General features: G+C 44.5%; 2 protein-coding genes across 2 annotated transcripts; both read left to right on the top strand.

The window, feature by feature from the left end:
- Window positions 1-4935: 4935 nt before the first annotated feature.
- Window positions 4936-12303, top strand: LOC139310096 (vomeronasal type-2 receptor 26-like). The gene is made up of 4 exons (XM_070934255.1): window positions 4936-5223; window positions 8262-8489; window positions 10616-10742; window positions 11405-12303. The coding sequence occupies exons 1-4, from the start codon at window positions 4936-4938 to the stop codon at window positions 12301-12303; spliced, it is 1542 nt and encodes a 513-aa protein (XP_070790356.1).
- Window positions 12304-23644: 11341 nt separating this feature from the next.
- LOC139310095 (vomeronasal type-2 receptor 26-like) lies at window positions 23645-44055 on the top strand. The gene is made up of 6 exons (XM_070934254.1): window positions 23645-23802; window positions 25274-25562; window positions 33266-34036; window positions 40001-40228; window positions 42367-42493; window positions 43157-44055. The coding sequence occupies exons 1-6, from the start codon at window positions 23645-23647 to the stop codon at window positions 44053-44055; spliced, it is 2472 nt and encodes an 823-aa protein (XP_070790355.1).
- Window positions 44056-71576: the final 27521 nt, after the last annotated feature.

Below are 71576 nucleotides of genomic sequence, written 5' to 3'. Positions count from 1 at the left end.
GGTTTGAAGGCCAAATTCCAGGATTTGAAATGTGGTACGTAGCTTTAAAGCTTCAAGTGATCTCCTCTAGAGATGGTGGTTTTGGTTGTGGAGAATACAGTTACAATTTTGGTGAGCTAGGAAGCTTGCACACTGGGGAATTATGGTTTCCCTAATTCTTTACCAAATTGACAGAACAAAACTAAATGACACAACAGATACAATAAAGGTAATTCTAACAACAAGACACAACAATCATTTAGAAAAGGAGCATAATCAAACATCTTTTTTGGAATTTTAAAAGTAGCAGTATCTTTTCCCAGGCTGCATGGCTGCTTTGGAAGTGGCTTCTGGCTGTCGCTGCATGAATTCATGCAAACATGAAAGCTGGGGAAAGAGGCAGGTGCTTCCATGATACCAAAGAAAGTTGTGTGCTGTTTTGTGACTCCTCTTTAAAAGGATTTATACAGTCTTAGGGTAGCAGATTTCTGAAAATCAACTAGGAAACCTATATATGGACTATCATAAATTTATGGGTGCCAATAAGAGACAAATATGCAGGAGAAAGTAATTTTGTTATTTAATAAGAACAACGGGTGGATGAAAGCCAAAAAACAGTACCATAGCATTAACATTATTACCTTAGCTAATCTACCCAAAAGATGAAAAATAGCTTCAAATCAAGCAACATTTCATACATGTAGGGTTTCATAAATGCATCAATGTAGTTTTCTGTTCAGCTGATCAGCATTATTTACTCTGAGTCTTTCCAAATTTGATCAAAGACTGTCCCAGCAGCTCTGTCTGAGATTCATTTTGTTGCTGATGCTGGGAGCTTCCTGTGCAAAACAGTCTTCTCAGTTTTATTTTCTGAGGACTTCTATTGTATCAAAACAGCAGCCCACCTAGACATCCTGGGTTCCTTGTGGCCCCCAATAGGTATCAAAGGGCAATGGCCCCCATTACTACTTTCTAAGCTGCACATTGCTCTTTCCTTACTAAAATCCTTTGGGGTTTGTTTTTTTCTTCATGGGTAAATCTGCCTTGGTGTTGTAACCATCCAAGATGCACCATAATTAATTCTGGGGAATGTGATATCCCCCTATTCTTGTCAATATTTTGTTTGGCACAGAAATTCTAATTCCATCACCTCTAAAAGAATTATTTACATACATACACAATTAATTACATTATTTACAAGAATTGTGGGTGTTTTTCAGATGCAGCCCATTGTGAAAAGTGTCCAGTTGACCAGAATTCCAATGAGAAGAAAGATCAATGTGTCCCAAAAGTTATAACCTTTTTGTCCTACCAAGAAACATTGGGTTTCATCCTGGCTCTCTTTGCACTTACTTTAGCCCTAATCACTGCTTGTGTTCTTGGAATCTTCATTAAATACCAAGAAACTCCCATTGTCAAAGCCAACAACCGGGACCTCACCTATCTGCTCCTGGTTTCCCTCTTACTTTCCTTCTTGACCACCCTTTTATTCATTGGTCATCCTAAGAAAATGACTTGCCTTCTTCAACAAACTACTTTCAGTTTTGTTTTCTCTGTCGCTGTGTCTTCCTTGCTGGCCAAGACTATCATGGTGGTGGTGGCATTCCTGGCTAAAAAGCCAGGCAGCAGGATGAGGAAATGGCTGAGGAAGAGTCTGGCTAACTCCATTGTCTTGTCCTGCTCTGGTGTTCAAGTGGGCATCTGTATTATATGGCTGGGAATCTCTCCCCCATTCCCAGATTTTGATTTATATTCTCAACCAGGAGAGATCCTGCTGCATTGTCATGAAGGTTCAGTTACCATGTTCTACTCTGCCCTTGGCTACATGGGCTTTCTGGCTGCCACATGTTTCTTCATGGCTTTCCTGGCCCGAAAACTCCCAGGGACATTCAACGAAGCCAAGTGGATCACCTTCAGTATGCTGGTCTTCTGCAGTGTTTGGATCTCCTTTGTTCCCACCTACCTGAGCACCAAAGGGAAATACATGGTGGCTGTGCAGATCTTCTCCATTCTGGCCTCCAGTCTGGGCTTACTGGGCTACATCTTTATCCCCAAATGCTATATTATTATCCTGAGACCTTCCATGAATACAAAAGAGCAACTAATAATCAAAATTAACCCAAGCTCCTAGCTAGCATGTATTTTTCTACTAGTTTATTTTAAATATAAGAGCAAGTAAAATCTATTTATGTATTCTATGGAATTGACAGGATGTCATCTGTGGCTTGGCATCTTGTTGGGATCCTGCCATTAAGACTAGTTGGGAGGGGGAGGGGGGATAAATAAATAGGTACTAAATCTGTGTTGGTATGTGATAGGAAATAGGGAGGAGGGACATGATAGCGTGACAAAGAACAGAAGCTCAGAACTGGTTTATGCCAGCACTCAAGGCCATGTACCCTGAGAAGGAATGTGGATTACCCCAAACACCTCAGCATTCTCAAAACACCTAGGTGAATCTTCATCGGCTGAAGACAAACTGATCATGGGGAGAAGGCTGGGATGAGGGAAAACCTTCTATATCTTTTTAGTGCAGGAAATTTACTTCTAGCCAGCATCTTTTAATAAAATAACGTATCACTTCAACCAAATGGAGTCGAGAGTCTTTCTTTCCTAAGGGATTGAACTTGGGCAGGTCTGACAAGAATCTTTCTTCCTTTTTTCTGAGCTTTGAATTATCTTTGTCTAGCTGATTTTACTGAACAGGACTCAGGATCCTTCCCCTGGCTGGGGCCCAGGAAATAAAACCATGAAGCACAGTAGGGAGGTGGGTCCTTGAAGTCTGACTCTGACAATGTGTCTGGTAATGTCTGATAAGGCAAAATGAACTCTGTTTAAGTAGTGTTGGTATGGGACACCATTATCTGTCCAAGCTTTGACATCACTATAAAAAATTGCATCCCTTGCTAAATAAGAAATACTTTATATCCCAATTTGCACTAATGCAAAGAAAAGGCAAAGGTTATGTTCTAATTTATAGGCATTGAGACCTTTGTTTGAACCAAATTTACAGTCAGCATATTGCCACCAACAATCTGACTCCTCATTTTACCGACCTCAGAAGGATTGAAAGCTGAGTCAAACCTTGAGCTGCTGGCAGTCAGTAGAATTAGCCTGCAATACTGCATTCTTACCACTGCACCACCACAGTTCCTCATAATATAAAAATAATTATAAATATAAAAACATTGAAATTCCAAAAGATATATTAATAGGGCTTCATCCACAGTTTGGATTTTCCCCTCTTTCAAACCAGCAGTCCTCTCTGTCCAGAACGTGGACTTTCTGGACAGAGAGGAACATTGGTTTCAAAGAGGGACTCAAAGAGGTAGTCTACATTAAGATTGAACATCCCTCTCTCAAGAGAGTGGGAGGGATATGATACCACCTATCTCCTGTTTACAACACAGTCCTTTCAGCAGTTCAAAGAAGGTTCCACACCCATTTGCACTATTCAGGTGATCCTGAGGGCACAGGGCTTCAACAACTCTCAGAATGAGTGCTAATGACCAGACGACTTCAAGGAATATAAATCCTTCCATCAGCCACCATTCAGTCAGAACTGAAGAAGCTTCTTGGATGAGAAGCAAAACTTCTTCAAAGAACAGCAAAGTCCAGTTGCCTTTTAAAAAAGCACCTTTAGGACAACCATGATGTGGATGATTGAGATTCTCTACAGATAGCTAGTGAAAAGTGTTTTAACACATAACAATGTTTACAATCTCAACAATATGTTCCAAGAGTAAAAGGCAATCAAACTTCCATAAATTGTTCCCTTTCAGATTCTTGAACTAGAACTATGCCCTTGAGTGATGAAAAACTGTTGTTTTTCAACAACACGCCTCTGTTGCAACAGTCATTCCCAATTCCCCTTCCAATTATTAAAATCATGGTTATTTATTCTATTTTGAAAAAAAAAATCTTGTATGAGATGTTCACTACCACCTTGACTTTTAAAGTAATGTGACAAAAACGGGATATAGAAATCCTGGACATATGATCTGAAACTACTCCTGCTCTTTCTGAGAGCAGAGGGCATAGGAGAATCAGGCCGGGGTTGTGCTAGTGGAAGATTCCAGTTTCCTCTTCCAAATCTGGAGCCAAACTAGACCATCTTCATTACAGTCGTGCTCTTTTGTGAGCTCTAAGATTCAACTCTGTGCCAGCGGAATTGCTCTGAGAAGGATCTCCATATAGAGAGATCCACACTACATCAAATGTTACTTCCAGAAAAGCAGCTATTTCTGCTTCTGCTCCTGTCCCAATTTCCTCGTGCCACGATGCTGGTGAAATGTCCATTGAAGCTGGCAAAAGAAGAAAATAAGGGCTTTAATTACTACAAACCAGGAGACTACCAGCTCGCTGGAATAACGTCTAAAATATTTTCTCTACTTTACCCTTATGATTTCTCCAAGTTGCCAACCAACAGTTTGAAAAGGTAATTGTCAATATGTACAGGATTTGGGAGAGGGGGTTAATTTTACCCACTGCAGAGCCTTTTTTTAGGAATGATTTCCTTTTCCCAGCTCCTTACATTGAGAAAGGCAGGTCATTACAGGTAGTCCTCGACTTGCAATAGTTTGTTTAGTGATCATTTGAAGTTACAATGGCACTGAAAAAAGTGAAAAAAAGCCCCTCATATATTGGAAAACTGCCATCATTTCTTCCCTGGTCCTTCTCTTCACTAGACTAGCCATGCCCAGTTCCTGTAACCATTCTTCATATGTTTTAGCCTCTAGTCCCCTAATCATCCTGGTTGCTTTCCTTTTAATTTATCCTTTAAAACCAATAAAAGGATAAATTTAAAAAAATAACTATGTGTCTGATAATATTTCCTACATTGTGATTATAGAAATAGAAAATTATATTGAATGAAAAACTGTCTTCATTTTCATAAAATGAGGAAGAAAATCCAGATGGAAGATGATGATCTTTTGATATCTATTATGTTGCAGTATGAAGACAAGCTTCTTCCATATCCTGCCCTTCTTCTTTGCTGTTCATGAGATCAACCAGAATCCTTGGCTCTTACCCAACATCACCCTGGGCTACAGCATCTATCAGACTTTTTTCAATGCAAGGATAACCTATGAGGCCATGATGGACCTGCTGTCTACAGGGCAGGAGAATGTCCCAAACTACAGTTGCGGAAGACAAAAGAACCTGCTGGCAGTTCTTGAAGAGACGGATTCCGAACTCTTTGATCAAGTTTCTACTTTCTTGGGCCTCTACAAAATTCCACAGGTATGCAGCTAAATTGAACTTACATTCTATGCTGTAAATTTTTCAGACCACTAGGCCATGCTTACATTGGAGCATTTGACTTTGGTCATTCAAAGTGGAACAAACTACCAATATCTTCTCTTTCACCTTAGATCAACTACGGTGTTATCAGCCACATTCCTGAGCAAAATCACCATTTTCCTTTTTTCTACCGGATGACCCCAAAACAAGAACCTCCTTACTCAGCCATTGTCCAGCTGCTCCTGCATTTCCGATGGACGTGGATCGGCCTTCTTTCTCAGAACAATGAAAGAGGAGAAAACTTTCAAAAAAGCTTGGCCACGCTAGCTGTCAAAAGCGGGATTTGCATTGTCCTCTCAGAAACTATCCCAACAACGAATGTTGATTCACTTTCCAGGAAAATATTTGTGCATGAAAGAAGAAAAATGCTCTTTTTTCTTATGAATTGTCAAGTCAAAATTATTCTTTGTCAATTGGATTTTCAGGCCACAGCAATGACATCAAGACTAATAGAATTTGCTGAAAGAACTAATAACTTTGTTGCAGGAAAAGTGTGGCTTGCAACTGCTTTGTCAGATACAAGCGTAGGAATGTTTTATTATGGGGTGGATCTCCAACACAAACATGCTTTGTTTTCCTTCCTCACCCAGACAAAGAGAAGGACACAATATTCTAACTACAATTCATATGCCCTCACTGTCAAACAGTTTGGAAAGAAAGCATTCCAATGTTCTTATGCAAGGCCTGTGTTGTCTAAGAAAGTTTGGGAAAGATGCACCGAAAAAGTAAGCCAGGAATTTCCACCCCGTGATGTGGTTGCAAGAATCCTGTCTGAGGATGGCTCCAGTATTTCCAAAGCAACACAAGCTGTGGCCTTGGTCCTCAATGCTGTCTCTTCCTTCCAAATGAGTAAGAGGAGGATGTATATTGGAAACAATCAGTCACCCCAGATTATACAGCCATGGCAGGTATGACTTCTCTTTCAAAGTTCCATTGACATTCCCCTTTCAATTCCTCAGCATGAAATTGGATGTAGGGGGGGCTGAGATATTCCAACCATTAGTTGGAAGAGAGGGGGGAGAGAGAGAGAGAGAGAGAGAGGGAGGGAGGGAGGGAGGGAGGGAGGGAGGGAGGGAGAGAGAGAGAGAGAGAGAGAGAGATCTCCAAATTTTATTGTTGGAAGAAATGTCCATCTGGGTTCAGTTCCAAGTGGGAAGAAAGACACTGGAAACATGGAGGCTGATTGGAAAAGATGGTTTAATGGTGGACAGCACCACATGGTTTTGACGTCCTGGGCAATTGAGCACATGGGGGAGAGAGGGAGAGGGAGAGGGAGAAGGGGAGAGAGATATTTATACCTTCTCTTGGGCTTTGAATTTGAGCTTCCTGTTCCTGTGGCAAGCTTTTGGCTGCTGTAGGAGTCATAGCTAACCTTGTTTGTTTGTTTGTTTGTTTGTTTGTTTGTTTGTTTGTTTGTTTGTTTGTTTGTTTGTTTGGTTGGTTGGTTGGTTGGTTGGTTGGCTGGTTGGTTAGTTAGTTAGTTAGTTTGTCAAACATGTAAAAGATAACAGGTATAAGTATAAACATAAATGTGGCTGGTGCGCTTATGCATGCTCCTTACAGACCTCTTAGGAATGGGGTGAGGTCCATGGCAGACAGTTTAAGGTTAAAGTTATGGGGGTTTGGGGATGTAACAACAGAGTCAGGTAGTGCATTCCAGGCATTGATCACTCTGTTGCTGAAGTCATATTTTCTGCAATCGAGTTTGGAACGGTTTACCTTGAGTTTGTATCTATTGTGTGCTCGTGTATTATTATGGTTGAAGCTGAAGAAGTCATTGACAGGTAGGACGTTGTAGCAGATACTATGCTTAGTTCAGACCATAGGTGGCATAGTTCTAGGTTGTCCAAGCCCAAAATTTCCTTGTAAAATTTCCTTGTTTTCTTTAAAAAGGTTTAAAGAAAACCTTGTAGGTTTTCTGAGTCAAGCTTGGTTGAACTGTACTGGGTTATGCAATGAAGGGGCTTCGGGCAATTCCTATTATAGCTGAGGGCTAATCCTACCTTTGTTTGCTCTTGGATGAGGGTATTTGCTTATGAATAGACCTAGCCATCTCTTAAGTGCTGACATCGGCTGTGGGCTACTGAGGAGGATGGGGGCTAATAAGAGTGAGTCTGCTTCCTGCCTTAAAAAAACATGCTTCTCCATTTCTCATCCAGAGAAATATAATATTCTGCCTTTTTAATATTTCCTAGAATGTTTCATTCTTTCAGGAGAGGGGTGGGTGCTAACTTCCTACACTATTAAAAGGTATAATTTTACAAGGAAACTCTTGGATATTAAATAAATTCTTAAATTTTCAGTGTTATATAATTTTGGATTTTGTTAACATGAAGGTGCTGAGTTATGACTTGGTTGGAGAACTTAGTGGTTGCTTTAAGAAAATGCAAGACACACAGTATCTGAAAAAGATCTATGTTCCCTGGAAATAAAGGGAGAGTAAAGGTAAAGGTGAAAGTTCCCCTCGCACATATGTGCTAGTCGTTCCCGACTCTAGGGGGCGAAGCTCATCTCCGTTTCAAAGCTGAAGAGCCAGTGATGTCCGAAGACATCTCCGTAGTCATGTGGCCAGCATGACTAAACACAAAAGGCGCATGGAATGCTGTTACCTCTCCACCAAAGGTGGTCCCTATGTTTCTACTTGCATTTTTTATGTGCTTTCGGTCTGCTAGGTTGGCAGAAGCTGGGACAAGTCACGGGAGCTCACCCCGTTATGTGGCACTAAGGATTTGAACCACTGAAATACTGACGTTTCAATCGACAAGTTCAGCATCTTAGCCACTGAGCCACCACATCCCTTACAAAGAGAAAGTAGCTTCCCATGAAATCCTCAATCAACCTCTTTCAATTGAAGTGCTGAGCCAAGGAGTTTAAATTATTCAGAGCGCTTGAAATCCAGAATAATAGCCATAAAACATCAAGTAAAGGCTGAAATAAGAACCTGTAAGCGGCACGTGTGATTGTCTTTGTCTTTGCAGCTCCATCAATTCATGAGAAACTTCCAGCTTCACAACATTTCCAGGGATGGGGTTTATTTGGATGAAAATGGAGTTCCTGCTGCTGACTTTGATATCATGCACTGGACAGTTTTTCCCAACAAGTCAACTGCTGGGGTGAAAGTTGGGAGTGTAGAAAGAGAAGCCCTCTCTGAAGTCAAGGTCTTCATCAATCAGGGTGCCATCCAATGGCCAACATCATTTAACGAGGTAGCTGATGTTTCTTCATTTTTACTCCTCGGTTTAACTCCACATAATGCACTCTTTTCTGTTCAGAAATAATTCCCGTTCAGTCCATTGTAGATAACCTCCAGATCCAGGAATCTAAAGCCCTATTAATTCATTAGCTATCATGTATCTTTTGGGATTTTTCAGAAGTTTATCACAAGCTGGAACCTGCCGCACCATCAATATTGTTACGACCTCTACCATTCTACATTATTAAATTGGAAGATAATATCATAATTAATAGCCCATGAAACAATCCTATTTTGAATTTTAAAAGAGCCAAAGGTTTCAAAGGTTTCACTGGATTGCGTGAGAGAAAATGTCAAGTTGAGAATCTGGGAAAAATGTGAGAAGTTTTTTTTAAAAAGAATAATTTGTATGCAACAATACAATGTTCAGCTTTAGGGGAGAAACACAGTCATTTGCAGCCAGATTCTGGTGGGTTCATGCCAGATGTGGTATTCAGCTGGTTCAGAACACTTCGCCCAAACCAGCTGCAGAAATTGCAGGTGGGCCCGCCCACTCACCCCAGCTCTATGCCGTCCTACTGTATTTAGGCACATTTTTGAGGCCAGGCACATGCATGTAAGGTGCACGTGCTCACATTTGCGAAACGGTAGTGAAAGTAAGTGAATACCACAACTGGTTCATGCCAAAGAAAGGAGGGGGAGCCTCCCTTAAGGAGAAACATCTTTTGCAATGCAACCATTTTCCTTCGGAATGAAGAATAAAGCAAAGTATCTATGGAGATTCTCAGTCACCCAGCTCACGGTTGTCCCAAAGGTGTTTTTTCAAGAGGCAACTGGACGTTCTGGTTTTTCTTTTGAAGACGTTTCGCTTCTCATCTGAGACGCTTCTTCAGCATTCCCTACCATCCAGTCAGAGCTGAAGAAGCTTCTTGGATGAGAAGCAAAACGTCTTCAAAAGAAAAACCAAAACATCCTGTTGCCTCTTGAAAGTGCATCTTTGGAACAACAAGGCAAAGTGTATGTTTCAGGAAGGGGATGCAATGGCTCAGCCCGGGTGTGAGCACTGAGCTACAGTTATTTACCTCAACTCCTGCCCACCCAGCAGTTTGAAAGCATGCAAATGTGAGTAGATAAACAGGTACCACTTCAGTGGGAATGTAACACCGTTTGGTGCACCTCCTGTGTATAGTCATGCTGGCCACATGATCACAGAAACGTCTTTGGACAATGTTTGCTCTCTGGGCTAACAAATAGAGATGAGCACTGTCCTCTATTGATCTGAACAACTGGACAGGGGAAACCTATGTTTTAGGATTGCAAATAGAGATTGATAAAGAGAATTCCTATCATATCATTTCATTCATTCATGATCAGAGTTCTTTTCCATAAAGGTCCATGTTAGATGGTACCTCCAATAATTAGAAAGAAAGGGGGATTGAGGTCTCCATCAGTAACTGCCATGACACTATATCATGGCTAAGTTTGTTCTATTTATGTTGTGGCCCACCAGCAGCCAGCAGAACTGGTGGCAGACTCAGACAGTGAGAAGAATGGGGAGGAACATGGGCCAGTCCTGGAGTTGGGGAAGGCTCTGATGAGTGCTCTGCATTAGAGGCAGAGATGGGGCCAAGGCCGTCTGACAATTGTCAGCTGCCTTCAGAGTCAGACATCAGTGAGGCAGAGGAATAGCTGGAGCCTGTTCCCAGTCTGCCCATGCGCAGAGCTGCCAGGAGAAGGGAACAGCTAAGAAACAAGGGTCGACTCAGGAGTAAAGCCACAGGTGGACAGTGAATGGCCCCTCACATAGGGAATAAAGAGGAATGAAAGGGGAGTGGAGTTTGCAGGAGACAGTTAGTTCACTTAATTGGTTCGTGACTCTCTGAGACTTCTTGCCAAGTTTTAAAGATATCGGCCTGGCAGCTCTCCAAGGCAGATAAGGTCTGTGACTGTAAATTCTCCTTTGAAAGTCTTTGCTGGATGTGAATAAGAGGAATTCACAGTAAATTAATAAAAAGGGACAAGGAGTCTCTTTCATGCTCTTGGGAAGCCTAGGTCAGAACAATATACTGTACCTCTTAGCTTCCAGAATCCAGTTAATTGAAATAAACTCTTCTAACTGGGTTTTTTTTTAATGCTTAGGTGATGCCCTCTTCTAGATGTTCAGAAAGTTGTTACCCAGGATATGCCAAGCTTGTGAGAGAGGGAGCACCAGTTTGCTGCTATGACTGTTCTCTGTGTATGGAAGGAACATTTTCTGTGCAAGAAGGTAGGTAACTGGGGGGGGGGGGGATTGAGGGTACAATCAATATTCAATCTTGTTTTTCTGGCTAAGATTTTCTAAAACTGTTTTCTTTCCTTCTAATTTTAAATCCATTTTCTAGCAAAATTCTATAAAACAAGAAAAAAAATGCATTTCTTTTTTTTAATATATAAAAAGTTTTTTATTTATAATACAAGTTAAAAACAATGGACATAGCTTGACATCTCCGGTTTAAACATTTTCATCAAATTTTGTCATATAAGTAATACACTTACTTACACTAATTATCACATCTGAAATATGTATATTCTTTCATCCATATAGATTATTTCAATATCTAATTCAGTCATATCTATCATAACAAATTAGCATAAAAACTTCCAAACATTTTACTCGTCAATAGTCCTATATCCCAGCATTTCTCCTCCTTTTCAGCCAATAGTAAAATTTGTTCTAGATTTCATAATACTCTGATTCATCCTTATCTTTAAGTTCCAGAGTCAGTCTGTTCATTTCCATGCAAAATAATATTTTGGTTAACACTTCTTCTTCTGTGTGAAAATAACATAAAAATATTTTTATGTATTGTAGTAGTAATTGACTTTAGTTGCATTTGTCATAATCCTACAGCTCCAGGAAAAAAATACATGCTTGATAATGTTTTTCAGATGCAGCCCATTGTGAAAAGTGCCCAGTTGATCAATATTCCAACAAGAAGCGAGATCAATGTATCCCTAAAGTTATAACTTACTTGTCCTATAAAGAAAATTTGGGTCTCATCCTGGCTCTCTTTGCCATTGCCTTATCCATAACTACTGCCTTTGTTCTGGGAATCTTCATTAAATACCGAGAAACTCCCTTGGTCAAAGCCAACAACCGGGACCTCACCTACATTCTTCTGATCTCCCTCCTGCTTTCATTTTTGACCTCCCTTCTATTCATTGGCTGCCCCAACACAGTGACCTGCCTTCTTCGACAAACCACCTTCAGCACTGTTTTCTCAGTTGCCGTGTCTTCCTTACTGTCCAAGACTGTCATGGTGGTGCTGGCATTTCTGGCCACAAAACCAGGCAGCAGGATAAGGAAACGGCTGGGGAAAAGTCTGTCCAATTCCATTGTATTGTCCTGCTCTGGAATTCAGATAGTCACCTGCCTTATATGGCTGGGAAACGCTCCCCCATTTGCTGACTCTGACCTGCATTCCCAACCAGGACAGATCATCCTGCAGTGTAATGAAGGCTCAGTAGCCATGTTCTATTCTGCCCTTGGCTACATGGGTTTTCTGGCTACTATCTGCTTCATAGTGGCTTTTCTAGCCAGAAAACTCCCAGGGACCTTCAACGAAGCCAAGTGGATCACCTTCAGCATGCTGGTTTTCTGCAGTGTTTGGATCTCCTTTGTCCCCACTTACCTGAGTACCAAGGGGAAATACATGGTGGCAGTGCAGATCTTCTCCATCCTGGCCTCCAGCCTTGGTTTAATGGGCTGCATTTTTATCCCCAAATGCTTCATTATTATCCTGAGACCAGACATGAATACCAAGGAGCATCTGATGATGAAAAACTAGAAGGAGCTACAATTGGATGACCCTGTCTACTCTCTCCTCCAATTCCTGAGGGCTGATTTCTTTAAGAATCCCCATTTATTCCCCCCTCATCCTTCCAATTCCTCAGTCCCAATTGGGCAAAAGAGCAACATTAATGCTATCATTCATACACTGACTATCGGACATGAGTCACACAAAGGGGGCTACAAATGCTCTGGAGGAGCACCAAAAATATCTCCTCCTGTTACTCTGCTTCATAAGAGTATGCACTACCATGGATGACCCCACAAATAGTGGTGGCCCTCTCATAGAACTGTCAATTCATTCAGAGGGAAAAAGAGAACAACGTTCCTCTAGTCTTGTCCAATGTTTGCAGCCCTTCCATACACAAACAAAATAATTTATTATCTGTACATCTGTAGAGAACCAAGGGATGGTCTTTAAGCAAAGATTCGGAAACCATTATGTAAATGAAATCATTCTTTAAGAAGTAGAGGTAGTGTTAGAAAAATACATAATCCTTGTGGGTTGGTATCTGAACTTTTCATTTACCAGGCGAGGTAAAACCTTCAGCATGTCAATGTCAGTTTATAAGGGCTTTGTGTGGTCAGTAGATCTTGTGATGGTGAGGTCATGTCACGTGAGGGCACAGGTGGGTTTCAAAAATTTTAGCAAGGGGTTCTCTGTCCGGTTGCTGGGTGGGCATGGCCATGGTGGGAGTGGCTTAGTCAGCCTCCTGCACCATGGTGGGGGGGGAGTTTTTGCCCTCCCTGGGCCCCAGAGACTTTCCTCAAGCCTACAGGAGGGCGAAAACGGCCTCCCTAGGCTCTGGAGGCCCGTTTCCGGCCTTCCTGAACTTCCAGTAGGCCTGTTTTTCACCCTCCCCAAGCCTCCATGTGCACCTTGCCCTTACCTGCATCCAAAACGGGCCACATGGGGACTCCTGGGAGGGGAGGGGACGGCTGGATGGGGCCAGCCAGGAGTGGGATTTGGGGGTTCTCTGAACTGCACAGAATCTTAGCTAGAGGATCTTCCAAACCCCGGCGAACCCCCAGCAGCCCACCCCTGCATGAGGGTCACATCAGGTCAGGGTCTTGTGATAGGTCTTGTGATAGGTCAGCTGTGGGTGTGCCAAGTGAGGATTTTCTGATGGGTGTTGTGATGGGTCAGGTGTGGGTCACCAGTGAGAATCTTGTGATTTTTTTTTTTTTTTTTAATTTTGATTTATATGCCGCCCTTCTCCGAAGACTCAGGGCGGCTTACAATGTGCTCAGCAATATGCTCAGCAATATGGGTCTTATAATAAGGAGGTTATATAAGGTGAGGGTCATTGGGAGGTGAACTGCTGGTTAGGGAGCTTGCGTGGGTTGGTTGAAGGTAGCTGCTATCTGTGATTGACTAGGCAGTTGATTTAAATTCTGAGGGGTTCGTAGGCTCGTTGTAGCTTGATGTTCTGTTAATGGAATTGTTTGTGGACTTCGATGAACTCAGGAGCATGGCGGGTGGTAGCATGGCCGATGATTCTTGTATTGCTCCAATTGAACTGGTGCTGTTTGGTGTCAGTGTGAGTAGAGATTAGGGATTTGAGATCATGGTGTTTGACTTCCAGCCAGGGTTCATGTATCCTGTTTTTTAATTGATGTGATGTTTGTCCAACGTAGAATTGGTTGCAATTGTTTCAGTTGATTTTGTAAATTTCATTATTTCTTTCTTCTTTCTGTATCATGTCTTTGGTTCTGGATAATTCCTGGGGGAGTGTCACTGTGAGTTTGTCGGCTATTAATATTCATAGAGGTTGGAGAATTCTGGCTTTCATTTGTGACCCCTTTTGTGTGGGGTAGGATTAGTTTTTGTGTGGTGGCAGGCTGTGTGGTGCATTGTGGTTTGGGTGCTGTGTATCGGAATACAAAGTTTTTTGGACAGCCGTTGCAGAGAAAGACATCAAGCAGCCATTTCTCTTCCAGTTTTCTTAATATTGTAGTGCTGCAGTATGTCCTGGCCCTTATGAAGAGGGTCTGGACACAGCTTCTTTTGTGTCTGGTGGTTGCTTGCAAAGCTGAGGACCTGGTCCATGTGTGTAGGTTTGCATTAGATGTGGCTTTTCAGTTCTCCTTTAGGCCTAATAGCAGAACCAGTCATGCAACGGCTCAAATCCATAGCTCTACTCACCATCCAACCAAAATTCTGACCGGCTTAAGGTTGACTCAGCCTTCCATCCTTCCACGGTCAGTAAAATGAGGATGCAGATTGTTGGGGACAATATGCTGATTCTATAAATCACTTAGAGAGGGCTATAAAGCACTGTGAAACATTATAAAAGTCTAAATGCTATTCCTACTCTGGACAGGCTATACCGAAGATGACACCTTCTTCATCATCAAATGCTCCTAAATTGAAGAAACACACAACATACTCAATACCATATCAATAACAGAAGAACAGTGACACTTGTCAGTGTATAAGAATTTATGAACTGGAATAGCCATAACAACAAGTCAGCCAATGGGAACTGTTTGGTAACTGAGACACAGGATTTGTTGTAAGCCATGTGAGACGGCTTCGAGCCTGGGTATGGTTTAGCTTAACTCTTCTGTGTATATAAGAGTTTGTCTTTGCTTGAGGTTCCTTGCTTCTTGTTCTTGTCCTTGTCCTTCTACTTCTTCTCTCTACCACGTTGCAAGAGCTGCATGGGTATTGTATACATGCATCATGTTTTATATTATTGTATATAAAGAAGTTATTCTATAAATGAATCCTGCTGAATTATTGACTTGTGTGCTGGCTAGATAGCTACAGACTCTGACAAAACTGACATCCCCATCCCCTAAATTCCACTGAAGATGTTACCTAGCCTGGTAATAAAATGTTCAGAAACCAACCCACAAGCTCGGGGAAGGAACCTCCACCCTTAACCTTACACCTGAGCTATGGATATTCATCACTATCACAACTACACAATCCCTTCTTGTCTCCCATTCCCCTTACACCTCCCCTTAGACCTTTTTGCCACCTCCTGGGTGCAATTTCTCATCTCCCTACAGAACCTTCAAAGTTTCCCTTCAAGGCAAAGTATTATTTGGTCCTTTTGGACCACTAACTGACACGTGAATGTAGAAGACCAAAGAGTGGAAGGACATCTAGTCTTGTGAGCCTCTATTGCTTTTTTTTCCTTTAACAACTTTGTAATCCCTTGCATCAGGGTGGAGTCAGGTCAAGTGAATGGATCTGAGCATTTACTGGTTGGATGCCCTTCCTGATGCCTATGTGAAGCTCAGAGCAGATATTTTCTCTGTGCATCCAGGGAGAGAAATATCTGCCACTATCTAGAATCAAACTCACAGCCTCCTGGTTGTGGGTGAGAGCTCCACCTCTAGGCCACCATGCTACTCTTGTGAGATTCTATTGCTGCAACCATTCTAATAAAAGTAGTTGTTGGTTTCTGCAAAATCTACTGCCAACATTCTGACTGATGAACTCAATCAAATCAAGCACGTTTGGGACATTCCAATTTCTGAATGCAAAACTTTATTGAGTACATCATTTTGCACTGATGAAGGCAAAACCAGATCTAATTCATGCACACAACCACAGTATAGATTTCTCCCTCCACCTATTAGTGCAAATCATATTGTCCCATCGAGTGTCATTGTATTGTTATGAGAAAAAGTCTCTGGTCTTGGCAAACACCTTCCAAAGTGTCCTTGGCTGTCATGGCTTGTTTTCTTGAAGTCTGGAGCCTACATTCCATCTCACCCTTCTCTTCCCCCCCTCCCCCACATTCTTTGGCAAGCTGAGAAGTGATAATGGTTGCCACAGCATAAGTGTGCTTCAAACTTGACATCTACTTCTTAATCTGGTTTACTTTGTAGGGTTAACCTATGGGCTCTTAAGATGAAGATTAGGAGGATGAGAGTAGAAATGAAACCTGTCAGCCCTGGAGGCCATCTTTTTCTTTGGATCTTCAGGGCTGCCACACTTAGTGCTGTGGGAAAGTGGGAGGGGGTTTGCATGGAGTTGGTAGAGTTATTTAGCCATAACAACATTCTTTCTCTGAGAGTCAAGGATGTTCAGCCTGCACCTGGAGTGGCGTGACTGGGAGGCATCTCCAGTTGGGACAGTGCATTGATTGGATCATGTGATGGACATATGGATGCAGGGGAAAGGACTTTGACTTTCTTTTGGTGGGGAAATCCCAGGAACTTTCAGATTTGGGTTTTCCCAGATGTGCCAATATGACATCTCTAATAAAATGGATCTTTGAGGAATTGCTTGCCTCGCAGTCTTACTTGGTTGGGGGTGTTACTTGGAACCCTGACAAAACCATCATGGGACTTGGGTTCCATCCACTCATCTAGTACAACAATCTGCCTCTGAGCACCATTTGGAGGCCAGTGAGGTGCTTCTGTTTCCAATGAAAAACAGTCCTTTCATTCATGTGATTTCATCCTTGAATTCAGAAAGGTTCCCGTTGAGCACTTGTTGTCATATAAATCCTTCCGTACACCACCATTCAGTCAGAACTGAAGAAGCTTCTTGGATGAGAAGCAAAACTTCTTCAAAGAACAGCAAAGCCTACGTGCCTTTTTAAAAAGCATCTTTGGAACAACCATGATCTGGATGACTGAGAATTTCTATAGACAGCTAGTGAAAAGAGTTCCATTATTTTAACACATGACAATCTTTAGAATCCCAACAATATGTTTGTTCAATGATGGATCTAGCCCAATAACTCAAAAGACAAATTCTAGTTTTCAATTGAATTCCTTTATTGCAGGCCTGGTGAATCCTAGGCCCTGTGGCACCAGAGGTCACTGACCTTGTACCTTTCTCTTTCAGATATGCATCTGGAACAACTGGAGTGCCTCGTGGTGAGAGCTATTATACCCAGGAGGAGGGGCCAGAAGATAAGGAGTGGCTATGGGAGTGATGGGATATGTGATTAGTTAACCCCTGCAGAGCCAGGTGCCCAGAGTGGTAATACAGTTAGGCATTTACCATGACAAAAACCCCTCTAAATGTCTAACTGAGTACAGGTATACAAAAGTTACATACATACATACAAGTTATACACATGTATATGCGTAGGTTTCATATAAACACATATTTTCGACATGAGGTATGCATGCTGTTTGTGTGGCAGGGGCTTCGTGAGTATGTCTGCGGTTTGTTCCTCAGTATCACAGTGTACAGCCTTAATGAAACCTATTTCTGAGAACTGCCTGACATGCTTGCACTTGATGTCAATGTGCCTAGATCGCTGACCTACGGCATCGGCTCTTGAGAGTTCAATCGCTGCTTTGTTATCTTCATGGATGACTATTGGGTATGAGGGTTCAGTCCAAATACTGCAGAGCAGGTCGTTGAACCATACCAGGTTGTTTGCGGCCTTGGACAGGCAAATAAATTCTGCTTCTGTGGTTGAGGTGGCTACCAGTTTTTGCTTCCCTGTGTACCAATGAATGGGGCAGTTGTTAAGCAGCAGCACATAACCTGAGGTACTTTTCCTGCTTTTTATGTCCCCAGCCCAATTGGCATCAGCATAACAGGTTAGTTTTGGTTTTTCTGATATTTCTGGTCCGAGGCAGAGCTGGGCATCTATGCTGAATTTTAAGTATCTAAGCAATCTTTTGATGGCGTTCCAATGGGATATGGTAGGTTTGCTTATGTGCCTAGATAGTAAGTTAACGGCTAAGGCGATGTCTGGCCTGGTCCAGTTGGCTATATATAGCAGTGACCCTATAGTTGATCTGTACAATTTATTGTCGGCGAAGGGTTCTGATTCATTGTACATACTCTTCAGGAACTCTGGCTGCATGGGAGTTTTGCTGGGTTTTGCCTCAGACATGTTGCATTTTGATAGTAACTCGATGATTTTTTCTTTCTGGGAAAGGCGAAACTCTTTATTGGTTTTTATCACGTGGACTGCTAGGTACCTATCGATTTTGCCTAGCGATTTTAAGGAGAAGTGGCTACCCAGTTCAGTGGCAAATTTGTCACATCTGTCCTTATGCTTGCCTATGTACAAGATGTCATCCACGTAAATGAGCACACCTTCGAATGAGTTACTTTCTTTCTTTGTAAAGAGGCATTTGTCGGCTGAGGTGGCTTCAAAGCCCATGGATCTGAGAGCCTTGGCTAGGCAATCATACCACCTCTTGCCTGACTGTTTGAGTCCATATAGGCTTTTATTCAGCAGCCAACTCTTGTTCTCGCCTTCGTTATATCCGGGTGGTGCTTTGACGTATATCTCTTTATCCAATTCGGCGTGGAGGTACGTGATTTGTACATCGAATTGGAAAACTTCCAGCCCTAGGAGGGTGGCCACTACCAGGGCACTTTTGACACTTTCGGCCCTGACACTGGGCGAGTAGGTGTCTGTGTAATCTTCGGGGTATCTCTGGGCGAAACCCTGCGCAACCAGTCTCGCCTTGTACAGGGCCTTATTGTCCTCTAGTGTCTTGACTCTGAATACCCATTTGGTTGCTATCAGCTTTTTGTTCTCTGGAACTTGAGCGGGCGAATACACTTGCAGGTTCTTGAGGCTCTCCATGGCTGATATCCATTTCTCTCTCTCTTCCTGGGGAAGGCCAAGTATGTCCTCATACGAATTGGGTGTGATGTGGTTGTCATGGATGGTCATGACGTAATCTTCCAGTCTCTTCGATAGCTTGTTCCTGTTCTCTCTGATTGGTCTACTGGGGGTTGGCTCGGTCTCTTGCATGTTGTCTGCCTCTTTGTTTGTCAGGTTATCTAGCTTCAGAGAGGGATGCCCTGCTTTCCACTCTTTGATGTTTATTTTGTGGTGGTTGATTTTACGTGCTTCCACCTTCGCTTCCCCCTGACCATGTTCGAGTGTGTCTCTAATTGTGATGGTGTCGTTGGAGTGGACCCTCGACCAGTTGGTGTTTTCGTGAAAATTGCAGACCTGGATATGACAAACCTGTTGTTGTTGTCAATGAATCTGTAGCCCTTTGTGCCTGGTTCATAACCCACGAATCTCAGTCTCTTTGATATTTTCTCTCCCTTCTTTCTCAGTTGTCTGAGGATGTGGACATCAGCTGGGGCGCCGAATATGTGTAGGTGTGCAATGTTGGGCTTTTTGTTGTAGAGCATCTCGTATGGGGTCTTATTGATGGAGCTTGACCACAGTCTATTTAGAGTGTAATTGGAGTAGTGCAATGCCTCTGACCAAAAATGCTGCCCCATCCCAGCATCCTCCAAGGCGCACCTCATCATCGTTTGTAACACTCCATTTTTTCTCTCTATGACCCCGTTCTGGAAGGGCAAGAATGGCGAAGAAGTGTAGTGCGCTATGCCCCGCTCCCTTAGCCACCTTGTAAATTCCTTGGCCATGAACTCTGAGTCCTTGTCTGTCATTATTTGCCTTATTCTCATATTGTGTTGCATTTCTATTCTTTTGTGGAATTCTTTAAATCTTTGGAACACCTCATTTTTGTGTCTGAGGGAGTAAACATACCCATATCTGGTATAGTCATCTACAATGGTGAGGAAGAATCGCTTCCTATGCCCGACAGATGGTTTCAATGGCCCTACCAAGTCCATATGTACTAATTGGAAGGGGGACTCTGTTGTTCATTTTGACCTTTTGGGTATTGTCTTAACTCTAATCTTTGAACGCTTAATTTTCAGGTAATTTTCGCAGTTCTTTACTTTGAGGCCTTCGGTACACTCTAACATTTTTTTACAATAGGAAAACTGATGTGCCCCAGCCTCCTGTGAAGGAGGTGGGCGCAGTTATCATGCAATGGCTTCCCAATGGATACAGTTTCATTGACATTTTGTTTACATTTGGCTGCCCCCTGTTTTACCCCCTCTGTTTCTGTGTTTTCATCTGCCTTGCAGTCTGTGCTGGTGTTAACACTTCCTCCCTCTCGTGCCTTGGGTGTAAAGTAGGGTAGGCCTTCATGCATGGATACCTTTCCTATCTCCTCCCCTTGCTTGATCATGTGGGCCTTTCCATCCTTAAACATTACTTCGATGTTTGTGTCCCGTGTCAGCTTGGTAATAGCTAGTACGTTGTGGGGTATCTCTGGCACGTACAGTACCCCCTCTATTTTTTCTATTTGTGTAATGTATATGTTCCCCTTCCCTACTACTTGAACTGTGCTTTGGTTTGCTACCTTTAGTTCGAAGCCTGCTTCTCTGAGTGAGTCTAATAGTCTGGGGTTGCAAGTTGTGTGACTTGTGGCTCCTGAATCCAGAAGCCACGTGTTTCTCTCTATCTTGTGGTTAGTGTCTGAGTCATCGTGTCTGAGCCCATACATAGGACCCGGGATACTGTCTCTAGAGTTGTCCCTGCGTTCATAATGCCTCCTGGGGTTGGGGGACCACCCTCGCCCTTTTTCTTTGGGGTACCTGCGCTCAGGTGATTGCCCTCCTCTGTTGTCATTGTGTTTCCTATCCCTGTGGTTTCTAGGGCAGTCTCTTCTTAAGTGATTCCTAGACCCACAAGAGTAATATTCTGGGGAGTTTCTTACTCTATCCTGAAACTCAACCCTTCTAGTTGGCCTGGGATCCCGCCTGGACATGTGGCGATCCCTCCTCAGATTGTCCTCTGCAATAACTTTGTTGGTTAATGTGCCTAGTGATAGGTATTGCAAGCTGAGGCTATCTATTGGGGTTACGAAGCTGTCCCAACTGCTATCTAAAGAGTTTATGATGACACTTATCATGCTCTCTTCAGTGATTATTTCCCCCCTCTGCATGAGCTCTGCCCTTGTTGCGTTTAATTTTAGTATGTGCTCACTCATGGGGACCCCTGTCTTATGTCTAGCAGAGTGGAACTCTCTAGATATTCTAGTGGTTGTGGCCCTACTCTGGCTGTAAAACATGCTACATAATTTTTGTACAATTTCATAAACAGTCAGGTTATCTTCAATGGTAGGATACATGGCAGAAGGAATAGTAGTTAACATAATACAAAATGCCCTGTGGTGAATACAATCAATTTCCAGTGACCAGGATTTTTGTGGAGGTCTGTTGGCTAGAAATAGTGCATTTTCTCTCATGAGAGCAATTTGCAACTGCTGACTCCATTCTATAATATTACCCCCATCTAATTGTAATTTTGGCAAATTGGCATAATTTGCCCCAGAATTGTTAGGAAAGTTACTTACTGGGGGGAGCTGTCCATGGTCCATTGTGTGTTTGAACTCACAATAAAGCTTTGGGATGTCTGTTGCTAGTCTGTATTTACTTTCTCTATGTAACTTGCTTCTCTTGTTGCAGGCGGAGACTGGGCATGCGCGAAGCCCATTTCGCGCCGGAGTCCATCGAGTGAAGGTCCTGCTGCTGGAGTTCCTAGGCCTAGGCCTAGGCCTGTCGGGGGAAGGCTGGACTCACCCCCAGTGGGTCTGTAGTCTTCTCTGGAAGGCAGACGCCATTGCAGGATGGCTGGATTCCCGGTAAAGAAGGGAAGAAGGTGAGGAGGCGAAGCGGTCATAAGTTGAGGACTTCTATGGATCGGCAGCACGGCGGCAGTGGAGGTCGTAGGTCGGGGATTTCCTGTGCTCGGTGGCTCGGCAGCAATGGCGGTGGCGGCGGTGGGTCCTGCCTCGTGTTCATTGGTCGCCGGTCGTGTGGAGTGGTCTGGTGGTGGTCATGGGACGGGTGAGTAGCCGGTTCTTCTCCTTGCCCTCGGGTCTCATGTAGTTGGTGCTGCAGGTGGCGGGTTTGAATCCTGCAGTTGAGCCTTCCTGCAGGTGGCCGGGTTTTGGCACTGGTTGTTGGTGTGCACGGTCTCTCTGGGTGGCTGTGACTCAGTCGCCTGGTCGTTGTTGGCTGTCCTGGTATTCTTGTGGCTTCCAGGATTTCTTTTTCGGTTCTTGAGTGCTGTGGGAGGCTTGAAAGTGGAGCGGTGAGGGTCTCGATTGCTTTTTGCACTTCGAGATTGGTAGGCGACTTTTTTTCAGTTGTTGCATGTTCTTCATGGTCGGTTTCTGGGCGCCCCTCGTCTGTTTCGGGGTTCGGGCATTTTTCTGCCAAGGAATTTAAATCCTGGCTTCCCATTGGTTGGGGCCCCTCCCAAGATGGCCGCCGGGAAGAAGGCGCAAAAATGGGTTCGGCCAGCTCAAGGTCATCAAGCTGGGATGGCCTACCCTTTTCAGGTTGAGTTTCTTCCTTGGGTGTCTTTGGTGCCTCGATCGCTGCTTCTTGCTGCTCGAGGAGGCTTTGAACTTCCGCGATGAGGTTTTCCTTGTCGTTGCTTGCCTCCATCAGTCTCAGGATGGAGAGTGTAAGTTTGTTCATTTTCTGTGCTGTTTTTTCTTCCAGGGTGGTGGTCTTTTCAGGAGACCCCTCCTCTTCTGATTGTGAGTCCAGGCTGGAGTCCTGCTCGCTCTCAGCTGCTGTTTCCTCCATGGTGGTGCCCTTGGATGCAAGTAGCTCAGCCATCTTCTTGGTGAGTGCTCTTGTCTGTACTCGGTTGGTCTCCTCAGGGCAGATGCTGGGTTCAGTCATCATTTGGAGTTATGGGCAACCATCCTCTGCTACCATATTGTTCAATGATGGATCTAGCCCAATAACTCAAAAGACAAATTCTAGTTTTCAATTGAATTTCTTTATTGCAGGCCTGGGTGAATCCTAGGCCCTGTGGCACCAGAGGTCACTGACCTTGTACCTTTCTCTTTCAGGTATACATCTGGAACAACTGGAGTGCCACGTGGTGAGAGCTATTATACCCAGGAGGAGGGGCCAGGAGGTAAGGAGTGGCTATGGGAGTGATGGGATATGTGATTAGTTAACCCCTGCAGAGCCAGGTGCCCAGAGTGGCAATACAGTTAGGCATTTACCATGACAATGTTCCATGGGTAAAAGGCAATCAAACTTCCATAAATTGTTCCCTTCCAAACTCTTGAACTAGATCTATGCCCTTGAGTGATGCAAAACTCTTGTTTTTCAACAACGCACCTCTGTTGCAACAATCATTCCCAATTCCCCTTCTAATTATTAAAATCACGGTTATTTATTCTATGGGGGGGGGAATCGTATATGAGATTTTCACTACCACCTTGTCTTTTAAAGTAATGTGACAAAAACAGGATATAGAAATCCTGGACATATGATCTGAAACTACTCCTGCTCTTTCTGAGAGCAGAGGGCATAGGAGAATTAGGCTGGGGTTGTGCTAGTGGAAGATTCCAGTTTCCTCGTCCAAATCTGGAGCCAAACTGGACCATCTTCATTACAGTCGTGCTCTTTTGTGAGCTCTAAGATTCAACTCTGTGCCAGCAGAATTACTCTGAGAAGGATCTCCATACAGAGATCCACACTACATCAAATGTTGCTTTCAGAAAAGCAGCTATTGCTGCTTCTGCTCCTATCCCAATTTCCTCATGCCACGATGCTGGTGAAATGTCCATTGAAGCTGGCAAAAGAAGAAAATAAGGGTTTTCATTACTACAAGCCAGGGGACTACCAGCTCACTGGAATAACATCTAAAATATTTTCTCAACTTTACCCTTATGATTTCTCCAAGTCGCCAACCAACAGATTGAAAAGGTAATTGTCAATATGTACTGGATTTGGGAGAGGGGGTTAATTTTACCCACTGCAGGGTCTTTTTTTAAGGAATGATTTCCTTTTCCCAGCTCCTTACGTTGAGAAAGGCAGGTCATTACAGGTAGTCCTTGACTTGCAATAGTTTGTTTAATGATTGTTTGAAGTTACAACGTCACTGAAAAATGTGATTTAGGGCCATTTTTCAATTATGACCTTTGCAGCAACCCCATGATCATGTGATCAAAATTCAGGTGCTTGGCAACTGTTTCATATTTATGACCATTGCAATGTCCTAGGGTCGTGTGATCACCTTCTGACAAGCAAAGTCCAACCTGGGGAAGCCAGGTTGATGTAATAATGGTGTTTTGAACAGATTAACAGAGTTTGAAGGGACCTTGTAGGTCATCGAGTCCAGCCCCTTGCCCAAGCAGACCCTACACTATTTTTGACAGATGGCAGTCCAGTCTCTTCTTGAAAGCTTCCAGTGATGAAGCTCCCACAACTTCTGAAGGTCAGCTGTTCCATGGGTTGATTGTTCTCACTGTCAGAAAGTTCCTCCTCATTTCCAGGTTGAATCTCTCTTTGATCAATTCCCATCCATTATTCCTTGTCTGGCCTTCAGGTGCTTTGGAGAATAGTTTGACTCCCTCCTCTCTGTGGCAGCCCCTCAAATATTGGAACACTGCCATCATGTCTCCCCTGGTCCTTCTCTTCACTAGACTAGCCATGTCCAATTCCTGTAACTGTTCTTCATATGTTTTAATCTCCAGTCCCCTAATCATCCTGGTTGCTCTTCTCTTAATTTATCCTTTAAAACCAATAAAAGGATAAATTTAAAAAATTAACTATGTGTCTGATAATATTTCATAGAATAGAATAGAATAGAATAGAATAGAATAGAATAGAATAGAGTAGAGTAGAGTAGAGTAGAGTAGAGTAGAGTAGAGTAGAGTAGAGTAGAGTAGAGTAGAGTAGAGTAGAGTAGAGTAGAATTTTTTATTGGCCAAGTGTGATTGGATGCACAAGGAATTTGTCTTGGTGCAAATGCTCTCAGTGTACATAAGAGTAAAGATATGTTCATCAAGAATCATAAGGTACAACACTTAATGATAGCCATAGGGTACAAATAAGCAATCAGGAAACAATATCAATATAAATCGTAAGGATACAAGCAACAAAGTTACAGTCATACAGTCATAAGTGGAAGGAGATGGGTGGTGGGAAAAATGAGAAGGCTTAGTAAATAGTTTGACAGTGTTGAGGGACTTATTTGTTTAGCAGAGTGATGGCGTTCAGGAAAAAACTGTTCTTGGGTCTTGTTGTTCTGGTGTGCAGTGCTCTATAGCATCGTTATATTTCCTACATTATGATATAGAAATATAAAGCTATATTAAATAAGCCAGATTTTCATAAAATGAGGAAGAAAATCCAGATGGAAGATGATGATCTTTTGATATCTATTATGTTGCAGTATGAAGACAAGCTTCTTCCATATCCTGCCCTTCTTCTTTGCTGTTCATCAGATCAACCAGAATCCTTGGCTCTTACCCAATATCACCCTGGGCTACAGCATCTATCAGACTTTTTTCAATGCAAGGATAACCTATGAGGCCATGATGGATCTGCTGTCTACAGGGCAGGAGAATGTCCCAAACTACAGTTGTGCAAGACAAAAGAACCTGCTGGCAGTTCTTGAAGAGACGGATTCCGAACTCTTTGATCAAGTTTCTACTTTCTTGGGCCTCTACAAAATTCCACAGGTATGCAGCTAAATTGAACTTACATTCTATGCTGTAAATTTTTCAGACCACTAGGCCATGCTTACATTGGAGCATTTCACTTTGATCATTCAAAGTGGAACAAACTACCAATATCTTCTCTTTCACCTTAGATCAACTACGGTGTTATCAGCCACATTCCTGAGCAAAATCACCATTTTCCTTTTTTCTATCGGATGACCCCAAAACAAGAACCTCCTTACTCAGCCATTGTCCAGCTGCTCCTGCATTTCCGATGGACGTGGATCAGCCTTCTTTCTCAGAACAATGAAAGAGGAGAAAACTTTCAAAAAAGCTTGGCCACGCTAGCTGTCAAAAGCGGGGATTTGCATTGTCCTCTCAGAAACTGTCCCAACAACAAATGTTGATTTACTTTTTGGGCAAATATTTGTGCATGAAAGAAAAAAAATGCTCTTTTTTCTTATGAATCGTCAAGTCAAAATTATTCTTTGTCAATTGGATTTTCAGGCCACAGCAATGACATCAGGATTAATACAACATGCTGAAAGAACTAATAACTTTGTTGCAGGAAAAGTGTGGTTTGCAACTGCTTTGTCAGATACAAGCGTAGGAATGTTTTACTATTGGGTTGATCTCCAACACAAACATGCTTTGTTTTCCTTCCTCACCCAGACAAAGAGAAGGACACAATATTATAACTACGATTCATATGCCCTCACTGCTGAACAGTTTGGGAAGAAAGCGTTCCAGTGTTCCTATGCAAGACCTGTGTTGTCTAAGAAAGTTTGGGAAAGATGCACCGAAAAAGTAAGCCAGGAATTTCCACCCCGTGATGTAGTTGCAAGAATCCTGTCTGAGGATGGCTCCAGTATTTCCAAAACAACACAAGCTGTGGCCTCGGTCCTGAATGCTGTCTCTTCCTTCCAAATGAGTAAGAGGAGGATGCATATTGGAAACAATCAGTCACCCCAGATTGTACAGCCATGGCAGGTATGACTTCTCTTTCAAAGTTCCATTGACATTCCCCTTTCAATTCCTCAGCATGAAACTGGATGTAGGGAGGGCTGAGATATTCCAACCATTAGTTGCTCACTTTGCAAGAGAGGGAGGGAAGGAGGGGGAGACAGAGACAGAGACAGAGAGAAACAGAGACAGAGACAGAGAGACAGAAAGACCTCCAAATTTTATTGTTGGAAGAAATGTCCATCTGGGTTCAGTTCCAAGAGGGAGGAAAGACACTGGAAACATGGAGGCTGATTCGAAAAGATGGTTTAATGGTGGACAACACCACATGGTTTTGAGGTCCTGGGCAATTGAGCACATGGGGGAGAGAGGGAGAGGGAGAGGGAGAAGGAGAGAGAGATATTTATACCCTCTCTTGGGCTTTGAATTTGAGCTTCCTGTTCCTGTGGCAAGCTATTGGCTGCTGTAGGAGTCATAGCTAACCTTGTTTGTTTGTTTGTTTGGTTGGTTGGTTGTTTGGTTGGTTGGTTGGTTGGTTGGTTGGTTGGTTGGTTGGTTAGTTAGTTAGTTTGTCAAACATGTAAAAGATAACAGGTATAAGTATAAACATAAATGTGGCTGGTGCGCTTATGCATGCTCCTTACATGCCTCTTAGGAATGGGGTGAGGTCCATGGTAAACAGTTGAAGGTTAAAGTTATGGGGGTTTGGGGATGTAACAACAGAGTCAGGTAGTGCATTCCAGGCATTGACCACTCTGTTGCTGAAGTCATATTTTCTGCAATCAAGTTTGGAGCAATTTACCTTGAGTTTGTATCTATTGTGTGCTTGTGTATTATTATGGTTGAAGCTGAAGAAGTCATTGACAGGTAGGACATTGTAGCAGATACTATGCTTAGGTCAGACCATAGGTGGTGTAGTTCTAGGTTGTCCAAGTCCAAAATTTCCTTAGCTCCTTTTGCTGCTGGCTGTTTTACTCCTACCTCCCAAATCCCGCCTTTTGGCCTTGGCCTTGGGGAAGGGAGATTGCTGGTTGGAAGGAGAAGCTGAGAGTCCAGGACAATGACTGCGGTTCCATCCACAGGGAAAGAATGTTGGCCTATGTTATCTTGCCGCTGTGAGAGAATGGCTGTGGCCACCCACCTGTGCTGCTACTTGCCCTGGACACCCCATAACTGTGAGAGAGTGATGGGGCCCTAGCTTTTCCATGTCCATCTGTACTGTTTATCTCTCACCTCTATGACTATCATTAACACCCAGAGTTCCATTTATATTTTCTTTCCCACCATATCTGAATGACTTATACCTCGGCAGATCTGCTTGCGCTGCGAGATGCCCCCCTCTCGCGGCGAGGCCTTCCACCCTATCGAAGGCCTACCTTAAGGACGGGCTTTGGAGTCCCGAGAGGTGGCATGTTTTAAAGCGGGGATTGAGGGGTTTTTTAATTAGGGTTTTTAATGATTTTTTAAGGGGAACCGGGAGGAAGACCAATGGGGTTGAGGGGGGTAACCCACTAAGGTCGGAGCCGAGCCCGGCACAAGGGAATGGTTTGGAGGGTGCAGGTCGAGGGATTGGGGAAGGGTTGGTGGGCTATCCAAAGGAGGAATTTACCATCAGCACAGTGAATGGGAGGGGCAGATATGGCGGGAGTAGGGGGCCACATCATGTGCCTGGGGGTGCGCACTTGCTGTTCGAGAGCAATTGCACACCCCGGTCCCCAAGACTCCATTCAGATACTAGGTGGCTTAGATACTCAGGACCTGGGCCTCCGGCTGATGTTATGCAATGCCAGGTCCGTGGTTAATAAGGCCCCCCCTCATCCATGATCTTATACAGGAGGGGGGAGCGGACCTGGCAGCTATTACTGAGACTTGGTTGGGCCCGGAGGGAGGGGTCCCATCGGGCTTCAGAGCGCTTCATCAGCCGAGGGCCCAGGGGAGGGGCGGGGGATGGTGGTTATTATTAAAGAAGGTCTTGGTCCGAGGGAGACCACTATGCCACAGATTGCTGGATGTGAAACCCTCTTTGTGAGATGGGGTCATGGGGCTCAGATGGGCCTGTTGCTCATGTACCTGGCTCCCTGCTGTGTGGCAACGGCCCTGCCCGAGCTACTCGACATGATAGCCACAGTGGCAGTTGATACATCCAGGCTTATGGTCGTGGGTGATTTCAACCTGCCATCTGTTGGTGAGACATCTGAGATGGCCCGGGAGTTCATGGCTTCCATGACGGCCATGGACCTGACCCAGTTAGTTCATGGCCCCACCCACAGGGGGGGTCACACTCTGGACTTGATTTTTGTCTCTGGCCAGTGGTTGAGTGGCCTTGTTATAGGGGATATAGACATGGAAACCTTGTCATGGTCTGACCACTCACTCCTTCACCTAGATCTTTGAACCGCTACACCCCGCCGCAGGGAGGCGGAGCCTACATGATGGGTCCGCCCCAGACGCCTGATGGATTCTGATTATTATTATTATTATTATTATTATTATTATTATTATTATTATTATTATTTATTAAATTTATATACCGCCCTACTCCCGAAGGACTCAGGGCGGTGAACAGCCATAAAAATAAAACATGGAAATACAAAATTTAAAATAGAGATAAAACAAATTAAATAAATTTGGCTGAACCATATTTAAAACCCCAATAATTTAAAACCAAATTTAAAATTCCCATTTAAAAGCGGAGAAGTTTAGGTCAGGCCGGCTTGCTGGAATAGGAACGTCTTAAGCGTGCGACGGAAGGTACGCAGATCCGGAATCCTCCGTATCTCGGGGGGGAGCTCGTTCCAGATAGTAGGTGCCCCCACAGAGAAGGCTCTCCCCCTGGGGGCCGCCAGTCGACATTGTTTGGCCGACGGCACCCGGAGGAGCCCCTCTCTATGGGAGCGTACTGGTCGGTGGGAGGCTATTGGTGGTAGCAGGCGGTCCCGTAGATAACCAGGTCCTAAGCCATGGAGCGCTCTAAAGGTGATAACCAAAACCTTGAAGCGCACTCGGAAGACCACCGGGAGCCAGTGCAGCTCGCGCAGGAGGGGCGTTACATGGGAGCGCCACGTCGCTCCCATCACCACCCGCGCAGCTGCACTCTGCGCCAGTTGGAGCCTCCGAGTGCTCCTCAAGGGGAGCCCCATGTAGAGAGCGTTACAGTAGTCCAGACGGGAGGTGACGAGGGCATGAGTGACCGTGCGTAACGAGTCCCGATCCAGAAAGGGACGCAACTGGCGGATCAGGCGAACCTGATGAAAAATCCTCCCGGTCACGGCCGTCAAATGCTCTTCTAAAGACAGCCGTGAATCCAGGAGGACACCCAAGTTGCGAGCCCTCTCCGTGGGGGCCAATGCTTCACCCCCAATAGTCAGCGATGGCACCAGCTGACTATATCGGGACGTCGGAAACCACAGCCACTCGGTCTTGGATGGGTTGAGTCTGAGCCTGTTTCTCCCCATCCAGATCCGTACGGCCTCCAGGCACCGGGACATTACTTCAAGGGCATCGTTGGGGTGGTCTGGGGTGGAGATGTACAGCTGGGTGTCGTCAGCGTACTGATGGTACTCCACCCCGAAACCACGGATGATCTCGCCCAGCGGCTTCACATAAATGTTGAACAAAAGGGGCGAGAGGACCGATCCTTGTGGCACCCCACATATAAGGGGCCTCGGGGTCGACCTCTGCCCCCCTGTCAACACAGACTGCGACCGGTCAGAGAGAAAGGAGGAGAACCACCGCAGTACGGTGCCTCCCACCCCCAACCCTTCCAACCGGTGCAGCATGATACCATGGTCGATGGTATCAAAAGCCGCTGAGAGATCTAATAGGACCAGGACAGAGGAACAACCTCTGTCCCGAGCCCTCCAGAGATCATCCACCAACGCGACCAATGCCGTTTCCGTGCTGTACCCAGGCCTGAAGCCCGACTGGAACGGATCTAGATACGTCGTTTCATCCAGGTACCGGGGAAACTGTCGTGCCACCACACTCTCGACAACCTTCGCAACAAAGCGAAGGTTGGAGACTGGACGATAATTAGCCAATATTGCCGGATCCAGGGAAGGCTTCTTGAGGAGAGGTCTCACCACCGCCTCTTTCAAGGCGGCGGGAAAGACACCCTCACTCAATGAAGCATTTATAATCCCCTGGAGCCAGCCTCGCGTCACCTCCCGGGAAGCCAGCACTAACCAGGAGGGGCACGGGTCCAACAAACATGTGGTCGCATTCAGTCTACCCAGAATCCTGTCCACGTCCTCAGGGGTCACAGAGTCAAACTCATCCCAGATAACATTCTCAGGACCTGCCTCCGTCACCCCCACTGGATCTACCCAGTCGGAGTCCAGATCTTCCCGAATCTGAGTGATTTTGTCATACAGATACTGAACAAAATCCTCGGCTCTTCCCTCCAAGGGGTCCTCCCTCGCTTCCTGGTGGAGCAGGGAGCGGGTCACCCTAAACAGGGCGGCCGGGCGGTTATCTGATGACGCAATAAGAGCAGCAAGATGAGTACGTTTTGCTGCTTTTATCGCCACTAGGTAATTCTTAATATGAGATCTTACCAGTGTCCGGTCAGATTCAGTGCGACTGGCCCTCCAACTACTCTCTAGGCGTCTTTTCCGGCGCTTCATCTCCCTCAGCTCCTCGGTAAACCAAGGAGCCAGGTGAGATCGGCGCCGGGTCAGAGGCCGCAAAGGCACGACTCGATCCAGAGCTCCAGCGGCCGCCCTATCCCAGGCGGCCACTAAGTCTCCAGTCGAGGCGTGAGCCAGGACCTCAGGCATTGGCCCAAGCTCCGTCTGGAACCTATCAGGTTCCATCAGGCGCCTGGGGCGGTACCATCTTATCGGTTCCGCCTCCCTGCGGCGGGGAGCAGCGGTTCGAAGATCAAGGCGAAGGAGAGAGTGATCCGACCATGACAAGGGCTCGATGGCTATGTCCCCTATCTCGAGATCACTCAGCCACTGTCCAGAGACAAAAATCAAGTCCAGTGTGTTTCCCCCCATGTGCGTAGGGCCATGAATTAGCTGGGTCAGATCCATAGCCGTCATGGAAGCCATGAACTCCCGAGCCACCTCAGACGTCTCACCCACGGACGGCAGGTTGAAATCCCCCATGACCATAAGTCTGGGGGTATCAACCGCCACCGCGGCGATAACGTTGAGTAGCTCGGGCAGGGCTGCTGCCACGTGGCAGGGAGCCAGGTACGTGATCAGCAAACCCATCTGAACCCCGTGACCCCACTTCACAAGGAGGGTCTCACAACCGGCCGTCTGAGGAACAGTGGCCTCCCTCGGCCTAAAACCTTCTCTAATAATAACCGCTACTCCCCCGCCCCTCCCCTGAGACCTCGGTTGATGGAATGCGTGGAAGCCTGGTGGGCACATTTCTACCAGAGGGACCCCTCCCTCCAGGCCCAACCAGGTCTCCGTAAGCCCTGCCAGGTCCACTCCCCCCTCCAGAACAAGATCACAAATGAGGGGGGCTTTATTTACTGCGGACCTGGCATTGCACAACATCAGCCGAAGGCCCGGGCCCTGAGGGTCTGTGCAACCTGGAGAACGAGTGGAGCCTTGGGGGCCGGAGCACGCTACCGCATGGAGACAGCGGGTGCGCGCTCCCTTAACATGATATGGCCCCCTGCTCCCGCCATATCTACCCCTCCCCCTCACAGTACCGATGGTAAAAACACAATCTGGACAAGCTCGACCCCCCCCCCATTTCCTCCGGAACTCCCACCCCCCCCCCCGCCGCATATAGTGGCCAGGCCTGACCTTCCCCTTGGTGGGTTATCCCCCAAACCCACTACCCTAGTTCCAGTTTTACCTCCCCCCCCCCTGGGACCCCTTAAAATTTTTTCCAAAAATTTACATAAAAAACCCCTCAACCCCCTCTTCGCCGCATGCCACCTCTCTGGGTCCCAAGACCCGTCATTGAGGTAGGCCCTCGATAACGTAGAGGGCCAGGCTTGCGAGAGGGGGGAGTCTCGCAATGCAAGAAGCTGTGCCCTTCGGTACATCTAAGCTCTGAGGTAGTGATAAGGTATGGCCCAGGGCTCCATGATAGTCCAAATTGTCCTGAAAAAAGGCAGGTTGACCATAAGCGGAAGAGTCTCCACTGTCCTCTCACGGCAGTGGAGGAGTCCAGTGTTCCAACCAATTCGAGGGTAATCGTCCAACCAGCCTCTCACGATGGTTGGACAACTCGCCATGGGGAAGATGGTACATCCCATCGATAGTGAAACAATGATAGAAACCGGCTCCGTTCGTCCTCCTGTAAGCTGCCATTTTTTTCATACAGCCAGCGTGCTAGATAACAAACAGAGCCAGGTCCAAAGTCTCCAGAAGAAAGAAGCTGTCCACAGTATTTATACAGGTAGCGTATAGATGGATAGTACAAGCAAGCGGATAGATGGGAAATAGGTGGGAGCCACCTCCATCAAGCAGATAACTGGCAGGGCAAGCATGTTAGTCATAGGGCCTGATAATGGCCCAGCTAGGATGGGGGGGGAAGAGGGTTAACCAGGGCTGTGCAATAGCTCCAACAGCCCCTCCACCCTCGTTAACCCCCCCCGAGTCTTCCAGGTCTTCTAACCATCCTATGTGCCCAGTCCTAGCCCCCCAAGATGGCTATAAAGGAGGCCTCACCATGGGAGCTAAAATTTGGGAATTACCCCAGAGCCCCATGGCGGCCCGAAGTTGCCAAGATTTAAAAAATTCAGAGATGGAGGCTCCCCCTCATGTTCTTCCTCGGCTACACGACTCCAGCCATCCCAACAGCTGCTGCAACGGCGTCGGCGGAGGCGCTGGCATCATCGCGGGCACCACCAACAGCCACATCTTCCATTCGCCCTCACCTCCTTTGACGCCCGCTTCCTTCCCCCCGACGTCTACCTCCACTGCTCCGACGCGGGGGGGGGGCGGGGGGTGCAGTCCGCGACGACGCCAGCGTCCCCACCACAGCCGCCGCACCAACCATCCAGACATAGCCGAAAGCCGGCCGTTTCTATTTCCTCCGCCGCCGCCGCCGCCGCCCATAGATCACAAACGCCGCCCTTCTCGTGGCGGCCTCGGAACAGCTGTTCGTCGGAGCGTCGGTGCCACGCTGTTCTCGGCACCTTAGAGAGCCCAAAAGCGCTCAGTCAACCGGCTACAAGCAACGCCTGCCGGGCAGGGGGTCCCAGATGGTCAAACGACCCCCCTGGAGACCCTCGCAAGCCAAGACCCCATCTCTATCACGGCGAGCCTAGACCCGGGTCGCCATCTTGGAGCATGCGCAGAGAGGATTCTGATAGATTCCAGATGGAGCTTGGGCCATTTCCTGAGGTTCTAGCACATGACTTGGTCGGGGACCTGGTGGCGGCCTGGGATCGGGCCGCTAGCGGAGCCTTAGATCGAGTCGTGCCTTTGCGGCCTCTGACCCGGTGTCGATCCCTCGTGGCTCCTTGGTTCACTGAGGAGCTGAGGGAGATGAAGCACCGGAAAAGACGCCTGGAGAGCGGTTGGAGAGCCAGTTTCACCGAATCTGATCGAACACTGGTAAGGTCACATATTAAGGCCTACCGAGTGGTGATAAAAGCGGCGAAGTCTAATTACTTTTCCGCTCTTATTGCGTCATCAGAGAATCGTCCGGCAGCCCTGTTCAGAGTGACCCGCTCCCTGCTTCAACCGGGAGTGCGGGAGGACCCCTTGGAGGGCAGGGCTGAGGATTTCGGACGATATCTGTATGACAAAATCGCTCAGATCCGGCGGGATTTGGACTCTGACTGGGTAGATCCGGGCAGGATGGCGAGGAATAGACTTGAGAATGTTATCTGGGAAGAGTTTGACTCTGTGACTCCGGATGACATGGACAGGATTTTGGGGAGACTTAATGCAACCACATGTTTACTGGACCCATGTCCCTCCTGGTTAGTACTGGCTTCCCGGGAGGTCACACGAGGCTGGCTCCAGGGAATTATCAATGCTTCGCTGAGTGAGGGTCACTTCCCCGCTGCCTTGAAAGAGGCGGTGGTGAGGCCTCTCCTCAAGAAGCCCTCCCTGGACCCAGCAGTATTGGCTAACTACCGTCCTGTCTCCAACCTTCGCTTCGTGGCGAAGTTTTTTTTTTTTTTATTATTGAAAAAGTTTTTCAAATACAGATTTTTCCCCCTTTTTTCTCCCCCCCTCTCCCTAACCCCCCCTCTCCACCCCTCCCCCTGTGACCTCTTCTTCACAATAAAATCCAAATTCATAACAGATTATATGATACTTTACCATCCCCTTACTCCATCCCCCAAATACTGACCCTTTCTTTCTAATAATATTCTAATAATGTTATTATATCCCCCTTTTACTATACATTTCAAAATAACATTCTACTATAAGATTATATGATAACTTCTGGTTTAGCATAGTAATATTATTATAACACCCCATTTAACAATAATCTGCCCTTTTTCTCCTCCCCATACATATTTCTCTTAAATCAAACCATTTATGTATATTAATATAATATATTAATATAACATTTCAGAACAACCTTCCACTTTTAGACTAAATAATAAATCCTAATTTAATGTTTAATCTTTTATATATATTAATATAACATTTCAAAGCAGCCTTCGACTATAAAACTATATAATAAATCCTAATTTAACATTTATTCTCATAGTCTTTATGCTCATAATCTATCCATTTCCTCCACTCCCATAAGTATATCTCTTAAACATCCCTTTTCTTAAACTAAACAACCAGTAAACTAACCTGTCTCCACCCACTTCCCTACAAAATTTTCATACATAACAATTCTTAATAACTTTATTGTTCTGCCCACCCTAAAAAAAAAAAAAATTCCCTTATGTAGATAATATCGGTAATTTAAAATTTATAATCCATATAATATCTTCTTTGATGTCTTTCCACTGGATTGTTAACTCCATCACCCATATTAGGGTAACATAACATCCTGATTGCAACAGAATGTTCAAAATCCTCAGTTATCATCTGCCCCCATCAGTAATAAATATCTTCATGTATATAAAAAAAGAAAACAACCACCCGAGTGACATTATAATTGTATTCCATATAATATCTGTAGCAGTGGCTTTCTTCAGGATTATTAATTCCCACCGTCATAATTGGGTAACAACCAGATCTTCTGCATGCCCCAGCATAGCTCTCTTGCCATGTAGCTCAGCATAAACATAATACATTTATCCAAAAAAAAAAATCCAAAATAGATAATTCCAATCCAACAATTTAAGGCCCTTTTCACATCCCAAAATTACGGCATTGCAGAGGTCTGTCACTCTCCTCAGGATAATCAATACTTCGCCTCAACTATCTTTTCATGTATTCAGTCATCTTTTAAATAACTGGCTTCACTGTTGCCTAATTTAGAAATTTTTGTTTTTGTGAGACCTATTTCTTTTTTTCTTGACATTTTGTGGGTTTGATCTCCATCCTGATTTCCTTTCTACGAGTTGTATATCAACTAATCGGTTTTCGTTCTGATTTATGACTTGATCTTGTTGGTTTTGCTTTTGTGGCTTAGATTGCCATTCATATTTCTTTTCTATAAGTTGTGTATCAACTAATTGATTTCCATGCTTGTCTGTGACTTGATGAGTCATCACATTAGAATCCAATGCCACTTCTCTCTTATTTATAGGTAATCCAACTGAGGGATCTAAAGAATCCAAAGGCGATTCATCTACAGAGGCCTCTGTAGCTCAATATTTTCCCTTTATTTCCAACTCCTTCTGCTTATCTTGTGTTGTGCATAAAAATGTTGAGCTCATTTTCAAAAAATTTTGATGAAATTCTTCCGCTTTTTCAACAGTATTTAATTGGTATCTTTCTCCTTGATATCTCAATATTATACCAACTGGAACATCCCACCTAAATAAAATATTTTGTTTTTTAAGCTCAGTCACCAGGAATCCAAATTTCTTTCTTTCCAATAACATCTTAGGCGGTAACTCTTTATATATCCAAATCTTTCTTCCAAACAGTTGCAAAGTAGAATTAAAAGATTTTTGCACAATATTATTTCTTATTTCTTTATCTGTAAAGTAAATCACCACATCTCTAGGCAGTTGCCTTTGCTTTGCAATCCAGGAATTTATTCTATAGACTCTGTCAATCCTACAAAATACTTCCTCAGGATGAACCTTTAAGATCCCAGCCAGAATTTCAGAAGATATTTTCCTTAAGTCATCTCTGTTATTTTCCTGTAATCCTCTCAGTCTAATCGCATATTCTGTGAAATTATGTTGCATCATTAAAACTTCTTTTTCAATCCGTTGTTTTATATTTTCTGCATTACAAGTCTTATGATCAGCTTCCATTTTAGGTTTTTCTTCTAAGCTATTGTCTTGAGTGTTTATCAAATCATTTTCAATTCTTTGTATTTTATTGTCCAAATTATCCTCAATTTCCTCCATTTTAGACTCTAATAAATTGATATTTGTATCCAACTTCATAGCAATTTCTGAAAAACCATTAGTCACTTTTGCAATCTTTCGTTGCAAAGTATCAAACTTTAATTGCACCAATTCTTTAATTTCCTGCTTAAATTTTTCAAAATTCTGGTTCACAATCTCATCCCTTCTTACAATCTCCTCCAAGAGAAATTCAATTATATTAAAATCAGCTTTCTGAGTCTGTAGATTTAGAACTTGTTCATATAGTTTGTAAATGGGGGAATCCCCCCCCCCACTGCTTGTTTGTCTGGCTTTGTTAGTCTAAACGCCATATTTCCACACAGACAAACTCTTTTAGAAAAGAAAAGAAAAGCAAAGAAAAAAAAAAGCTTCTTTCCAAACAAGATCAATATCAAATCTCCAGGAAAGAGAAAACACAAAAGTGGAGCTTTTTCTTCAATTGTAGCCAGGAGTATTTATTCCGCTACTTTGTGGCTTAATAAGAAACGGAAGGACTTTCCCTTTTCAGCTTTCCCTGCTCAAGCTTCGGCAATCGCCATTTTAAAAATTCTTTTTTGCTTTCTTCAATATCTTTTATAAAGTAAATAAAAATACTTGCGATTTAGGGTCACAGATCCAGATCTCATCCTCTTTACTTAATCTGTTAATTTTCTTTAAAAGGCTTGTTCTCGTCGCCTGGCTCTGCAAAAAAGCAGAGGTCTCCCAAAGCCCGGAGCAGCGGCGAGGGAAATAGGGAGCCTCATCCGCTCGCCCCCAAGAGTAAAAAAAAAACACTGGGGGCTTCGCGGAGAGCTCTACCTGCCCTCACCTGCTCTATCTCACATTTCCTTGTGGAAATGGAGTTTTTCGAGCCGCCTTTCCATTGTAAAGGCGGCTCTTTACAGGCGATGGGGCTGGCGGTCCCGAGGGACCGTCTGGCAGCGACGGAGAGCAAACCGGAAGTCGTGGCGAAGGTTGTTGAGAGTGTGGTGGCACGACAGTTTCCACAATTTGTGGAGGAAACGTCCTATCTAGATCCGTTCCAGTCGGGTTTCAGGCCTGGGCACAGCACGGAAACGGCATTGGTCGCGTTGGTTGATGATCTCTGGAGGGCTCGGGACAGGGGTTGCTCCTCTGTTCTGGTCCTATTAGTTCTCTCAGCGGCTTTTGATACCATCGACCATGGTATCATGCTGCACCGGCTGGAAGAGTTGGGGATGGGGGGCACCATGTTATGGTGGTTCTCCTCCTTTCTCTCCGACCGGTCGCAGTTTGTGTTGACAGGGGGGCAGAGGCCTCGAGGCCTCTCATCTGTGGAGTGCCGCAAGGGTCGGTCCTCTCGCCCCTTTTGTTCAACATTTATGTGAAGCCGCTGGGCGAGATCATCCGTGGCTTTGGGGTGAGATACCACCAGTACGCTGATGACACCCAGCTGTACATCTCCACCCCAGGCCACCCCAGTGATGCCCTTGAAGTGATGGCCCAGTGCCTGGAGGCTGTACGGATCTGGATGGGGAGGAACAGGCTCAAGCTCAACCCTTCCAAGACCGAGTGGCTGTGGTTCCCGGCATCCCAATATAGTCAGCTGACTCCATCGCTGACTATCGGGGGCGAGTCTTTGGCCTGCATGGAGAGGGCGCGCAATCTGGGTGTCCTCCTGGATACACAGCTGTCCTTGGAGGAACATCTGACAGCTGTTGCCAGGGGGACCTTTTGTCAGGTTCGCTGATTCGCCAGTTGCGGCCCTTTCTTGATCGGGTTTCCATGTGCACAGTCACTCATGCCCTCATCACCTCTCGACTGGACTACTGCAATGCTCTCTACATGGGGTTCCCCTTGAGGAGCACCCAGAGGCTCCAACTGGTCCAGAATGCGGCCGCGTGGGTAATTACAGGAACTGCATGGCGCTCCCGCATAACACCGCTCCTGCGCGAGCTGCACTGGCTCCCAGTGGTCTTCCGGGTATGCTTCAAGGTGTTGGTTACCACCTTTAAAGCACTCCATGGCATAGGACCTAGTTATCTTCGAGACCGCCTTCTACCACCGACGACCTCCCATCGACCCGAGCACTCCCACAGAGAGGGCCTCCTCTGGGTGCTATCAGCCAAGCAATGCAGGCTGGTGACCCCCAGGGGGAGGGCCTTCTCTGTGGGGGCTCCCACCCTCTGGAATCAGCTGCCCCCAGAGATAAGGAGAATCCAAGACCTTCGTGCCTTCCACCGTTCCCTTAAAACTTTCCTTTTTCAACAAGCCGGGCTGGCCTAACAAATCCTTTTAAATGATTTTAAATGATTTTAAATTTGTTTGTCTTTTTAAATTTTGAGCCAAATTGAGATATTTCCTTTTAATCTGTTCTTAATTTATGTATCATATATTATGTATTTATGTGTTTTTACTTGGCTGTACACCGCCCTGAGTCCCTAGGGAGAAGGGCGGTATATAAATCTAAAGTAAAATAAAAAAAAATGACTTGGTTGGAGAACTTAGTGGTTGCTTTAAGAAAATGCAAGACACACAGTATCTGAAAAAGATCTATGTTCCCTGGAAATAAAGGGAGAGTAAAGGTAAAGGTAAAAGTTCCCCTCGCACATATATGCTAGTCGTTCCCGACTCTAGGGGGCGATGCTCATCTCTGTTTCAAAGCCAAAGAGCCAGTGCTGTCCGAAGACCTCTCCGTGGTCATGTGGCCGGCATGACTAAATGCCAAAGGCGCATGGAACGCTGTTACCTTCCCACCAAAGTTTGTCCCTATGTTTCTACTTGCATTTTTTATGTGCTTTCGATCTGCTAGGTTGGCAGAAGCTGGGACAAGTCACGGGAGCTCACCCCATTATGTGGCACTAAGGATTTGAACCACTGAACTACTGACGTTTCAATCGACAAGCTCAGCATCTTAGCCACTGAGCCACCACATCCCCTACAAAGAGAAAGTAGCTTCCCATGAAATCCTCAATCAACCTCTTTCAATTGAAGTGCTGAGCCAAGGAGTTTAAATTATTCAGAGCGCTTGAAATCCAGAATAATAGCCATAAAACATCAAGTAAAGGCTGAAATAAGAACCTGTAAGCGGCACGTGTGATTGTCTTTGTCTTTGCAGCTTCATCAATTCATGAGAAACTTCCAGCTTCACAACATTTCCAGGGATGGGGTTTATTTGGATGAAAATGGAGTTCCTGCTGCTGACTTTGATATCATGCACTGGACAGTTTTTCCCAACAAGTCAACTGCTGGGGTGAAAGTTGGGAGTGTAGAAAGAGAAGCCCTCTCTGAAGTCAAGGTCTTCATCAATCAGGGTGCCATCCAATGGCCAACATCATTTAACGAGGTAGCTGATGTTTCTTCATTTTTACTCCTCGGTTTAACTCCACATAATGCACTCTTTTCTGTTCAGTAAAAATTCCCGTTCAGTACATTGAGGATAACCTCCAGATCCAGGAATCTAAAGCCCTATTAATTCATTAGCTATCATGTATCTTTTGGGAGTTTTCAGAAGTTTATCACAAGCTGGAACCTGCCGCACCATCAATATTGTTACGACCTCTACCATTCTACATTATTAAACTGGAAGATAATATCATAATTATTAGCCCATGAAACAATCCTATTTTGAATTTTAAAAAAGCCAAAGGTTTCAAAGGTTTCATTGGATTGCGTGAGAGAAAATGTCAAGTTGAGAATCTGGGAAAAATGTGAGAAGTTTTTCTTAAAAAGAATAATTTGTATGCAACAATACAATGTTCAGCTTTAGGGGAGAAACACAGTCATTTGCAGCCAGATTCTGGTGGGTTCATGCCAGATGTGGTATTCAGCTGGTTCAGAACACTTCGCCCGAACCGGCTGCAGAAATTGCAGGTGGGCCCGCCCACTCACCCCAGCTCTATGCCGTCCTACTGTATTTAGGCACATTTTTGAGGCCAGGCGCATGCATGTAAGGTGCGTGTGCTCACATTTGCGAAACGGTAGTGAAAGTAAGTGAATACCACAACTGGTTCATGCCAAAGAAAGGTGGGGGAGCCTCCCTTAAGGAGAAACATCTTTTGCAATGCAACCATTTTCCTTCGGAATGAAGAATAAAGCAAAGTATCTATGGAGATTCTCAGTCACCCAGCTCACGGTTGTCCCAAAGGTGTTTTTTCAAGAGGCAACTGGACGTCTGGTTTTTCTTTTGAAGATGTTTTGCTTCTCATCTGAGACGCTTCTTCAGCATTCCCTACCATCCAGTCAGAGCTGAAGAAGCTTCTTGGATGAGAAGCGAAACGTCTTCAAAAGAAAAACCAGAACATCCTGTTGCCTCTTGAAAGTGCATTTTTGGAACAACAAGGCAAAGGGGATGTTTCAGGAAGGGGATGCAATGGCTCAGCCCAGGTGTGAGCACTGAGCTACAGTTATTTACCTCAACTCCTGCCCACCCAGCAGTTTGAAAGCATGCAAATGTGAGTAGATAAATAGGTACCACTTCAGTGGGAATGTAACACCGTTCGGTGCACCTCCTGTGTATAGTCATGCTGGCCACATGATCACAGAAACGTCTTTGGACAATGTTTGCTCTCTGGGCTAACAAATAGAGATGAGCACTGTCCTCTATTGATCTGAACAACTGGACAGGGGAAACCTATGTTTTAGGATTGCAAATAGAGATTGATAAAGAGAATTCCTATCATATCATTTCATTCATTCATGATCAGAGTTCTTTTCCATAAAGGTCCATGTTAGATGGTACCTCCAATAATTAGAAAGAAAGGGGGATTGAGGTCTCCATCAGTAACTGCCATGACACTATACCATGGCTAAGTTTGTTCCATTTATGTTGTGGCCCACCAGCAGCCAGCAGAACTGGTGGCAGACTCAGACAGTGAGAAGAATGGGGAGGAACATGGGCCAGTCCTGGAGTTGGGGAAGGCTCTGATGAGTGCTCTGCATTAGAGGCAGAGATGGGGCCAAGGCCGTCTAACAATTGTCAGCTGCCTTCAGAGTCAGACATCAGTGGGGCAGAGGAATAGCTGGAGCCTGTTCCCAGTCTGCCCATGCACAGAGCTGCCAGGAGAAGGGAACAGCTAAGAAACAAGGGTCGACTCAGGAGTAAAGCCACAGGTGGACAGTGAATGGCCCCTCCCATAGGGAATAAAGAGGAGCGAAAGGGGAGTGGAGTTTGCAGGAGACAGTTAGTTCACTTAATTGGTTCATGACTCTCCGAGACTTCTTGCCAAGTTTTAAAGATATCGGCCTGGCAGCTCTCCAAGGCAGATAAGGTCTGTGACTGTAAATTCTCCCTTGAAAGTCTTTGCTGGATGTGAATAAGAGGAATTCACAGTAAATTAATAAAAAGGGTTTTTTGTTGGGACAAGGAGTCTCTTTCATGCTATTGGGAAGCCTAGGTCAGAACAATATACTGTACCTCTTAGCTTCCAGAATCCAGTTAATTGAAATAAACTCTTCTAACTGGGTTTTTTTTTTAATGCTTAGGTGATGCCCTCTTCTAGATGTTCAGAAAGTTGTTACCCAGGATATGCCAAGCTTGTGAGAGAGGGAGCACCAATTTGCTGCTATGACTGTTCTCTGTGTATGGAAGGAACATTTTCTGTGCAAGAAGGTAGGTAACTCGGGGGGGGGGTGAAATTGAAGGTACAATCAATATTCAATCTTGTTTTTCTGGCTAAGATTTTCTAAAACTGTTTTCTTTCCTTCTAATTTTAGATCCATTTCCTAGCAAAATTCTATAAAACAAGAAAAAAATGCATTTCTTTTTTTTAATATATAAAAAGTTTTTTATTTATAATACAAGTTAAAAACAATGGACATAGCTTGACATCTCCGGTTTAAACATTTTCATCAAATTTTGTCATATAAGTAATACACTTACTTACACTAATTATCACATCTGAAATATGTATATTCTTTCATCCATATAGATTATTTCAATATCTAATTCAGTCATATCTATCATAACAAATTAGCATAAAAACTTCCAAACATTTTACTCATCAATAGTCCTATATCCCAGCATTTCTCCTCCTTTCCAGCCAATAGTAAAATTTGTTCCAGATTTCATAATACTCTGATTCATCCTTATCTTTAAGTTCCAGGGTCAGTCTGTCCATTTCCATGCAAAATAATATTTTGATTAACACTTCTTCTTCTGTGTGAAAATAACATAAAAATATTTTTATGTATTGTACTAGTAATTGACTTTAGTTGCATTTGTCATAATCCTACAGCTCCAGGAAAAAAATACATGCTTGATAATGTTTTTCAGATGCAGCCCATTGTGAAAAGTGCCCAGATGATCAATATTCCAACAAGAAGCGAGATCAATGTATCCCTAAAGTTATAACTTACTTGTCCTATAAAGAAAATTTGGGTCTCATCCTGGCTCTCTTTGCCATTGCCTTATCCATAACTGCTGCCTTTGTTCTGGGAATCTTCATTAAATACCGAGAAACTCCCTTGGTCAAAGCCAACAACCGGGACCTCACCTACATTCTTCTGATCTCCCTCCTGCTTTCATTTTTGACCTCCCTTCTATTCATTGGCTGCCCCAACACAGTGACCTGCCTTCTTCGACAAACCACCTTCAGCACTGTTTTCTCAGTTGCCGTGTCTTCCTTACTGTCCAAGACTGTCATGGTGGTGCTGGCATTTCTGGCCACAAAACCAGGCAGCAGGATGAGGAAACGGCTGGGGAAAAGTCTGTCCAATTCCATTGTATTGTCCTGCTCTGGAGTTCAGATAGTCACCTGCCTTATATGGCTGGGAAACGCTCCCCCATTTGCTGACTCTGACCTGCATTCCCAACCAGGACAGATCATCCTGCAGTGTAATGAAGGCTCAGTAGCCATGTTCTACTCTGCCCTTGGCTACATGGGTTTTCTGGCTACCATCTGCTTCATAGTGGCTTTTCTAGCCAGAAAACTCCCAGGGACCTTCAACGAAGCCAAGTGGATCACCTTCAGCATGCTGGTTTTCTGCAGTGTTTGGATCTCCTTTGTCCCCACTTACCTGAGTACCAAGGGGAAATACATGGTGGCAGTGCAGATCTTCTCCATCCTGGCCTCCAGCCTTGGTTTAATGGGCTGCATTTTTATCCCCAAATGCTTCATTATTATCCTGAGACCTGACATGAATACCAAGGAGCATCTGATGATGAAAAACTAGAAGGAGCTACAATTGGATGACCCTGTCTACTCTCTCCTCCAATTCCTGAGGGCTGATTTCTTTAAGAATCCCCATTTAATCCCAACGTCAACCTTCCAACTCCGCAGTCCCAATCGGGCAAAAGAGCAACATTAATGCTATCATTCATACACTGACTATGGGACATGAGTCACACAAAGAGGGCTACAAATGCTCTGGATGAGCACCAGAAATACCTCCTCCTGTTTCTCTGCTTCATAAGAGTATTCACCACCATGGATGACCCCACAAATATTGGTGGCCCTCTCATAGAACTGCCAATTCATTCAGAGGGAAAAAGAGAACAACGTTCCTCTAGTCTTGTCCAACGTTTGCAGCCCTTCCATACACAAACAAAATAATTTATTATCTGTACATCTGTAGAGAACCAACTAAGCAAAGATTCAGAAACCATTATGTAAATGAAATCATTCTTTAAGAAGTAGAAGTAGTATTAGAAAAATACATAATGCTTGTGGGTTGATATCTGAACTTTTCATTTACCAGGTGAGGTAAAACCTTCAGCATGTCAATGTCAGTTTATAAGGGCTTTGTGTGGTCAGTAGGTCTTGTGATGGTGAGGTCATGTCACGTGAGGGCACAGGTGGGTTTCAAAAATTTTAGCAAGGGGTTCTCTGCCCGGTTGCTGGGTGGGCGTGGCCATGGTGGGAGTGGCTTAGTCAGCCTCCTGCACCATGGTGGGGGGGATATTTTTGCCCTCCCTGGACTCCAAAGGCTTTCCTCAAGCCTCCAGGAGGGCAAAAACAGCCTCCCTAGGCTCTGGAGGCCCGTTTCTGGCCTTCCTGAACTTCCAGTAGGCCTCCATGTGCACCTTGCCCTTACCTGCATCCCAAATGGGCCACATGGGGACTCCTGGGAGAGGAGGGGATGGCTGGATGGGGCCAGCCAGGAGTGGGATTTGGGGGTTCTCTGAACTGCACAGAATCTTAGCTAGAGGATCTTCCAAACCCCGGCGAACCCCCAGCAGCCCACCCCTGCGTGAGGGGCACATCAGGTCAGGGTCTTGCGATAGGTCTTGCGATAGGTCAGCTGTGGGTGTGCCAAGTGAGGGTTTTCTGATGGGTCTTGTGATGGGTCAGGTGTGGGTCACCAGTGAGAGTTTTGTGATGGGTCTTGTAATAAGGAGGTTATATAAGGTGAGGATCATTGGGAGGTGAACTGCTGGTTGGGGAGCTTGCATGGGTTGGTTGAAGGTTGCTGCTATCTGTGGTTGGCTATGCAGTTGATTTGAATTCTGAGGGGTTCGTAGGCTGGTTGTAGGTTGATGTTCTGTTAATGGAATTGCTTGTGGACTTCGATGAACTCATGAGCATGGCGGGTGGTAGCATGGCCGATGATTCTTTTATTGCTCCAATCGAACTGGTGCTGTTTGGTGTCAGTGTGGGTAGAGATTACAGATTTGGGATCATAGTGTTTGACTGCTAGCCAGGATTCATGGATCCTGTTTTTTAATTGATGTGATGTTTGTCCCACGTAGAATTGGTTGCAATTGTTTCAGTTGATTTTGTAAATTTCATTGTTTCTTTCTTCTTTCTGTATCTTGTCTTTGGTTCTGGATAATTTCTGGTGGAGTGTCACGGTCAGTTTGTGGGCTATTGCTATTCCTAGAGGTTGGATAATTCTGACTTTCATTTCTGACCTCTTTTGTGTGGGGTAGGGTTAGTTTTTGTGTGGTGGCAGGCTGTGTAGTGCATTGTGGTTTGGGTGCTGGGTGTCGGAATGCAAAGTTTTTTGGGCAGCCGTTGCAGAGAAAGACATCAAGCAGCCATTTCTCTTCCAGTTTTTTTAATGTTGTAGGTGCTGCAGTATGTCTTGGCCCTTATGAAGAGGGTCTGGACACAGCTTCTTTTGTGTCTGGTGGTTGCTTGCAAAGCTGAGGACCTGGTCCATGTGGGTAGGTTTGCGGTAAATGTGGATTTTCAGTTCTCCTTTAGGCCTAATAGCAGAAGCAGTCATGCAGCGGCTCAAATCCATAGCTCTACACACCATCCAACCAAAATTCTGACCGGCTTAAGGTTGACTCAGCCTTCCATCCTTCCACAGTCGGTAAAATGAGGATGCAGATTGTTGGGGACAATATGCTGATTCTATAAATCACTTAGAGAGGGCTATAAAGCACTGTGAAACATTATAAAAGTCTAAATGGTATTCCTACTCTGGACAGGCTATACCAAAAATGACACCTTCTTCATCATCAAATGCTCCTAAATTGAAGAAACACACAACGTACTCAATACCATATCAATAACAAAAGATCAGTGACACTTGTCAGTGTATAAGAATTTATGAACTGGAATAGCCATAACAACAAGTCAGCCAATATACAGGACTGGAGAAGATGGATTGATTATATACAAAATAAGTATCAGACCAAAAAATATCACATAGCTTATGAATGATCTCTTTTATTTGTATAAGCACTATATAAGTGATATTAGAAGTATTATGTTTAAGAAATAGGATTTTATATATGGGGGGTTAAGAATTTTTTTTTTAGGGGGTGTTAGTTTAATGATTGGTTATGCAATTTAGTTTATTGTTAAAGGTCAATAGAAATACCTTGTGTTCTGCTCTGGGAAGTCGGGGAGGGGGGTGGGAGGGAGGATTGTGGGGAAATTGTGTTTGTTTTAAAACTTTTTCAATAAAAAAAAAACAAGTCAGCCAATGGGAACTGTTTAGTAACTGAGACACAGGATTTGTTGTAAGCCATGTGAGACGGCTTCGAGCCTGGGTATGGTTTAGCTTAACTGTTCTGTGTATATAAGAGTTTGTTTGTCTTTGCTTGAGGTTCCTTGCTTCTTGTTCTTGTCCTTGTACTTCTACTTCTTCTCTCTACCACGTTGGAAGAGCTGCATGGGTATTGTATACATGCATCATGTTTTATATTATTATATATAAAACAGTTATTCTATAAATGAATCCTGTTCAATTATTTATTTGTGTGCTGGCTGGATAGCTACAGATTCTGACAACACTGACATCCCCATCCCCTAAATTCCATTGAAGATGTTACCTAGCCTGGTAATAAAATGTTCAGAAACCAACCCACAAGCTCGGGGAAGGAACCTCCACCCTTAACCTTACACCTGAGCTACGGATATTCATCACTATCACAAATACACAATCCATTCTTGTCTCCCATTCCCCTTACACCTCCCCTTAGACCTTTTTGCCACCTCCTGCATGCAATTTCTCACATCCCTACAGAGCCTTCAAAGTTTCCCTTCAATGCAAAGTACTATTTGGTCCTTTCAGACCACTAACTGACACGTGAATGTAGAAGACCAAGGAGTGGAAGGACATCTAGTCTTGTGAGCCTCTATTGCTTTTTTTTCCTTTAACAACTTTGTAATCCCTTGCATCAGGGTGGAGTCAGGTCGACTGAATGGATCTGAGCATTTACTGGTTGGATGCCCTTCCTGATGCCTATGTGAAGCTCAGAGCAGATATTTTCTCTGTGCGTCCAGGGAGAGAAATATCTGCCACTATCTAGGATCAAACTCACAGCCTACTGGTTGTGGGTGAGAGCTCCACCTCTAGGCCACCATGCTACTCTTGTGAGATTCTATTACTGCAACCATTCTAATAAAAGTAGTTGTTGGTTTCTGCAAAATCTACTGCCAACATTCCGACTGATGAAATCAATCAAATCAAGCACGTTTGAGACATTCCAATTTCTGAATGCAAAACTTTATTGAGTACATCATTTTGCACTGATGAAGGCAAAACCAGATCTAATTCATGCACACAACCACAGTATAGATTTCTCCCTCCACCTATTAGTGCAAGTCATATTGTCCCATCGAGTATCATTGTACTGTTATGAGAAAAAGTCTCTGGTCTTGGCAAAAACCTTCCGAAGTGTCCTTGGCTGTCATGGCTCATTTTCTTGAAGTCTGGAGCCTACATTCCATCTCACCCTTCTCTTCCCCCCCTCCCCCACATTCTTTGGCAACCTGAGAAGTGATAATGGTTGCAACAGCATAAGCATGCTTCAAACTTGACATCTACTTCTTAATCTGGTTTACCTTGTAGGGTTAACCTATGGGCTCTTAAGATGAAGTAAAAGAAACTTCCTCTCCAACTTTGTCTCTGCCCTTTAGGAGGATGAGAGTGGAAATGAAACCTGTCAGCCCTGGAGGCCATCTTTTTCTTTGGATCTTCAGGGCTGCCACACTTAGTGCTGTGGGAAAGTGGGAGGGGGTTATTTAGCCATATTTAGTGGTAGAGTTATTTAGCCATAACAACATTCTTTCTCTGAGAGTCAAGGATGTTGAGCCTGCACCTGGAGTGGCGTGACTGGGAGGCATCTCGATTTGGGACAGTGCATTGATTGGATCGTGTGATGGACATGTGGATGCAGGGGAAGGGACTTTGACTTTCTTTTGGTGGGGAAATCCCAGGAACTTTCAGATTCGGGTTTTCCCAGATGTGCCAATATGACATCTCTAATAAAATGGATCTTTGAGGAATTGCTTGTCTCGGAGTCTTACTTGGTTGGGGGTGTTACTTGGAACCCTGACAAAACCATCATGGGACTTGGGTTCCATCCACTCATCTAGTACAATAATCTGCCTCTGAGCACCATTTGGAGGCAGTGAGGTGCTTCTGTTTCCAATGGAAAACAGTCCTTTCATTCATGTGATTTCATCCTTGAATTCAGAAAGGTTCCCGCTGAGCACTTGTTGTCATATAAATCCTTCTGTACACCACCATTCAGTCAGAACTGAAGAAGCTTCTTGGATGAGAAGCAAAACTTCTTCAAAGAACAGCAAAGCCTACGTGCCTTTTTAAAAAGCATCTTTGGAACAACCATGATCTGGATGACTGAGAATTTCTATAGACAGCTAGTGAAAAGTGTTCCATTATTTTAACACATGACAATCTTTAGAATCCCAACAATATGTTTGTTCAATGATGGATCTAGCCCAATAACTCAAAAGACAAATTCTAGTTTTCAATTGAATTCCTTTATTGCAGGCCTGGTGAATCCTAGGCCCTGTGGCACCAGAGGTCACTGACCTTGTACCTTTCTCTTTCAGATATGCATCTGGAACAACTGGAGTGCCTCGTGGTGAGAGCTATTATACCCAGGAAGAGGGGCCAGAAGATAAGGAGTGGCTATGGGAGTGATGGGATATGTGATTAGTTAACCCCTGCAGAGCCAGGTGCCCAGAGTGGTAATACAGTTAGGCATTTACCATGACAAAACCCCCTCTAAATGTCAACTGAGTACAGGTATACAAAAGTTACATACATACATACAAGTTATACACATGTATATGCGTAGGTTTCATATAAACACATATTTTCGACATGAGGTATGCATGCTGTTTGTGTGGCAGGGGCTTCGTGAGTATGTCTGCGGTTTGTTCCTCAGTATCACAGTGTACAGCCTTAATGAAACCTATTTCTGAGAACTGCCTGACATGCTTGCACTTGATGTCAATGTGCCTAGATCAATGACCTACAGCATCGGCTCTTGAGAGTTCAATCGCTGCTTTGTTATCTTCATGGATGACTATTGGGTATGAGGGTTCAGTCCAAATACTGCAGAGCAGGTCGTTGAACCATACCAGGTTGTTTGCGGCCTTGGACAGGCAAATAAATTCTGCTTCTGTGGTTGAGGTGGCTACCAGTTTTTGCTTCCCTGTGTACCAATGAATGGGGCAGTTGTTAAGCAGCAGCACATAACCTGAGGTACTTTTCCTGCTTTTTATGTCCCCAGCCCAATTGGCATGAGCATAACAGGTTAGTTTTGGTTTTTCTGATATTTCTGGTCCGAGGCAGAGCTGGGCATCTATGCTGAATTTTAAGTATCTAAGCAATCTTTTGATGGCGTTCCAATGGGATATGGTAGGTTTGCTGATGTGCCTAGATAGTAAGTTAACGGCTAAGGCGATGTCTGGCCTGGTCCAGTTGGCTATATATAGCAGTGACCCTATAGTTGATCTGTACAATTTATTGTCGGCGAAGGGTTCTGATTCATTGTACATAGTCTTCAGGAACTCTGGCTGCATGGGAGTTTTGCTGGGTTTTGCCTCAGACATGTTGCATTTTGATAGTAACTCGATGATTTTTTCTTTCTGGGAAAGGCGAAACTCTTTATTGGTTTTTATCACGTGGACTGCTAGGTACCTATCGATTTTGCCTAGCGATTTTAAGGAGAAGTGGCTACCCAGTTCAGTGGCAAATTTGTCACATCTGTCCTTATGCTTGCCTATGTACAAGATGTCATCCACGTAAATGAGCACACCTTCGAATGAGTTACTTTCTTTCTTTGTAAAGAGGCATTTGTCGGCTGAGGTGGCTTCAAAGCCCATGGATCTGAGAGCCTTGGCTAGGCAATCATACCACCTCTTGCCTGACTGTTTGAGTCCATATAGGCTTTTATTCAGCAGCCAACTCTTGTTCTCGCCTTCGTTATATCCGGGTGGTGCTTTGACGTATATCTCTTTATCCAATTCGGCGTGGAGGTACGTGATTTGTACATCGAATTGGAAAACTTCCAGCCCTAGGAGGGTGGCCACTACCAGGGCACTTTTGACACTTTCGGCCCGGACACTGGGCGAGTAGGTGTCTGTGTAATCTTCGGGGTATCTCTGGGCGAAACCCTGCGCAACCAGTCTCGCCTTGTACAGGGCCTTATTGTCCTCTAGTGTCTTGACTCTGAATACCCATTTGGTTGCTATCAGCTTTTTGTTCTCTGGAACTTGAGCGGGCGAATACACTTGCAGGTTCTTGAGGCTCTCCATGGCTGATATCCATTTCTCTCTCTCTTCCTGGGGAAGGCCAAGTATGTCCTCATACGAATTGGGTGTGATGTGGTTGTCATGGATGGTCATGACGTAATCTTCCAGTCTCTTCGATAGCTTGTTCCTGTTCTCTCTGATTGGACTACTGGGGGTTGGCTCGGTCTCTTGCATGTTGTCTGCCTCTTTGTTTGTCAGGTTATCTAGCTTCAGAGAGGGATGCCCTGCTTTCCACTCTTTGATGTTTATTTTGTGGTGGTTGATTTTACGTGCTTCCACCTTCGCTTCCCCCTGACCATGTTCGAGTGTGTCTCTAATTGTGATGGTGTCGTTGGAGTGGACCCTCGACCAGTTGGTGTTTTCGTGAAAATTGCAGACCTGGATATGACAAACCTGTTGTTGTTGTCAATGAATCTGTAGCCCTTTGTGCCTGGTTCATAACCCACGAATCTCAGTCTCTTTGATATTTTCTCTCCCTTCTTTCTCAGTTGTCTGAGGATGTGGACATCAGCTGGGGCGCCGAATATGTGTAGGTGTGCAATGTTGGGCTTTTTGTTGTAGAGCATCTCGTATGGGGTCTTATTGATGGAGCTTGACCACAGTCTATTTAGAGTGTAATTGGAGTAGTGCAATGCCTCTGACCAAAAATGCTGCCCCATCCCAGCATCCTCCAAGGCGCACCTCATCATCGTTTGTAACACTCCATTTTTTCTCTCTATGACCCCGTTCTGGAAGGGCGAGAATGGCGAAGAAGTGTAGTGCGCTATGCCCCGCTCCCTTAGCCACCTTGTAAATTCCTTGGCCATGAACTCTGAGTCCTTGTCTGTCATTATTTGCCTTATTCTCATATTGTGTTGCATTTCTATTCTTTTGTGGAATTCTTTAAATCTTTGGAACACCTCATTTTTGTGTCTGAGGGAGTAAACATACCCATATCTGGTATAGTCATCTACAATGGTGAGGAAGAATCGCTTCCTATGCCCGACAGATGGTTTCAATGGCCCTACCAAGTCCATATGTACTAATTGGAAGGGGGACTCTGTTGTTCATTTTGACCTTTTGGGTATTGTCTTAACTCTAATCTTTGAACGCTTAATTTTCAGGTAATTTTCGCAGTTCTTTACTTTGAGGCCTTCGGTACACTCTAACATTTTTTTACAATAGGAAAACTGATGTGCCCCAGCACAGAAGGAGGTGGGCGCAGTTATCATGCAATGGCTTCCCAATGGATACAGTTTCATTGACATTTTGTTTACATTTGGCTGCCCCCTGTTTTACCCCCTCTGTTTCTGTGTTTTCATCTGCCTTGCAGTCTGTGCTGGTGTTAACACTTCCTCCCTCTCGTGCCTTGGGTGTAAAGTAGGGTAGGCCTTCATGCATGGATACCTTTCCTATCTCCTCCCCTTGCTTGATCATGTGGGCCTTTCCATCCTTAAACATTACTTCGATGTTTGTGTCCCGTGTCAGCTTGGTAATAGCTAGTACGTTGTGGGGTATCCCTGGCACGTACAGTACCCCCTCTATTTTTTCTATTTGTGTAATGTATATGTTCCCCTTCCCTACTACTTGAACTGTGCTTTGGTTTGCTACCTTTAGTTCGAAGCCTGCTTCTCTGAGTGAGTCTAATAGTCTGGGGTTGCAAGTTGTGTGACTTGTGGCTCCTGAATCCAGAAGCCACGTGTTTCTCTCTATCTTGTGGTTAGTGTCTGAGTCATCGTGTCTGAGCCCATACATAGGACCCGGGATACTGTCTCTAGAGTTGTCCCTGCGTTCATAATGCCTCCTGGGGTTGGGGGACCAGCCTCGCCCTTTTTCTTTGGGGTACCTGCGCTCAGGTGATCGCCCTCCTCTGTTGTCATTGTGTTTCCTATCCCTGTGGTTTCTAGGGCAGTCTCTTCTTAAGTGATTCCTAGACCCACAAGAGTAATATTCTGGGGAGTTTCTTACTCTATCCTGAAACTCAACCCTTCTAGTTGGCCTGGGATCCCACCTGGACATGTGGCGATCCCTCCTCAGATTGTCCTCTGCAATAACTTTGTTGGTTAATGTGCCTAGTGATAGGTATTGCAAGCTGAGGCTATCTATTGGGGTTACGAAGCTGTCCCAACTGCTATCTAAAGAGTTTATGATGACACTTATCATGCTCTCTTCAGTGATTATTTCCCCCCTCTGCATGAGCTCTGCCCTTGTTGCGTTTAATTTTAGTATGTGCTCACTCATGGGGACCCCTGTCTTATGTCTAGCAGAGTGGAACTCTCTAGATATTCTAGTGGTTGTGGCCCTACTCTGGCTGTAAAACATGCTACATAATTTTTGTACAATTTCATAAACAGTCAGGTTATCTTCAATGGTAGGATACATGGCAGAAGGAATAGTAGTTAACATAATACAAAATGCCCTGTGGTGAATACAATCAATTTCCAGTGACCAGGATTTTTTTGGAGGTCTGTTGGCTAGAAATAGTGCATTTTCTCTCATGAGAGCAATTTGCAACTGCTGACTCCATTCTATAATATTATCCCCATCTAATTGTAATTTTGGCAAATTGGCATAATTTGCCCCAGAATTGTTAGGAAAGTTACTTACTGGGGGGAGCTGTCCATGGTCCATTGTGTGTTTGAACTCACAATAAGGCTTTGGGATGTCTGTTGCTAGTCTGTATTTACTTTCTCTATGTAACTTGCTTCTCTTGTTGCAGGCGGAGACTGGGCATGCGCGAAGCCCATTTCGCGCCGGAGTCCATCGAGTGAAGGTCCTGCTGCTGGAGTTCCTAGGCCTAGGCCTAGGCCTGTCGGGGGAAGGCTGGACTCACCCCCAGTGGGTCTGTAGTCTTCTCTGGAAGGCAGACGCCATTGCAGGATGGCTGGATTCCCGGTAAAGAAGGGAAGAAGGTGAGGAGGCGAAGCGGTCATAAGTTGAGGACTTCTATGGATCGGCAGCGCGGCGGCAGCGGAGGTCGTAGGTCGGGGATTTCCTGTACTCGGTGGCTCGGCAGCAATGGCGGTGGCGGCGGTGGGTCCTGCCTCGTGTTCATCGGTCGCCGGTCGTGTGGAGTGGTCTGGTGGTGGTCATGGGACGGGTGAGTAGCCGGTTCATCTCCTTGCCCTCGGGTCTCATGTAGTTGGTGCGGCGGGTGGTGGGTTTGAATCCTGCAGTTGAGCCTTCCTGCAGGTGGCCGGGTTTTGGCACTGGTTGTTGGTGTGCACGGTCTCTCTGGGTGGCTGTGACTCAGTCGCCTGGTCGTTGTTGGCTGTCCTGGTATTCTTGTGGCTTCCAGGATTTCTTTTTCGGTTCTTGAGTGCTGTGGGAGGCTTGAAAGTGGAGCGGTGAGGGTCTCGATTGCTTTTTGCACTTCGAGATTGGTAGGCGACTTTTTTTCAGTTGTTGCATGTTCTTCGTGGTCGGTTTCTGGGCGCCCCTTGTCTGTTTTGGGGTTCGGGCATTTTTCTGCCAAGGAATTTAAATCCTGGCTTCCCATTGGTTGGGGCCCCTCCCAAGATGGCCGCCGGGAAGAAGGCGCAAAAATGGGTTCGGCCAGCTCAAGGTCATCAAGCTGGGATGGCCTACCCTTTTCAGGTTGAGTTTCTTCCTTGGGTGTCTTTGGTGCCTCGATCGCTGCTTCTTGCTGCTCGAGGAGGCTTTGAACTTCTGCGATGAGGTTTTCCTTGTCGTTGCTTGCCTCCATCAGTCTCAGGATGGAGAGTGTAAGTTTGTTCATTTTCTGTGCTGTTTTTTCTTCCAGGGTGGTGGTCTTTTCAGAAGACCCCTCCTCTTCTGATTGTGAGTCCAGGCTGGAGTCCTGCTCGCTCTCAGCTGCTGTTTCCTCCATGGTGGTGCCCTTGGATGCAAGTAGCTCAGCCATCTTCTTGGTGAGTGCTCTTGTCTGTACTCGGTTGGTCTCCTCAGGGTAGATGCTGGGTTCAGTCATCATTTGGAGTTATGGGCAACCATCCTCTGCTACCATATTGTTCAATGATGGATCTAGCCCAATAACTCAAAAGACAAATTCTAGTTTTCAATTGAATTTCTTTATTGCAGGCCTGGGTGAATCCTAGGCCCTGTGGCACCAGAGGTCACTGACCTTGTACCTTTCTCTTTCAGGTATACATCTGGAACAACTGGAGTGCCACGTGGTGAGAGCTATTATACCCAGGAGGAGGGGCCAGGAGGTAAGGAGTGGCTATGGGAGTGATGGGATATGTGATTAGTTAACCCCTGCAGAGCCAGGTGCCCAGAGTGGCAATACAGTTAGGCATTTACCATGACAATGTTCCATGAGTAAAAGGCAATCAAACTTCCATAAATTGTTCCCTTCCAAACTCTTGAACTAGATCTATGCCCTTGAGTGATGCAAAACTCTTGTTTTTCAACAACGCACCTCTGTTGCAACAATCATTCCCAATTCCCCTTCCAATTATTAAAATCACGGTTATTTATTCTAATGGGGGGGGAATCGTATATGAGATTTTCACTACCACCTTGTCTTTTAAAGTAATGTGACAAAAACAGGATATAGAAATCCTGGACATATGATCTGAAACTACTCCTGCTCTTTCTGAGAGCAGAGGGCATAGGAGAATTAGGCTGGGGTTGTGCTAGTGGAAGATTCCAGTTTCCTCTTCCAAATCTGGAGCCAAACTGGACCATCTTCATTACAGTCGTGCTCTTTTGTGAGCTCTAAGATTCAACTCTGTGCCAGCAGAATTACTCTGAGAAGGATCTCCATACAGAGATCCACACTACATCAAATGTTGCTTTCAGAAAAGCAGCTATTGCTGCTTCTGCTCCTATCCCAATTTCCTCATGCCACGATGCTGGTGAAATGTCCATTGAAGCTGGCAAAAGAAGAAAATAAGGGTTTTCATTACTACAAGCCAGGGGACTACCAGCTCACTGGAATAACATCTAAAATATTTTCTCAACTTTACCCTTACGATTTCTCCAAGTCGCCAACCAACAGATTGAAAAGGTAATTGTCAATATGTACAGGATTTGGGAGAGGGGGTTAATTTTACCCACTGCAGGGTCTTTTTTTAAGGAATGATTTCCTTTTCCCAGCTCCTTACATTGAGAAAGGCAGGTCATTACAGGAAGTCCTTGACTTGCAATAGTTTGTTTAATGATTGTTTGAAGTTACAACGTCACTGAAAAATGTGATTTAGGGCCATTTTTCAGTTATGACCTTTGCAGCAACCCCATGATCATGTGATCAAAATTCAGGTGCTTGGCAACTGTTTCATATTTATGACCATTGCAATGTCCTAGGGTCGTGTGATCACCTTCTGACAAGCAAAGTCCAACCTGGGGAAGCCAGGTTGATGTAACAATGGTGTTTTGAACAGATTAACAGAGTTTGAAGGGACCTTGTAGGTCATCGAGTCCAGCCCCTTGCCCAAGCAGACCCTACACTATTTTTGACAGATGGCAGTCCAGTCTCTTCTTGAAAGCTTCCAGTGATGAAGCTCCCACAACTTCTGAAGGTCAGCTGTTCCATGGGTTCATTGTTCTCACTGTCAGAAAATTTCTCCTTATTTCCAGGTTGAATCTCTCTTTGATCAGTTCCCATCCATTATTCCTTGTCTGGCCTTCAGGTGCTTTGGAGAATAGTTTGACTCCCTCCTCTCTGTGGCAGCCCCTCAAATATTGGAACACTGCCATCATGTCTCCCCTGGTCCTTCTCTTCACTAGACTAGCCATGTCCAATTCTTGTAACTGTTCTTCATATGTTTTAATCTCCAGTCCCCTAATCATCCTGGTTCGTCTTCTCTTAATTTATCCTTTAAAACCAATAAAAGGATAAATTTAAAAAATTAACTATGTGTCTGATAATATTTCATAGAATAGAATAGAATAGAATAGAGTAGAGTAGAGTAGAGTAGAGTAGAGTAGAGTAGAGTAGAGTAGAGTAGAGTAGAGTAGAGTAGAGTAGAGTAGAATTTTTTATTGGCCAAGTGTGATTGGATGCACAAGGAATTTGTCTTGGTGCAAATGCTCTCAGTGTACATAAGAGTAAAGATATGTTCATCAAGAATCATAAGGTACAACACTTAATGATAGCCATAGGGTACAAATAAGCAATCAGGAAACAATATCAATATAAATCGTAAGGATACAAGCAACAAAGTTACAGTCATACAGTCATAAGTGGAAGGAGATGGGTGGTGGGAAAAATGAGAAGGCTTAGTAAATAGTTTGACAGTGTTGAGGGACTTATTTGTTTAGCAGAGTGATGGCGTTCAGGAAAAAACTGTTCTTGGGTCTTGTTGTTCTGGTGTGCAGTGCTCTATAGCATCGTTATATTTCCTACATTATGATATAGAAATATAAAGCTATATTAAATAAGCCAGATTTTCATAAAATGAGGAAGAAAATCCAGATGGAAGATGATGATCTTTTGACATCTATTATGTTGCAGTATGAAGACAAGCTTCTTCCATATCCTGCCCTTCTTCTTTGCTGTTCATGAGATCAACCAGAATCCTTGGCTCTTACCCAATATCACCCTGGGCTACAGCATCTATCAGACTTTTTTCAATGCAAGGATAACCTATGAGGCCATGATGGATCTGCTGTCTACAGGGCAGGAGAATGTCCCAAACTACAGTTGTGCAAGACAAAAGAACCTGCTGGCAGTTCTTGAAGAGACGGATTCTGAACTCTTTGATCAAGTTTCTACTTTCTTGGGCCTCTACAAAATTCCACAGGTATGCAGCTAAATTGAACTTACATTCCATGCTGTAAATTTTTCAGACCACTAGGCCATGCTTACATTGGAGCATTTCACTTTGATCATTCAAAGTGGAACAAACTACCAATATCTTCTCTTTCACCTTAGATCAACTATGGTGTTATCAGCCACATTCCTGAGCAAAATCACCATTTTCCTTTTTTCTACCGGATGACCCCAAAACAAGAACCTCCTTACTCAGCCATTGTCCAGCTGCTCCTGCATTTCCGATGGACGTGGATCAGCCTTCTTTCTCAGAACAATGAAAGAGGAGAAAACTTTCAAAAAAGCTTGGCCACGCTAGCTGTCAAAAGCGGGATTTGCATTGTCCTCTCAGAAACTATCCCAACAACAAATGTTGACTTACTTTTTGGGCAAATATTTGAGCATGAAAGAAAAAAAATGCTCTTTTTTCTTATGAATCATCAAGTCAAAATTATTCTTTGTCAATTGGATTTTCAGGCCACAGCAGTGACATCAGGATTAATACAACATGCTAAAAGAACTAATAACTTTGTTGCAGGAAAAGTGTGGTTTGCAACTGCTTTGTCAGATACAAGTGTAGGAATGTTTTACTATTGGGTTGATCTCCAACACAAACATGCTTTGTTTTCCTTCCTCACCCAGACAAAGAGAAGGACACAATATTCTAACTACAATTCATATACCCGCACTGTCAAACAGTTTGGAAAGAAAGCATTCCAATGTTCTTATGCAAGGCCTGTGTTGTCTAAGAAAGTTTGGGAAAGATGCACCGAAAAAGTAAGCCAGGAATTTCCATCCCGTGATGTAGTTGCAAGAATCCTGTCTGAGGATGGCTCCAGTATTTCCAAAGCAGCACAAGCTGTGGCCTCGGTCCTCAATGCTGTCTCTTCCTTCCAAATGAGTAAGAGGAGGATGCATATTGGAAACAATCAGTCACCCCAGATTGTACAGCCATGGGAGGTATGACTTCTCTTTCAAAGTTCCATTGACATTCCCCTTTCAATTCCTCAGCATGAAATTGGATGTAGGGAGGGCTGAGATATTCCAACCATTAGTTGCTCACTTTGCAAGAGAGGGAGGGAAGGAGGGAGAGAGAGAGAGAGAGAGAGAGAGAGAGAGAGAGAGAGAGAGAGAGAGAGGGAGGGAGGGAGGGAGACAGAGACAGAGACAGAGACAGAGACAGAGACAGAGACAGAGACAGAGACAGAGACAGAGACAGAGACAGAGACAGAGACAGAGACAGAGAGATCTCCAAATTTTATTGTTGGAAGAAATGTCCATCTGGGTTCAGTTCCAAGTGGGAGAAAAGACACTGGAAACATGGAGGCTGATTGGAAAAGATGGTTTAATGGTGGACAGCACCACATGATTTTGAGGTCCTGGGCAATTGAGCACATGGGGGAGAGAGGGAGAGGGAGAGAGATATATTTATACCCTCTCTTGGGCTTTGAATTTGAGTTTCCTGTTCCTGTGGCATGCTATTGGCTGCTGTAGGAGTCATAGCTAACCTTGTTTGTTTGTTTGTTTTTGTTTGTTTGTTTGTTTGTTTGTTTGTTTGTTTGTTTGTTTGGTTAGTTAGTTTGTCAAACAGATAAAAGATAACAGGTATACGTATAAACATAAATGTGGCTGGTGCGCTTATGCATGCTCCTTACATACCTCTTAGGAATGGGGTGAGGTCCATGGTAGACAGTTTAAGGTTAAAGTTATGGAGGTTTGGGGATGTAACAACAGAGTCAGGTAGTGCATTCCAGGCATTGACCACTTTGTTGCTGAAGTCATATTTTCTGCAATCGAGTTTGGAGCAGTTTACCTTGAGTTTGTATCTATTGTGTGCTCGTGTATTATTATGGTTGAAGCTGAAGAAGTCATTGACAGGTAGGACATTGTAGCAGATACTATGCTTAGATCAGACCATAGGTGGCATAGTTCTAGGTTGTCCAAGCCCAAAATTTCCTTGTAAAATTTCCTTGTTTTCTTTAAAAAGGTTTAAAGAAAACCTTGTAGGTTTTCTGAGTCAAGCTTGGTTGAACTGTGCTGGGTGATGCAATGAAGGGGCTTTGGGCAATTCCTATTATGGCTGAGGGCTAATCCTACCTTTGTTTGCTCTTGGATGAGGGTATTTGCTTATGAATAGACCTAGACATCTCTTAAGTGCTGACATCTGCTCTGGGCTACTGAGGAGGATGGGGGCTAATAAGAGTGAGTCTGCTTCCTGCCTTAAAAAAACATGCTTCTCCATTTCTCATCCAGAGAAATATAATATTCTGCCTTTTAATATATTTCCTAGAATGTTTCATTCTTCCAGGAGAGGGGTGGGTGCTAATTTCCTACACTATTAAAAGGTATGATTTTACAAGGAAACTCTTGGATATTAAATAAATTCTTAAATTTTCAGTGTTATGTAATTTTGGATTTTGTTAACATGAAGGTGCTGAGTTATGACTTGGTTGGAGAACTTAGTGGTTGCTTTAAGAAAATGCAAGACACACAGTATCTGAAAAAGATCTATGTTCCCTGGAAATAAAGGGAGAGTAAAGGTAAAGGTAAAAGTTCCCCTCGCACATATGTGCTAGTCGTTCCCGACTCTAGGGGGCGATGCTCATCTCCGTTTCAAAGCCGAAGAGCCAGTGATGTCCGAAGACGTCTTCGTGGTCATGTGGCCAGCATGACTAAACACAAAAGGCGCATGGAATGCTGTTACCTTTCCACCAAAGGTTGTCCCTATGTTTCTACTTGCATTTTTTATGTGCTTTCGGTCTGCTAGGTTGGCAGAAGCTGGGACAAGTCACGGGAGCTCACCCCGTTATGTGGCACTAAGGATTTGAACCACTGAACTACTGACGTTTCAATCGACAACTTCAGCATCTTAGCCACTGAGCCACCACATCCCTTACAAAGAGAAAGTAGCTTCCCATGAAATCCTCAATCAACCTCTTTCAATTGAAGTGCTGAGCCAAGGAGTTTAAATTATTCAGAGCGCTTGAAATCCAGAATAATAGCCATAAAACATCAAGTAAAGGCTGAAATAAGAACCTATAAGATGCCCGTGTGATTGTCTTTGTCTTTGCAGCTCCATCAATTCATGAGAAACTTCCAGCTTCACAATATTTCCAGGGATGGGGTTTATTTGGATGAAAATGGAGTTCCTGCTGCTGACTTTGATATCATGCACTGGACAGTTTTTCCCAACAAGTCAACTGCTGGGGTGAAAGTTGGGAGTGTAGAAAGAGAAGCCCTCTCTGAAGTCAAGGTCTTCATCAATCAGGGTGCCATCCAATGGCCAACATCATTTAACGAGGTAGCTGATGTTTCTTCATTTTTACTCCTCGGTTTAACTCCACATAATGCACTCTTTTCTGTTCAGTAAAAATTCCCGTTCAGTACATTGAGGATAACCTCCAGATCCAGGAATCTAAAGCCCTATTAATTCATTAGCTATCATGTATCTTTTGGGAGTTTTCAGAAGTTTATCACAAGCTGGAACCTGCCGCACCATCAATATTGTTACGACCTCTACCATTCTACATTATTAAACTGGAAGATAATATCATAATTATTAGCCCATGAAACAATCCTATTTTGAATTTTAAAAAAGCCAAAGGTTTCAAAGGTTTCATTGGATTGCGTGAGAGAAAATGTCAAGTTGAGAATCTGGGAAAAATGTGAGAAGTTTTTCTTAAAAAGAATAATTTGTATGCAACAATACAATGTTCAGCTTTAGGGGAGAAACACAGTCATTTGCAGCCAGATTCTGGTGGGTTCATGCCAGATGTGGTATTCAGCTGGTTCAGAACACTTCGCCCGAACCGGCTGCAGAAATTGCAGGTGGGCCCGCCCACTCACCCCAGCTCTATGCCGTCCTACTGTATTTAGGCACATTTTTGAGGCCAGGCGCATGCATGTAAGGTGCGTGTGCTCACATTTGCGAAACGGTAGTGAAAGTAAGTGAATACCACAACTGGTTCATGCCAAAGAAAGGAGGGGGAGCCTCCCTTAAGGAGAAACATCTTTTGCAATGCAACCGTTTTCCTTCGGAATGAAGAATAAAGCAAAGTATCTATGGAGATTCTCAGTCACCCAGCTCATGGTTGTCCCGAAAGTGTTTTTTCAAGAGGCAACTGGACGTTCTGGTTTTTCTTTTGAAGACGTTTCGCTTCTCATCCGTGACGCTTCTTCAGCATTCCCTACCATCCAGTCAGAGCTGAAGAAGCTTCTTGGATGAGAAGCGAAACGTCTTCAAAAGAAAAACCAGAAAGTCCAGTTGCCTCTTGAAAACACATCTTTGGAACATAAGGCAAAGTGTATGTTTCAGGAAGGGGATGCAATGGCTCAGCCCGGGTGGGAGCACTGAGCTACAGTTACTTACCTCAACTCCTGCCCACCTAGCAGTTTGAAAGCATGCAAATGTGAGTAGATAAATAAGTACCACTTCAGTGGGAATGTAACACCATTCTGTGCACCTCCTATGTATAGTCATGCTGGCCACATGATCACAGAAACATCTTTGGACAATGTTTGCTCTCTGGGCTAACAAATAGAGATGAGCACTGTCCCGTATTGATCTGAACAACTGGACAGAGGAAACCTATGTTTTAGGATTGCAAATAGAGATTGATAAAGAGAATTCCTATCATTTCATTCATTCATGATCAGAGTTCTTTTCCATAAAGGTCCATGTTAGATGGTACCTCCAATAATTAGAAAGAAAGGGGGATTGAGGTCTCCATCAGTAACTGCCATGACACTATACCATGGCTAAGTTTGTTCCATTTATGTTGTGGCCCACCAGCAGCCAGCAGAACTGGTGGCAGACTCAGACAGTGAGAAGAATGGGGAGGAACATGGGCCAGTCCTGGAGTTGGGGAAGGCTCTGATGAGTGCTCTGCATTAGAGGCAGAGATGGGGCCAAGGCCGTCTAACAATTGTCAGCTGCCTTCAGAGTCAGACATCAGTGGGGCAGAGGAATAGCTGGAGCCTGTTCCCAGTGTGCCCATGCACAGAGTTGCCAGGAGAAGGGGATAGCTATGAAACAAGGGTCGACTCAGGAGTAAAGCCACAGGTGGACAGTGAATGGCCCCTCCCATAGGGAATAAAGAGGAGTGAAAGGGAAGTGGAGTTTGCAGGAGACAGTTAGTTCACTTAATTGGTTCGTGACTCTCCGAGACTTCTTGCCAAGTTTTAAAGATATCGGCCTGGCAGCTCTCCAAGGCAGATAAGGTCTGTGACTGTAAATTCTCCCTTGAAAGTCTTTGCTGGATGTGAATAAGAGGAATTCACAGTAAATTAATAAAAAGGTTTTTTTGTTTGGACAAGGAATCTCTTTCATTCTCTTGGGAAGCCTAGGTCAGAACAATATACTGTACCTCTTAGCTTCCAGAATCCAGTTAATTGAAATAAACTCTTCTAACTGGGTTTTTTTTTTAATGCTTAGGTGATGCCCTCTTCTAGATGTTCAGAAAGTTGTTACCCAGGATATGCCAAGCTTGTGAGAGAGGGAGCACCAATTTGCTGCTATGACTGTTCTCTGTGTATGGAAGGAACATTTTCTGTGCAAGAAGGTAGCTCTGGGGGGGGGTGAAATTGAGGGTACAATCAATATTCAATCTTGTTTTTCTGGCTAAGATTTTCTAAAACTGTTTTCTTTCCTTCTAATTTTAGATCCATTTTCTAGCAAAATTCTATAAAACAAGAAAAAAATGTATTTCTTTTTTTTAATATATAAAAAGTTTTTTATTTATAATACAAGTTAAAAACAATGGACATAGCTTGACATCTCCGGTTTAAACATTTTCATCAAATTTTGTCATATAAGTAATACACTTACTTACACTAATTATCACATCTGAAATACGTATATTCTTTCATCCATATAGATTATTTCAATATCTAATTCAGTCATATCTATCATAACAAATTAGCATAAAAACTTCCAAACATTTTACTCGTCAATAGTCCTATATCCCAGCATTTCTCCTCCTTTCCAGCCAATAGTAAAATTTGTTCCAGATTTCATAATACTCTGATTCATCCTTATCTTTAAGTTCCAGGGTCAGTCTGTCCATTTCCACGCAAAATAATATTTTGGTTAACACTTCTTCTTCTGTGTGAAAATAACATAAAAATATTTTTTTATGTATTGTAGTAGTAATTGACTTTAGTTGCTTTATCATAATCCTACAGCTCCAGAAAAAAAATATATGCTGGATAATGTTTTTCAGATGCAGCCCATTGTGAAAAGTGCCCAGATGATCAATATTCCAATGAGCAGCGAGATCAATGTATCCCTAAAGTTATAACTTACTTGTCCTATAAAGAAAATTTGGGTCTCATCTTGGCTCTCTTTGCCATTGCCTTATCCATAACTGCTGCCTTTGTTCTGGGAATCTTCATTAAATACCGAGAAACTCCCTTGGTCAAAGCCAACAACCGGGACCTCACCTACATTCTTCTGATCTCCCTCCTGCTTTCATTTTTGACCTCCCTTCTATTCATTGGCTGCCCCAACACAGTGACCTGCCTTCTTCGACAAACCACCTTCAGCACTGTTTTCTCAGTTGCCGTGTCTTCCTTACTGTCCAAGACTGTCATGGTGGTGCTGGCATTTCTGGCCACAAAACCAGGCAGCAGGATGAGGAAATGGCTGGGGAAAAGTCTGTCCAATTCCATTGTATTGTCCTGCTCTGGAGTTCAGATAGTCACCTGCCTTATATGGCTGGGAAACGCTCCCCCATTTGCTGACTCTGACCTGCATTCCCAACCAGGACAGATCATCCTGCAGTGTAATGAAGGCTCAGTAGCCATGTTCTATTCTGCCCTTGGCTACATGGGTTTTCTGGCTACCATCTGCTTCATAGTGGCTTTTCTAGCCAGAAAACTCCCAGGGACCTTCAACGAAGCCAAGTGGATTACCTTCAGCATGCTGGTTTTCTGCAGTGTTTGGATCTCCTTTGTCCCCACTTACCTGAGCACCAAAGGGAAATACATGGTGGCCGTACAGATCTTCTCCATCCTGGCCTCCAGCCTTGGTTTAATGGGCTGCATTTTTATCCCCAAATGCTTCATTATTATCCTGAGACCTGACATGAATACCAAGGAGCATCTGATGATGAAAAACTAGGAGGTGCTGCAATTGGATGACCCTGTCTATTCTCTCCTCCAATTCCTGAGGGCTGATTTCTTTAAGAATTCCCATTTATTCCCCCCCTCATCTTTCCAATTCCACAGTCCCAATGGGGCAAAAAAGCAACATTAATGCTATCATTCATACACTGACTATGGGACATGAGTCACAAAAGGGAGCTACAAATGCTCTGGATGAGCACCAGAAATACCTCCTCAAGCCTCCAGGAGGGCGAAAACAGCATCCCTAGGCTCTGGAGGCCCGTTTCTAGCCTTCCTGAACTTCCAGTAGGCCCGTTTTTCACCCTCCCCAAGCCTCCGTGTGCACTTTGCCCTTACCTGCATCCCAAACGGGCCACATGGGGACTCCTGGGAGGGGAGGGGAGGGGTAGACGGGGCCAACCAGGAGTGGGATTTGAGGGTTCTCTGAACTGCACAGAATCTTAGCTAGAGGATCTCCCAAAACCCCGGTGAACCCCCAGCAGCCCACCCCTGCGTGAGGGTCACATCAGGTCAAGGTCTTCTGATAGGTCTTGTGATAGGTCAGCTGTGGGTGTGCCAAGTGAGGGTTTTCTGATGGTTCTTGTGATGGGTCAGGTGTGGGTCACCAGTGAGAGTTTTGTGATGGGTCTTGTAATAAGGAGGTTATATAAGGTGAGGGTCATTGGGAGGTGAACTGCTGGTTGGGGAGTTTGTGTGGGTTGGTTGAAGGTAGCTGCTATCTGTGATTGACTATGCAGTTGATTTGAATTCTGAGGAGTTTGTAGGCTCGTTGTAGGTTGATGTTCTGTTAATGGAATTGCTTGTGGACTTCGATGAACTCATGAGCATGGCGGGTGGTAGCATGGCCGATGATTCTTTTATTGCTCCAATCGAACTGGTGCTGTTTGGTGTCGGTGTGGGTAGAGATCCTGGTTTTTAATTGATGTGATGTTTGTCCCACGTAGAATTGGTTGCAATTGTTTCAGTTGATTTTGTAAATTACATTGTTTCTTTCATCTTTCTGTATCTTGTCTTTGGTTCTGGATAATTTCTGGTGGAGTGTCATGGTCAGTTTGTGGGCTATTGCTATTCCTAGAGGTTGGAGAATTCTGACTTTCATTTCTGACCTCTTTTGTTTAGGGTAGGGTTAGTTTTTGTGTGGTGTCAGGCTGTGTGGTGGATTGTGGTTTGGGTGCTGGGTGTCGGAATGCAAAGTTTTTTGGGCAGCCGTTGCAGAGAAAGACATCAAGCAGCCATTTCTCTTCCAGTTTCCTTAGTGTTGTAGTGCTGCAGTATGTCCTGGCCCTTATGAAGAGGGTCTGGACACAGCTTCTTTTGTGCGTGGTGGTTGCTTGCAAAGCTGAGGACCTGGTCCATGTGGGTAGGTTTGCGTTAGATGTGGCTTTTCAGTTCTCCTTTAGGCCTAATAGCAGAAGCAGTCATGCAGCGGCTCAAATCCATAGCTCTACTCACCATCCAACCAAAATTCTGACCGGCTTAAGGTTGACTCAGCCTTCCATCCTTCCACGGTCGGTAAAATGAGGATGCAGATTGTTGGGGACAATATGCTGATTCTATAAACCACTTAGAGAGGGCTATAAAGCACTGTGAAACATTATAAAAGTCTAAATGCTATTCCTACTCTGGACAGGCTATACCGAAGATGACACCTTCTTCATCATCAAATGCTCCTAAATTGAAGAAACACACAACATACTCAATACCATATCAAGAACAGAAGAACAGTGACACTTGTCAGTGTATAAGAATTTATGAACTGGAATAGCTATAACAACAAGTCAGCCAATGGGAACTGTTTGGTAACTGAGACACAGGATTTGTTGTAAGCCATGTGAGATGGCTTCGAGCCTGGGTATGGTTTAGCTTAACTGTTCTGTGTATATAACAGTGTGTTTGTCTTTGCTTGAGGTTCCTTGCTTCTTGTTCTTGTCCTTGTACTTCTACTTCTTCTCTCTACCACATTGCAAGAGCTGCATGGGTATTGTATACATGCATCATGTTTTATATTATTATATATAAAGCAGTTCTTCTATAAATGAATCCTGCTCAATTATTTATTTGTGTGCTGGATGGATAGCTACAACACTGACAACACTGACATCCCCATCCCCTAAATTCCACTGAAGATGTTACCTAGCCTGGTAATAAAATGTTCAGAAACCAACCCACAAGCTCGGGGAAGGAACCTCCACCCTTAATCTTACACCTGAGCTACAGATATTCATCACTATCACAAATACACAATCCATTCTTGTCTCTGATAAGTAAGTTTTTCCAAGGATCTTGCCCAATAATCACAGACACGATAGGCTTTGAGTTCAATGTATTTATTTACTCAATTTCTTTCTATTCAGGTAAACTCATTTGGAACTGGTTCTGGACTTCTGCGCACAGCCTTTATATATGGAGGAGGTGGAGTCAAGGTAAGGAGGGGTTATGGGAAGGGCTAAGTGAGGGAGGAGGGATCAGTGGGTCAGTCTATGCAATGGTGTATACACAGTTAGGCATTTACTTGTAACAAATCCCCCTCTAAATGCCTAACATTCGGGGTTGATTCGTACCCGGCATGGTCACCCCTAGTTTTGATGTGAGATATGTGTGTTGCTTGTTTGGTAATGGTTTCGTTAGAATGTCCGCGACTTGCTCAGAGGTTTCACAATGTACGGCCCTAATAAAACCTACATTTGATAATTGCCTGACATGCTTATGCTTGATGTCGATATGTCTGGACCTCTGACCCACTGCTTCTGCGTTGGAGATGTCTATGGCTGCTTTATTGTCCTCGTGGATAGTTATAGGATAAGCCGGTTCAGTCCATATTTCAGAGAGCAGGTCATCGAACCACACTAAATTGTTAGCTGCCTTTGATAGGCAGATGTACTCTGCTTCTGCCGTGGATGTGGCAACCAGGTTCTGTTTGCCAGTATACCAGTGTACCGGGCAGTTATTGATGAGGAACACGTAACCTGATGTGCTTTTCCTGCTCTTGGTATCACCTGCCCAGTCAGCGTCCGCATAGCAGGTCAGCGCCGGTTTTTTGGATTTGGATGGTTCCAGGCATAGGTACGCGTCTATGCTATGTTTCAGGTACCTGATTACTCGCTTCACCCCTTCCCAGTGGTATACCTTGGGTTCACTGACATGTCTGGATAATAAATTAACAGCTAAGCTGATATCGGGCCTTGTCCAGTTGGCAATATACAGGAGGGATCCAATGACAGATTTAAGGTGTTGTCCTTAAATGACTCCCCCTCTTCGTGCATATGTTTCAAGAAGTCTGTTTGCATGGGGGTTTCACATGGTTTAGCGTCCCTCATGTTGCATCTATGTACAAGTTCTAATATTTTCTCCCTTTGAGAAACCTTGAACCCGTTCTCTGTTTTCTCGATTTGTACTCCTAGATACTTATTGACTTTCCCTAGGGTCTTGAGTGTGAATTGTTTCCCCAGTTCTCTGGCGAATTTATCGCAATTTTGCTTGTGCTGCCCCATGTACAGGATGTCGTCTACGTAAACGAGTGCGTATTCGATCGATGTGCCCTCCCTCTTGGCGAAGAGGCAGAGGTCTGCTGATGTGGCGGTAAAACCCATGTCCCTGAGTGTTTTGGCTAGGCATTCATACCATCTTTTCCCGGACTGTCTTAAACCGTACAAACTTTTGTTTAGTAGCCAAGTGACTCCCTCTTTCGCGCCTTTCCCTGGGGGTGCCCTGACGTATATTTCTTTGTCTAACTTCGCATGGAGGTATGCGGTTTGAACGTCAAATTGGTAGACTTCTAGGCCTAAGATAGATGCAACTACTAGGGCGCTTTTGACACTTTCTGCCCTAACTGTGGGTGAGTAGGTATCCGTGTAGTCGTCTGGATACCTTTGGGCGAACCCCTGAGCTACGAGTCTAGCCTTGTAGAGGGCCTTGTTGTCTTCGAGTTCCTTGATTTTGAAAACCCACTTCGTGCCTATGAGTGTCTTATCGGCTGGGACCTTAGAGGGGGTGTACACGTTTAGTTCGCGCAGGCTAGCCATCTCCCTTTCCATAGCTTGCTCCCACTTATCTCTCTCTACCTGCGGCAGACTAATGATTTCTTCGTATGAGTTGGGTGTTGTTCTATTTGGGTGAATGGACATGACATAATCTTTAAACCTCTTGGGCATTTTGTTTCTGTTGGGTCTGATAGGTCTCATGGGTCTTGTGTCGGTGTCGTGCATGTATTTGGCCTCCTTCTCTGTGACCGTGTCTACCTTGATGATGGGGTGGTCTTCCTTCCACCCCTTGGTGGCTACCTCATGGTGTCTTGGTCTTTGTCTGTCTTGTGTATTTGCTTCTAATGTGATGGGTTTGCTTTCGTCCCTTGATTCGTTTGTGTTTTCCTGTCTGATGAGTGTCTCGTTGAGGTGTATCTTAGACCAGTTGGCGTTCTCGTGGAACACCGCTGTTCTGGATACGATGAACCTATTGTCCCTGTCAATGAATCTATAGCCTTTTGTGCCTGGTTCATACCCCATGAACCTTAATCTCCTGGAGACCTTGTCTCCTTTTCGCCTCAGTTGCCTGGGGATGTGCACATCCGCCGTGACTCCAAATATGTGCAGGTGCGCAATCTTTGGTTTTCGGTCGTACATCACCTCATAAGGTGTTTTCCCTATTACGCTAGACCAGAGTCTGTTCAGCGTATAATTTGAGTAGTTGATAGCTTCCGCCCAGAATGGCTGTCCTAACCCCGCATCCTCTAGGGCGCATCTCATCATTGTTTGTAGGACTCCATTCCTCTTCTCTGCGACTCCATTTTGGAACGCGGAAAAGGGAGAAGTCTTGTAGTGTATTATCCCGTGCATCTTTGACCAGTTCGAGAATTCCCTCGATAAGAACTCAGACCCCCTATCTGTCATTATTTGCCTTATCTTTGTGTTGTGTTGCGTTTCCACTCTCTTATAAAACTCTTTAAATTTTTGGAATACCTCGTCTTTATGATTAATGGTATACACAAAGCCATAGCGGCTGTAGTCGTCTACTATTGTCAGAAAATATCTCCTTTTGTATTTTATAGAGGGCTTCATGGGGCCCACAATGTCCATATGTACCAGGTGGAAGATAGAATTGGTAGTACGGGTGGCTTTTCTAGGTCTGGGTTTGGTTTTTAACTTAGATGATTTACATATAGAACACTCTAAGTAGTTTTTGCAGTTTTTTATTTTCAAATCACTGGTACATTCTGTCATTTTTTGGATGACTGGGAAGCTGGCATGGCCCAATTTTCTGTGTAGCAAATGGGCGCAGTCATCGTGAATGGGTTTGCCTATCAGCAATTTCCCTCTGTGTGTCGTGTTGCCTTCGGTGGGGTCGTCTTCCCTGCCCCCCTCTGCCTCAACATGTGTGTTGACTTTATTCTCAGTGTTTTCTAGTTGGGCGATAACTTGGGTCTGGTTATTCTTTTTAGGGTGGAGGTATGTTAGCCCTCCATTAATGACTATTTTGCCGATGCTTTCCCTGTCTCTGGTCAGGTAGGCTTCTCCCTCTTTGAAGGTGGTCTCTATGCCCATGTCCTTGCTCAGTTTAAGCGGTGCTAAAATGTTGTGGGGTATTTCGGGTATGAGTAATACCCCCTCTACTTTGCCTATTCCGCTTATGAACGTGTTTCCTCTCCCTGTCACTAGGACCTTGTTTTGATTGGCCACCTTAATGTGGTAGTTTTCCTTTGTGAATGAGGTCAGTATCTTTATGTCATGAGTTGTGTGGTTGGTGGCTCCCGAGTCGATGAGCCATGTTTCTCCTTCTCTGGTTTGTGAGTGTGTGTGTGTGTTCTCCCCGATCCCATACATGGACCCTGGTTGGCTCTCCCTAGAGCTGTCCCTACTTCCCCTTCTGTTCCTTGGGTCGGGGGAGTCTCTGCGCCTGTATCTGTTGTCTGATGGGGATCTATCGGAGAGCCCTGGCTTCCTGCCTTCCCTCTCCCTTTGGTAGGTGTGGTCCCTTCCCCTTGAGTTTCTTGGGCAATCCCGTTTGTAGTGATTCTTTGAGCCACAAGTGAAGCATTCTGGGTAGTCTAGGTTCCTAGTTTGGAACTCAACTTTCTTAGTTGGCCTGCTGTCCCTGCGGCTGATGGAGCGGTCCCTCCTTAAGCTATCTTCTGCTATTATCCTATTTGTCAGTGACTCGAGTGTGAGGTGGCCTAAGCCTATGCTATCCAGCTGCATTATAAAATTGTCCCAGCTGGAGTCCAGGGAGTTGATGACTATGCTCTTCATGCTCTCTTCGGATATATCCTCCCCCCTTTGTATCAGTTCAGTCCTTGTGGCATTCAGGTTCAGTATATGTTCACCCATGGGAGTCCCCGCTTTATGCCTGGCAGAGTGGAATTCCCTGGATATCCTTGCTGTGGTGGCAGCGCTTTTACTATAGAACAGATTAAATATTCTCTGCTGTATCTCAGACACAGTCAGATAATGGCTTAGGCTGGGGTATACACCTGGTGGGATACTTGCTATAATTAAATAGTAAGCCCTGTGATGCAAGCAATCTGTTTCTAAAGTCCAAGGTTTTGTGGGGGGGTCATCAACTAAAAACAATAGATCCTCTTTTAAAAATAAAACCTGGAGTTGGTGATTCCACTGCATGAGGTTCGATCCGTCTAATTTAAGAGTGGGAAAGTTAGCTGGTAAATTCCCTGAGTTGTGTGATGAATTACTCACAGTCTGTTGCTGCCCATGGTGTCTCAGGTGAGGGAACTCACAATATGGCTTGGGTATGCAGTTTGCAGCTCTGCACAGACTTGGATTTATGTTCCCTCCTTCTCTTCTTGCTGGAGCCAACTGAGCACGTGCGAGGCCCATTTCGCTACTGTAGCCGATGGGGGAGTAGCTGGCTGTTGCTGCTCTTAGGCCTCGGCCTAGGCCTCC

The sequence above is a fragment of the Pituophis catenifer genome, unplaced genomic scaffold (genome assembly GCF_029215685.1).
Source record: "Pituophis catenifer annectens isolate HBS135680 unplaced genomic scaffold, rPitCat1.0.hap2 SCAF_2, whole genome shotgun sequence".
Taxonomy (NCBI): domain Eukaryota; kingdom Metazoa; phylum Chordata; class Lepidosauria; order Squamata; family Colubridae; genus Pituophis; species Pituophis catenifer.
The sequence above is the reverse complement of the archived record's forward strand: the minus strand, read 5'-3'. Positions and strand labels throughout refer to the sequence as shown.

Bases quoted from the DNA above. Each gene is read 5' to 3' on its own strand.
- LOC139310096 (XM_070934255.1), top strand. From the start codon at position 4,936: ATGAAGACAAGCTTCTTCCATATCCTGCCCTTCTTCTTTGCTGTTCAT. The intron at 8,490-10,615 runs GTAGCTGATGTT...TTTAATGCTTAG, and splicing joins GGCCAACATCATTTAACGAG to GTGATGCCCTCTTCTAGATG. The intron at 10,743-11,404 runs GTAGGTAACTGG...AATGTTTTTCAG, and splicing joins AACATTTTCTGTGCAAGAAG to ATGCAGCCCATTGTGAAAAG.
- LOC139310095 (XM_070934254.1), top strand. From the start codon at position 23,645: ATGCTGGTGAAATGTCCATTGAAGCTGGCAAAAGAAGAAAATAAGGGT. The intron at 23,803-25,273 runs GTAATTGTCAAT...ATTATGTTGCAG, and splicing joins CCAACCAACAGATTGAAAAG to TATGAAGACAAGCTTCTTCC. The intron at 40,229-42,366 runs GTAGCTGATGTT...TTTAATGCTTAG, and splicing joins GGCCAACATCATTTAACGAG to GTGATGCCCTCTTCTAGATG.